We start from the raw sequence: 72,089 nt of genomic DNA, 5'->3' as shown, positions 1-72,089 counted from the left end.
ATCATAATTAGGCATAATGTGTATAACATAATCACAATACAACATAGTACATACACAATTCTTACAATATCCAATCTCATTCATCAAGCCCACTTCATATTCCAAAATTAGAGGATTAGGATGTAGATGAGTCCACAGAGTTTTTTTTTATCATAAATTCATTAATTGACATTGAAAACATCATAATTCATCCATTAAAATCTTTTGATGTAACAACCCATGCTTAGAATTCGAAATAGATGATTTTACGAATTTAAAACCTTTAAGAAAGACATTGGATTTGCTAATTGAATGCTAAATGAACCAAGGATGAATTCTAATGTCTTATTTCTGAGGGTCGTTCTATCTATATAAGAAATCCTTGATTAACACTAACATAATAAGATAAATAACTTACTTCAGAAGTTCCTTATGAAATCTCTTACTATTTCTGAATTTCCAAAAATAGATTAAAATAACTGGGGAAATATGATTTATTAGTATTATAAATCTTAGTTGGTATTCCAAATATATGACTCAAGTAGACTAAGATATAATTGAATTAAAAAAATTTCTTTAAAGTTTGATTTTTTTAGAGACAAAAGTAATATGAATGTTCTATCATGTTCTATCTGTACTCTAATGGGGTCATACGATATATCTGGTGTGGAAGTAGGGCAACATTTCTATTGGAAAATAGGAGATTCCAAGTATATGGCCAAGTACTTATTACCTTAGATTCACCTTCAGTCAAAAATTGAGTCTTTAGAGTGTGTTACTTCGGATAGAGGTTTTGATTTTTAAATGTGAACTCTAATTTATGTTTTATGTGTATAAAATAACCACTAATACATTAAAACAACTACGATTACCACCACTGACATAATTAGAACCTGGGGTGAATTGGTAAATTCACCCCAATGTTGGCCAATACTCTGAAGAATTTGCACGTGCAAAACGACGGCTGCCATCTATTAGGTGTCATTTGGTATACCACCCATCCTACTTGTCCTTGTTTTTGTCATAGATCTCTCGTTTGGGGGATAATCTCCCACAAATAAGTGTGCACCCACACCCCATTTTGACTGTCCGTTGTTTGACCTAAGGTGCATCAACTAGGGTGTCAATTGGGACTGTTTTTGGCAGCTTTATGTAAAACATTTGGGTCCTCGTCAAGGACTCGTACGGTGGTCCTTGAGGAGTCTTACCGGATGTTAACACTCAAAATATTATAATCCATATTCTAGGGTTCTTACAACTCCTTTTAGACTCCAAACGACACATTAAAATATATAAACAAGTGCAAAAACACACTAGCACACACAGGGCTATTTTTAAACGTTTTTGTTTTTCTTTGACGTTCCACTTCAAAACTCTTTAAAACTATCTTATGAACGTTTTTTTTCATTATTTTAAAAATTTATTTACTCAAAAAACTCATGTTAATCTCTAATTTAAACTTGTTCATTTTGGAGGTTGTTACAAAATTCTACTATTCAAAACGCTAAAATGAGTCATTACATTAGATACCAATTTACATTTGGCTCTTGTATAAACGATCAAAACATAAAGAGGGCAATAAGGATACGAGAACCGACAAAATATATGAATCGCTTTAAGTCATATCATGCTCAATATCCCAAGGTCTTACCTCAAAGGTATTCAACAAACCTATGGGAGAGCTACATCTTTTATCATACTATGTATCAAATAGGGTCAGATCAATATTCAAGTGGTAGCTATTGTTGTATATAAAGTAAACTAACAACAAAATGTATTCTCAAAAATAATTAAAGCTAATTGTACACATATATGCAACATGTTCTCAATGACCTTGACATAACTAGGTGGAATCTTTTCTCACATTAAATTGATAATATGTTGAATCAATAGCGACTCAAATGTCAAGTGAACCTAATAAAACAACCACACAATCATAATGCACAAACAATCACAAATCCAATCAATATTTCATTCTCCAATCTTAAAATTTTCATGAGTTTAAGTTATAAAAATTTATATTTAGACATCCGATAATCATTAAGGAGAATCAAACTCATCTGATCAAAAGATGGAGACGATAAAGTAACCACAATTTAGTGAAACACTAAAAAAATACAAAACCTAACCACATTGTTGAAATGCTAGGTTAGTAGTTATTATAGATAAACCTTAATAATGAGAACATTACACCCTATTGTGCCCACATTCTACTAAAGAATGATACCGATTATGATATAAACCTTATGTCTATCAAAAAATTATGAATTTTTCTAGGAAAATCTTCTGTAAATTGTCATAAGAAAGTTTGTGTGTTTAGAATCACTAGTATAGTTCACAACTATGAATTTTCATAGTATATCTCCTTTAAATTCTCAGAAGCAAAGGTTTGTGTATCGAATCACTAGTATACTTCAACTATACAAATCATCACCAATTCTTTAATAACTTAAATGAACAAGTCTAACAAAGGATACCACTCTATTAAGAGGGCAATCAGAAAATTGATACACATCATCGACTCCTAGGAACTTACTCTTACAAGCGAAAATACACACAAACGTGTAAAGTATCTTATATTATAAAGCATGCTCAAAATGAAGTAGTTGGTCACATAATAATGTTCATAACAAAGGTCAAATAACTCTAGATACTCCTTCCATACTATCCATATAAAGTATTTTCATTCACCTGGATTTATGTCATTGATTTTTTAGCAACTCATAATTACTAATCTAATCCATATTATAATTTCACACATGCTTGGTTTATTGAACCCCACTTTCACTTAAGTCATCACTCTTAATAGTGAAAATACATCATAACAACATTGATCATCTACCTTTCTCCGAAACCATCAGTAGTAATATACGAGTTCGAAACAAGGTGATAACGCTAATTTCAAATTTGATAACACCTTTCAATAAAGATAAAACTATTAAATCTTACTAAAAGTTAACTACTTACAACTTTCACATACCATGCTTTAGCTACTATTCTAAAAACTCACATACCTCGATGTTAACACTTGGGGAAATTGTTGGTCACTCAAATTACTATGTATCCATAATCTCATAACCTCTATTCACCATCAAATTTCTATATAGCGCATCATAACATCCTATATAGTCCTCTCTATGGACTAGTATTAATTAAAGTCTAAGTCTCTTAATCACCAGATAGAATTATATATAACCTTGTACATGATTCTTAAGACATCTATCATAATTTGAGCAATCTAACCCCAGTAAATATCTAAATTTTTTATACCTCACTATTTGTCACAAAAAACACACAATATTTATGAAAGTCTATGATAAAATCCTACTAAGTATGTACTAAACTACTTCACATCTTACAGTCATATCTAAACTCATAGGCTAAAATAAACACAACATTTTACTACAGTGTCACGACCCAAAATGAGCCGCGAGTGGCACCCACACTTACCCTCCTATTTGAGCGAACAAACCAATCTAAACCCCAACATTTTAACCATAATAAACAGAATATAATGCGGAAGACTTAAAACTCATTAACGAATCAAGAAATAACTTCTAAAATTTAATAGTTATTATTCCCAAAATCTGGAAGTCATCACCACAAGAACATTCTATCCTCAAATTACTAAACCTAAAAGTGTTTAAGAGGCTAGAATAAGTAAACAGATGGTCCATGTCTGAACATCTAGGACATCAAGACATGAATGAGAGAGAATCCAGTCCGAGCTAGGATTAATAGCTCTCCTTGAAATCTGCGTGATGAAGACTGGCTATAGTTGAGGACGAGTTGAAGTCGATGGCACGTTTGCTGCACTCCACAAATAACAAAGAAGAAAATTACATGTAGGGGTCAGTACAAGGCAGAAGTACTGAGTAGGTATCATCGGCCAATTAAAAATAGAAAGCAATACCATAAGATCAACTACCATAGGTGACAACAACAAGTACCATAACCAGTGGCCACAACCCAAGCACACCTATGAGTACTCAAGCCTCCACAGCATACTCATTTGGGATATAGGTTTTTTAAATTCGAGTATATTAACATAATTCAAGATTCATTCTCTTTATCACCCTTGTGTCAGAACGTGACACTCCGATCCCCTAAAGACTTACTCTCTTTATTATCCTAGTGTCGGAACGTGACACTCCGATCCCCTACTACTTCGTGTCGGTTCGTGAAATCCGATCCCTTAATTCCTGGCGTCGATACGTGACACTCCGATCCCCTAAAAATTTACTCTCTTTATTATCCTGGTGTCGGAACGTGACACTCTGATCCCCTACTACTACATGTCGATTCGTGACACCCTATCCCTTAATTCTTGGTGTCGGTACGTGACACTCGGATCCCCTAATTCGATGTGTCGGTTTGTGAAACCCGATCCCCTAATCTTATTCTTTTAGTTCATCAAGCCTTATTTTATACCAAGGCATCATCATTAACAAAGTGGATTTAAGGTTTAAGATTCACAGCCTCATCTTTCTAATCTATTACAATTACATAACCACATCATGCAAGCACACAATTAAGCATATAGAAGACTTTACAATACTACCCAATATATATCATTCGCTATTAAGAGTTTACTACGAAACAACATAAACCATAAACTACCTCCACTGAAGGATCGTGATCAAGCAAGCTATCCCCCAAAACCTTTGCTTTCCTCTGCATTCTTCTCTTCTTTTTCTTTTACCCTAATTATCATATAATTAAGTATAAAAGATGACAAAAGTAACCCACTATTTATTTCAAGGTTATCGCCTTCAACCCCCAAGTAATTGAATTATTAACATTAAACCACTAACTTTATAATCATAAGAAGTAATAGTCCAAAACACCCCTTAAAAACTTTTAACAAAAGTCCGACCCAGTCAGGGTTATGCAGCCCGTGACGGTCCGTCGTGCCTGTGACGGTCCGTCCTGCTCTTCCATCGCGAAGTAAAGAGAGTTGTTCACAGTACCCAATTTTTCAGAGTCTAAGTGTTTTGGGACGAGACCCCCTCGACGGTCCATCGTGGCATCCGTCGACCCAGACAGCTATTACCAGAAATAAACTCTACTGCTCAAAACGACAAAACAGGTTGTTACAATAGATACAAATTGGCCCATCGTTCGTCCCTGAACGATCACAAGAAGAAAAACAAGGACGAAAAGGAGTACCTGAATGTATAAACAAGTGTGCGTATCTTTCTTGCATATCGGCCTCCTTCTCCCAACTGGACTCTTCAACTGGTCGATTTTTCCATTGAACTTTTGATGGATGCAATCTCCCTTGATCTCAACTTGCGGACTTCTCTATCTAAAATGGCAACAGGCTCCTCCTCATAAGACAAATTTTCATCAAGAAGAACTGAATCCCAACGAATGATGTAGTTTCCATCACCATGGTATCTTTTCAGCATAGACACATGAAATACCGGGTGCACTCCTGAGTGTCCTGGGGGAAAGGATAATTCATAAACTACCTCCCCCACGCGCTTTAGAACTTCAAATGACCAATGTACCTCGGACTAAGCTTACCCCGCTTACCGACCCGCATCACCCCTTTCATGGGTGAAACCTTCAACAAGACTTGTTCACCCTCCAAACACTCCAAGTCTCTAACCTTTCGATCTGCATATTCTTTCTGCCTTCTTTGAGCCGCTTGAAGCTTTTCCATAATGCATTTCACTTTATCTAACGATTCCTAAGAAGGTCAGTACCCAAAGGTCTAACCTCAAATGCATCAAACCACCCAATGGGAGACCTACATCTTCTCCTATACAGTGCCTCAAATTAGGCCATATCAATACTTGAGTGATAGCTATTGTTGTATGAGAACTCTGGTAAGGGTAAGAAGTTATCCCGATGACCACCAAACTCTATCACACATGCACGAAGCATATCCTCCAATACCTGAATCGTGCGCTCAAACTGACAATCAGTCTGAGGGTGAAATGCAGTACTAAGATCCAACCTAGTACCTAATTCAGCATGTAATGTTTTCCAAAACTTAGAAGTAAACTGCATACCCCTATCTGATATAATGGAGAGTGGAACTCCATGTAATCGAACAATTTCTGAGATATAAAGTTTTGCTAACTTCTCAGCATTGTAAGTCACCTTGACCGGAATGAAATGAGCAGACTTAGTCAATCTATCAACAATTACCCAAACGGAGTCATACTTACCCATGGTCTTTGGAAGACCAACCACGAAGTCCATTCCAATTCTCTCCCACTTCCATTCAGGAATGGGCATTCTCTGAAGTGTCCCTCCAGGACTCTGGTGTTCATACTTTACCTGCTGACAATTCGGACATTGAGCAACGAAATCAAAAATGTCATGCTTCATCCTACTCCACCAAAAATGTTGCTTTAGGTCACGATATATCTTGGTTGCACCAGGATGTAAAGAATACCTTGACCTATGAGCCTCTGTAAGTATATTGTGAATCAAATCATCGACGCGGGGTACACATACCCTTCCCTTAATCCTCAAAACACCTCCTCATCGATTTTTACTTCTTTAGCCTCTCCTCGCAATACCTTATCTCGAATCCGAATTAGTTTCTCATCAGTAAACTGCTTTCCCTTAATCTTGTCAAGAAAGAAAGATCGTGCCTCCACACAGGCCAAAAACCCTCCCTTCTCTAGTACTTCTAGCCTCATATAGTCATTAGCAAGAGTCTGAACCTCTCTAGCTAATGGGCGTCTAGACACAAGTGAGCTAGACTTCCCATGCTCCCTGCCTTTCTACTTAAAGCATCTGCCACACCATTAGCTCTTCCGGAATGATACAAGATAGTGATATCATAGTCCTTCAGTAGTTCCATCCACCTCCTCTGTCTTAAATTCAAATCTTTCTGAGTAAAGACATACTGTAAACTACAATGATCCGTATAGACTTCACACTTAACCCCATATAGATAATGTCTCCATTGCTTTAATGCAAACACATCTGCAACAAACTCCAAATCATGGGTCGGATAATTACGTTCGTGCACCTTTAATTGCCTCGAAGCATAAGCAATTACATTCTTCTCCTGCATTAGCACTACACCTAAACCGGAATAGGATGCATCACAATAAATAGTGAAATTCTTACCTTCCACTGGAAGGATAAGAATTGGTGCGGTAGTCAACAAGGTCTTGAGTTTCTGAAAGCTTTATTCACACTCGTTTTACCATACAAATGGAACACTCTACTTAGTCAAATTTGTCAAATGGGAAGCAATAGAGGAAAATCCCTTGACAAATCGACGGTAGTAGCTAGACAAACAAACAAAGCTCCTTACCTCTGTAATATTAGTAGATCTTACCCAACTCTTCACTACTTCAATTTTAGAAGGATCCACCATTACTCCATCCTTAGAAACTACGTGCCCCAAGAAAGAAAATGAGTCTAGCCAAAACTCACACTTAATGAATTTGGCATAAAGCTTTTTCTCCCTCAACATTTCCAATATAATTTCCAAGTGCTTCTCATGTTCTTTCGTGCTCTTGGAGTATACCAGTATATCATCAATGAATACAATGACAAAGAGATCCAGATATGGCTTAAAATTCCCATTCATCAAACTCATGAAAGCAGCAGGGGCATTCGTTAGCCCAAAAGACATTTCTAAGAACTCATAATGTACATACATTGTCCGAAAAGTAGTCTTTGGCACATCTGTTGCCCGTATTTTCAATTGATGATAACCAGATCTCAAATTGATTTTTGAGAAGGTACATGCACTTTGCAACTAATCGAAAAAATCATTGATGTGAGGAAGAGAATACTTGTTCTTAATAGTTACCTTATTCAGTTGTCTGTAGTCTATGCACATCCAAAAACTTGTATCCTTCTTCTTCACAAACAAAACAGGAGCACCCCAAGGGGAAGTGCTTGGTCTAATGAAGCCTTTGCCTAAAAACTCTTGAAGTTGGGCCTTTAACTCCCTTAACTCAGCGGGAGCCATTCTATAAGGGGGTATGGAAATGGGTCGAGTACCCGGATCAAGATCAATGCAAAAGTCAATATCCCTATCTGGTGGCATACCAGGAAGGTCTGCAGGAAACACATCCAGAAACTCACGGACTATCGAAACCGCCTCAATTGAAGGTACTTGGGTAGTATCATCCCTGAGGTGTGACAAGAAAGCTAAAAACCCCTTACTAACAATTCACTTAGCACGAAGAAAGGAGATGATACGAACTGGAGTGGAAGTGTAGTCACCCTCCCACACTAACGGATCTGTCCCAGGCTTGGCCAACGTTACAGTTTTAGCACTACAATCTAAGATTGCAAAATTTGGAGAAAGCCAAGTCATATCCAGAATTACATCGAAATCAACCATTTCTAAGATAACCAAGTCTTAATGAGTATTGCTCCCCACAAAAGTAACAAGACAAGACCTATACACCTTTTCAACTGTCACAGACTCACCCATAAGAGTAGAAACACGAATAGGCATGTCAAAAAAATCACGATGTAAATCAAAACTAGTAGCAAATGAGGAAGATACATATGAAAATATGGATCCAGGATCAAACAATACAGAAGCGATGCAATCACAAACCAAAAGATTACCTGTGATAATAGCATTAGACGTCTCCGCTTAGGGCCTCCCAAGGAAAGCATAACAATGGGTCCTATCACCTGTCTGTCCGTTGCCCCTACCATGTTGCACTGCAGTAGTTCCAGTTTGCCCGCCACCTCAGTTGATTTTGTGACCTCCATTACTTTGACCACCCTGTCCTCCAGAATAGCGGCCTCTTCCATGACCACCTCTTCCCCTGACTGTTAGGGGTCTGTAACTCTGTTTTAAACAATACCTCCTAGTATGTCCAGTCTCCCCACATCCATAACACTCTCTGGGTTCAAGCATACGTCTCTGTGAGAATGACGGAGTCTGGGGATAACCCCCAAACTTGAAGAAGTGTTGAACGGCCTGCGGTGGACCCCCAGCTACAGCCTGCAGTGAAGACTGAATAGGTCGGGCTGGGTAACCTCATGAACTCTTCCCTCTGGAGTATGACCCACCAAACTCACCTCCCTTACGAAACTTTTTCGGTGTCTATGCCATGGTGAAGTCGTCTGGCTTCACTCCTCCATTTCTATAACAAAATCTACCACCTTCTGAAAGGATTTTGCTGCAGTAGCTACCTGTAAGGCTGGAATCTGCAAATCTGACCTCAATCCCTCCATAAAACGGTGAATCCGCTATTGTGGACTGAAGCAAAGCTGGGTAGCATACCTGGATAATGCACGAAACATTGCCTCATAACTAGGAACCGACATCCTGCCTTGCTCTAGGATCAGAAACTCATCTCTCTTCCGATCCCTCAAAGTCCGGGGTATATACTTCTCCATAAACAAGCTAGAGAATGATGTACAAGTCATAGGTGGTGCCTGTGCTGGTTGGCACTCAACATACGATCGCCACCACATTTTGGCGTTTCCCTGAAACTGATAGGTTACAAACTCAACACCGAATCATTCCACTATGCCTATCTTATGTAGCAGCTCATGACAATCAACTAGAAAATTGTAGGCATCCTCAGATTCAGAACCCTTGAAGACTGGAGGTTTCAATTTCAAGAACTTAGTGAAAAGTTCGTTCTGATCACTCGTCATTATAGGCCCTGCAGTCAATCGAGGAAACTTGCCTATTTCCAATGAGGCATCCATGCGGGGAGCCACAACAGCTGCATGTTGTACTCCCGGAACCTGAGGTGCTGGTGCAGAAAACACTGGAGGCGTTTGGCCTTAATCAGAGAACCCGCTAAGGTAAGCAAGAACCTAATTAATCATCTCTAGGGTAGGTTAGGGTGGTAATTCCTCATTATGTGCTTGTTCATTCTCCCCTTCCTCACCCTCTCTTAATACTTCCTCTCTCGGGGGTGGAGTCACCGCCGTAGTACTAGCTGGGCCAGGTGCTTTTCCTCTTCCTCTAGAGGACGTCCTCTTGCGACCTCTACCATGGCCTCTTACCACTGCTCTTCTTCGAGCTACAGCCCCAGTGACTGGCTCAGACGCATCCTGTCTTGCCGGTGTTGTGTTGGCGCGATTGTTGCTTTAGTTCTAACCATCTGCGAAATAGAGTGAAGATGGTCAGATACCAATTTGTATCACCTAGATACCAATTAGATCCAAGTAAAAGCACGAAAGAAAGAAAGAATGGAATTTTCCTAAAGTCCTATAGCCTCTCAAAGAAAAGTAAAGGTGTCCCCCTACCGTTCCTTAAGACTCTAGTAGACTCGTTCTTGTGTGATGAGACCAACGAACCTAATGCTCTGATACCAAGTTTGTCACGACCCAAAATGAGCCGCGAGTGGCACCCACACATACCCTCCTATGTGAGTAAACAAACCAATCTAAACCCCAACATTTCAACCTTAATAAAAAGAATATAATGTGGAAGACTTAAAACTCATTAACAAAATCAATAAATAACTTCTATAATTTAATACTTATTATCCCCAAAATCTGGAAGTCATCACCACAAGAACATTCTATCCTCAAATTACTAAACCTAAGAGTGTGTAAGAGGCTAAAATAAGTAAATAGATGGTCCATGTCTGAACTTCAAGGAAATCAAGACATGAATGAGAGAGAATCAAGTCCAAGCTAGGAACAATAGCTCACCCTTAAATCTGCGTGATGAAGACTGGCTAGAGTTGAGGATGAGTTGAAGTCAATGGCACGTTTGCTGCACTCCACAAATAACAAAGAAGAAAATTACAAGTAGGGGTCAGTACAAGGCACAAGTACTGAGTAGGTATCATCGGCCAATTAAAAATAGAAAGCAATATATATCAGATAATAACATAAGATCAACTACCATACTCAATAGGTGAAAACAACAAGTACCATAATCATTGGCTACAACCCAAGCACACCTATGAGGACTCAAGCCTCCGCACCATACTCATTGGGGAAATAGGTTCTTTAAATTCGAGTATATTAAAATAATTCAAGATTCATTCTCATTATCATGCTGGTGTCGGAACGTGACACTCTGATCACCGAAAGATTTACTCTCTTTATTATCCTGGTGTCGGAACGTGACACTCCGATCCCCTAATACTACGTGTCAGTTCGTGACACCCGGTCCCCTAATCTCATTCTTTTAGTTCATCAAGCCTTCTTTTATACCAAGGCATCATCATTAACAAAGTGGATTTAAGGTTTAAGATTCACAGCCTCATCTTTCCAATCAATTACAATTACATAACCACATCATGCAAGAACACAATTAAGCATATAGAAGACTTTACAATACTACCCAATACATATCATTCGCTATTAAGAGTTTACTACGAAATAGCATAAACCATAACCTAACTCCACCGAAGAATAGTGATCAAGCAAGCTATCCCCCAAAACCTTTGCTTTCCTATGCGTTCTTCTCTTCTTTTTCTTTTACCCTAATTACCATATATTTAAGTATAAAAGATGACAAAAGTAACCCACTATTTATTTCAAGGTTATCTCCTTTAACCCCAAAGTAATTGAATTATTAACATTAAACAACTAACTTTATAATCATAAGTATGAATAGTCCAAAACACCCCTTAAAACTTTTAACAAAAGTCCGACACAGTCAGGGTTAGGCAGCCCGTGACGGCCCGTCGTGCCTGCAACAGTCCGTCCTTCTGCTTCCGTCACAAAGTTCAGAGAGTCGAATTCATTAAAGAGTTTGTGACGGTCCGTCGAGCCTTTGACGGTCCGTCTTGCTCTTCCATCGCGAAGTTCAGAGAGTTGTTCTCAGTACCCAATTTTCCTAAGTCTAAGTGTTTTGGGACGAGACCCACTCGACGGTCCGTCTGGCCAATGACGGTCCGTCGTGGGATCCGTCGACCCAGAAAGCTATTACCAGAAATAAACTCTACTGCTCAAAACGACTAAACAGGTCGTTACATACAGTTCAAGGGTTTATACGAGAAGTCTTACTCCTTCACTATTCTAAAGATCTTGTCATGGTGCCAAATTCTTAATATCTCGATCCTCTTAGACTTGTTAATTACCCAAGCCCTCTTACCTTTTTTTTGTCAACAACCCATGATGTTTTACTGCACACCCTAAATAAAAATTCTAAGAGTAACCCTACAATAACAAACTTTATGATCCAATCATACATAAGTCCTTTTCCTCAATATTAATGCAATCAAGCATTTCATATTTTAGCATTATATATGTTGATTTTTTTATAGGATTTCTTTCATATTAGCTTATCCAAATCATAGAGTTCACCATATCTGTCACGACCCAAATCGGGTCGCGACTGGCACCCAGATTTATCCTCCTATTTGAGCGAACCAACCAATCTAACCCCATCATTTCAAACATAATGAACTAAAACATTGCGGAAGACTTAAAAACTCATTAACAATATGAATCAAATAACTGCTTAAACTCAAACATTTATTATTATCCCCAAAATCTGGAAGTCATCATCACAAGAACATCTATCCTCAAATTACTAATCTAAGAGTATCTAAGAAGCTAAAATACATAAAAAGCTAGTCCATGCCGGAACTTCAAGGCATCAAGACATGAAGAGGAAGATCCAGTCCAAGCTAGAAGCATTAGCTCACCCTGAAATCCGGTGTAATGAAGACTGGCTAGAGTTGCGGTTGAGTTGAAGACGACGGCACGTTTGCTCAACTCCACAAATAACAAGGAAATAAACATACAAGTAGGGGTCAGTACAAAACACGGGTACTGAGTAGATATCATCGGCCAACTGAAAATAGAAACAATATGCATCAAATTATATCATAAATCAACTACAATACTCAATCTGTAGCAACAACTTGTACAAGAATCTTTGATAAATAACGTCAAGTACACTCATGAGGACTCAAGCCTCCATATCATACTCATTTGGGAATTAGGTTCATTAAATTGATTATATTAACATCTTTCAAGATTTATCACCTTTATTCTTGTGTCGGTACGTGACACTCTGCTCCCCTACTACTATGTGTCGGAATGTGACACTCTGATCCCCTAATTATGTGTGTCGGTTCGTGACACCCAATCACCTAATTCTACGTGTCGGTTCGTGATACCCGATCCCCTAATTCTATATGTCGGTTCGTGACACCCGATCCCCTAATTCTACGTGTCGGTTCGTGACACCTGATCCCCTAATTCTACGTGTCGGTTCGTGACACCCGATCCCCTAATTCTATTAATTTATCAAGCCTTTTTTTATACCAAGGCGTCATCAATCTCATCAATCTCATTACTTTAGTTCATCAAGCCTTCTTTTATACCAAGACGTCATTATTAACAAGGGTTTTTCAAGATTTGGGATTCAATAGGTTCATCATGCTTATTTCATCACAATTATATAATCACATTAATGCAAGCATACAACTAAGCATATAGAAGACTTCAAAATACAACCCAACACATATCATTCGCTATTAAGAGTTAACTACGAATCGTTATCAAGAAAGCAATTTCCCAAGCCTTTTCGTTTTCCTCTTCTCGTTCGATCCTCTCTCTCTCTCTCTTAGTTCTTTCTATTTTCTTTATTCAAACCCTCTTTCTTTTTCCCTAATTAGCTTATAATTAAGAATAAAAGATGGAAATAATAACCCACTAATTTACTCAAGATTACCTCTTTTAACCACCAAGTAATTAGACTTATTAACATTAACCCACTAACTTTATAATTAAAGCCGGAATAGTCAAAAACGTCCCTTAAAACCTTAAAGAAATCTGACTCCACCTGGGATTACGCAGCCTATGACGGGCCGTCGTGCCTGCGACGGTCCGTCCTATTGCTCCGTCACAGATTTCAGAGACTTAATTCTCTGAAGAGTCTGCGACGGTCCGTCACGCCTGTGATGGTCCGTCCTGCTATTCCATTACGAAGTTCAGAGGGTCGATTTCAGTACCCATTTTTCATAATTTCTAAGTGTTTTGAAACGAGACCCCTCGACGGTCCGTCGTGGGTTCCGTCGTGTCAGCCTATTTTTTTTCAGAAATAAAATCTGCTGCTCAAAACGACTAAACAGGTCATTACAATAGATACCAATTTACCAATCGTTCGTCCCCGAACGACCACAAGAAGGAAAACGAGGGCGAAAAGGAGTACCTGAATCTGTAAACAGGTTTGGGTATCTTTCTCGCATATCAGCCTCTTTCTCCCAAGTGGCTTCTTGGACTGGTCGGTTCTTCCATTGAATTTTGATGTATGCAATCTCCCTTGATCTCAACTTGCGAATTTCTCTATCTAGAATAGCAACAGGCTCCTTCTCATAAGTCAAATTTTAATCAAGCAAGACTTAATCCCAACGAGTAATACAGTTTCCATCCCCATTGTATCTTTTCAACATAGACACATGGAATACCGGATGCACTCCGGACAGCCTTGGAGGCAAGGCTAACTCATAATCCACCTCCCCTATGCGCTTCAGAACCTCGAAGGGACCAATATACCTTGGGCTTAGTTTACCCCTTTTTCCAAACTGCATCACCCCTTTCATAGGCGAATCTTTCAGTAAGACTTGTTCACCCTCCATAAACTTCAAGTCTCTAACCTTCCAATCAGCATACTCATTCTGTCTACTTTGCGCCGCTAGAAGTTTTTCTTGAATAGATTTCACTTTATCTAACGATTCCCTCAGAAGGTCAGTACCCCAAGGTCTAACTTCAAATGCATCAAACCACCCAATGGGAGACCTACATCTTCTCCCATATAGTGCCTCAAATGGGGCCATATCAATGCTTGAGTGATAGCTATTGTTGTACCAGACCTCATCTAATTGTAAGAAGCTATCCCAATGACCACCAAATTCCATCACACATGCACGAAGCATATCCTCCAACACTTGATTTGTTCGGTCAGACTGACCATCGGTCTGAGGATGGAACGCAGTACTAAGGTCCAACCTAGTACCCAATTACGCATGCAATGTTTTCCAAAAGATAGAAGTAAACTGCGTACCTCTATCTTATACGATGGAGAGTGGAACCCCAGGCAACTGAACAATTTCTGAGACATAGATTTTGGCTAACTTCTCTGCATTGTAAGTCACCTTGACCGAAATGAAATGAGCAGACTTAGTTAACCTATCAACAATCACCCAAATAGAGTCATACTTACCCATTGTCTTTGGAAGACCAACCACGAAGTCCATTGCAATACTTTCCCACTTCCATTCAGGAATGGGCATTATCTGAAGTGTTCCTCCGGGCCTCTGGTGTTCATACTTTACTTGCTGACAGTTTGGACATTTGGCAACAAAATCAATAATTTCACGCATCATTCAACTCCACCAAAAGTGTTGCTTTAGGTCACGATACATCTTGGTTGCACCAGGATGTAAAGAATACCTTGAACTATGAGCCTCTGTCAGAATAGTGTTGATCAAATCATCGACGCGGGGTACACATACCCTTCCCTTGATTCTCAAAACACCTTCCTCATCGATTTGTGCTTCCTTAGCCTCTCCTCGCAATACTTTATCCCGAATTCGGCTTAGCTTCTCATCATCAAATTGTTTCCCCTTGATCTTGTCAAGAAAAGAAGATCTCGCCTCCACACTGGCCAAAAATCCTCCCTTCTCATTTACTTCAAACCTCATAAGGTCGTTAGCTAGAGTCTGAACCTCTCTAGCCAATGGACGTCGAGAAACTTGCAAGTGAGCTAAACTTCCCATGCTCCCTGCCTTTCTACTTAAGGCGTCTGCCACAACATTAGCCTTTCCCGGATGATACAAGATACTGATGTCATAGTCCTTCAGTAGTTCAATTCATCTCCTCTGTCTCAAGTTCAAATCTTTCTGAGTAAAGACGTACTGTAGGCTACGATGATCCGTGTAGACTTCACAATTAACCCCATATAATTAATGTCTCCATTGCTTTAAGGCAAACACTACCGCAGCCAATTCCAAATCATGGGTCGGATAATTACGTTCATGCACTTTTAATTGCCTCGAAGCATAAGCAATTACGTTCTTCTCTTTCATTAGCACTGCACCAAAACCCGAATAGGATGCATCACAATAGACAATGAAATTCTTACCTTCCACTGGCAGGGTAAGGATTGGTGCACTAGTCAGCAAGGTCATGTGCTTCTGAAAGCTTTCTTCACATTCATCCGACCATACAAATGGAACATTCTGTTTAGTCAAGTTCGTCAATTTGGAAGCAATGGAAGAGAATCCCTTGACAAATCGACGTTAGTAGCTAGCTAAACCGACTAAGCTCCTTATTTCTGACAAATTAGTAGGTCTTACCTAATTCTTCACCGTCTCAATCTTAGAAGGATCCACCATCACCCCATCCTTAGAAACCACATGCCCCAAGAAGGACACTTCATCTAGCCAAAACTCACACTTGGAGAATTTGGCATAAAGCTTTTTCCTCCCTCAACATTTCCAATACCATTCTCAAATGCTCTTCATGTTCCTTCTTACTCTTTGAGTATACCAATATATCATCAATAAATACGATCACAAATAGATCCAGATATAGCTTAAAAATCTCGTTCATCAAGCTCATGAAAGCAGCAGGGGCATTCGTAAGACCAAAAGACATTACTACAAATTCGAAATGCCCATACCTAGTTCGAAAAGCAGTCTTTGGCACATCCGTTGCCTGTATCTTCAATTGATGATAACCGGATCTCAAGTCAATCATAGAGAAGACACAAGCACCTTGTAACTGATCGAACAAGTCATCAATGCGAGGAATGGGGTACTTGTTCTTAATAGTTACCTTGTTCAACTGCCGATAGTCTATGCACATCCGCAAAACTCCTATCCTTCTTCTTCACAAATAACACAGGAGCTCCCCAAGGGGATGCACTTGGTCTAATGAAGCCTTTGCTTAACAACTCTTGAAGTTGGACATTTAACTCTCTTAACTCCGCGGGCGCCATTCTATAAGGGTTTATAGAAATGGGACGAGTACCCGGTTCAAGATCAATGCAGAAGTCAATATCCCTATCTGGTGGCATACCAGGAAGATCTGCAGGGAACACATCCAGAAACTCACGGACTACCAAAACCGATCAATTGGAGGTACTTGGGTAGTATCATCTCGAAGGTGTGCCAAGAACGCTAAACAACCCTTATTAACCATTTTCTTAGCACAAAGAAAGGAGATAATACGAACCGGATTGGAAATGTAGTCACCCTCCCACACTAACGGATCTGTCCAAGGCTTGGCTAACGTCACAGTTTTAGCATTACAATCAAAGATTGCAAAATTTATGGAAAGCCAAGTCATACCCAGAATTACATCAAAATCAACCATTTCTAAGATAACCAAGTCTACATAGGTATTGCTCCCCACAAAAGTTACAAGACAAGACCTATACACCTTTTCAACTATCAAAGACTCACCCACCGGAGTAGAAACACGAATAGGTATGTCAAGCAATTCACAATGTAAATTAAGACCATTAGCAAATGCGGAAGATACATATGAAAATGTGGAGGCAGGATCAAATAATACATAAGCCATGCAATCACAAATCAAAAGATTACCTGTGATAACAGCATCCGATGTTTCCGCTTCAGACCGCCCAGGGAAAGCATAACAATGGGACCTCTCACCTGTCTGTCCGTTGCCCCTACCATGTTGTGATGTAGTGGCTCCAGTTTGCCCATCACCCTGGCCGTTTTGGTTACCACCATTACCTCGACCACCGCGTCCTCCAGAATGACGGCCTCTTCCATAACCACCTCTACCTCTAACATTTGCAGGTCTGTAACTCTGTTTCGGACAATTTCTCCTAATGTGCCCAGTCTCCCCACATCCATAACACTCTATGGATTCAAGCATAGGTCTTTCGAAGAAGTGTTGACCGGTCTGAGGTGGTCCCCCCACTACAGTCTGTAGTGATGACTGAATTTGTCGGACTGAGTAACCTCCTTAACCTTGTCCTCTAGAGTAAGAACCATTAAACTCACCTCCCTTTCGAAACCTTTTTGATGTAGTTGCCATGGTGAAGTCATCTGGCTTCACTCCCTCTACCTCTATCACAAAGTCTACCACTTCTTGAAAAGATTTCGCTGTAGCCGCTACCTGTAAGGCTGAAATCCGCAACTCTGATCTCAAACCCTTCACAAAAAGGCGAATATTCTCTTGTGGACTGAAACATAGTTGGGTGGCATACCTGGAGAGTGCACGAAACTTAGCCTCATAGGCAGAAACTGACATCCTGCCTTTATCTAGGCTCAAGAACTCATCTCTTTTCCTATCCCTCAAAGTCTAGGGGATATACTTCTCCATAAACAAGCTAAAGAATGATGCCCATGTCATAGGTGGTGCCTCTATTGGTTGACACTCAACATGTGACCGCCACCACATTTTGGCGTTCCCTTGAAACTGATAAGTCACAAACTCAACACCAAACCGTTCCACTATACCCATCTTGTGTAGTAGCTCATGGCAGTCAACTAGAAAATCATAAGCATCCTCCAATTCACCACCCTTGAAGACTGGAGGTTTCAATTTCAAGAACTTACTGAAAAGTTCATGCTGATCATTTGTAATTATAGGCCCTGTAGTCAGACGAGGAAATGTGCCTGTTTCAAATGAGGCATCCATGCGGGGAGCCACAGTAGCTGCAGTTTGTACCTCCGGAACCTGGGGTGCTGGTGCAGAAAACACTGGAGGTGTCTGGCCTTGATCAGTTAACCCGCTAAGATAAGCAAGAACCTGATTAATCATCTCTGGGGTAGGTTGGGTTGGCAATCCCTCATTCTGTACTTGTTCATTCTCCCCTTCCTCACCCTCTCTTAACACTTCCTCAGTTGGTGGAAGAGTCACCGCCCTAGTATCAGATGGGCTAGGTGCTTGTCCTCTTCCTCTAGAGGACGTCCTCCCACGACCTCTACCACGGCCTCTTGCCACTACGCTTTCTGGATCTACAGCCCCAGTGGCTGGCTCAGACGCTTCTTGTCTTGCCGATGTTGATGTTGGCGCAGTCGTTGCTCGAGTTCTAACCATCTGCGAAATAGAGTGAAGATGGTCAGATACCAATTTGTATCACCTAGATACCAATAGCACCCAAGTAATAGCACGAAAGAAAGAAAGAATGGAATTTTCCTAAAGTCTTATAGTCTCTCAAAGAAAAGTAAAGTTGCCCCCTACCGTTCCTTAAGACTCTACTAGACTCGTTCTTGTGTGATGAGACAAACGAACCTAATGCTCTGATACCAAGTTTGTCACGACCCAAATCGGGTCGCAACTGGCACCCACATTTATCCTCCTATGTGAGCGAACCAACCAATCTAACCCCATCATTTCAAACCTAATGAACTAAAACATTGCGGAAGACTTAAAAACTCATTAACAATATAAATCAAATAACTTTTAAAACTCAAACATTTATTATTATCCCCAAAATCTGGAAGTCATCATCACAAGAACATCTATCCTCAAATTACTAATCTAAGAGTATCTAAGAAGCTAAAATACATAAAAAGCTAGTCCATGCCGGAACATCAAGGCATCGAGACATGAAGAGGAAGATCCAGTCCAAGCTCGAAGCATTAGCTGACCCTGAAATTCGGTGTAATGAAGACTGGCTAGAGTTGCGGTTGAGTTGAAGAAGACGGCACGTTTGCTGCACTCCACAAATAACAAGGAAAGAAACATACAAGTAGGGGTCAGTACAAAACACGGGTACTGAGAAGATATCATCGGCCAACTCAAAATAGAAACAATATGCATCAAATACTATCATAAATCAACAACAATACTCAATCTGTAGCAACCACATGTACAAGAATCTTTGATAAATAACGTCAAGTACACTCATGAGGACTCAAGCCTCCATATCACACTCATTTGGGAATTAGGTTCATTAGATTGAGTATATTAACATCTTTCAAGATTCATCACCTTTATTCTTGTGTCGGTACGTGACACTCCGCTCCCCTACTACTATGTGTCGGAACGTGACACTCCGATCCCCTAATTCTGCGTGTCGGTTCGTCACACCCGATCCCCTAATTCTACGTGTCGATTCGTGACACCCGATCCCCTAATTCTACGTGTCGGTTCGTGACACCCGATCCCCTAATTCAACGTGTCGGTTCGTGACACCCGATCCCCTAATTCTACGTGTCGGTTCGTGACACCCGATTCCCTAATTCTATTAATTCATCAAGCCTTCGTTTATACCAAGGCATCATCAATCTCATTAATCTCATCACTTAAGTTCATCAAACCTTCTTTTATACAAAGACATCATTATTAACAAGGGTTTTTCAAGATTTGGGATTCAATAGCTTCATCATGCTTATTTCATCACAATTATATAATCACATTCATGCAAGCATACAATTAAGCATATAGAAGACTTTACAATACAACCCAACACATATCATTCGCTATTAAGAGTTAACTACGAATAGTATAAAAACCATAACCTACCTCCACCGAAGATTCGTGATCAAGAAAGCAATTTCCCAAGCCTTTTCGTTTTCCTCTTCTCGTTCGATCCTCTCTCTTTCTTTGTTCTTTCTATTTTCTTTATTCAAACCCTCTTTCTTTTACCCTAATTAGCATATAATTAAGAAAAAAAGATGGCAGTAATAACCCACTAATTTACTCAAGGTTACCTCTTTTAACCCCCAAGTAATTAGACTTATTAACATTAACCCACTAACTTTATAATTAAAGTCAAAATAGTCAAAAACGTCCCTTTAAACCTTAAAGAAATCCGACTCCGCTTGGGATTACGCAGCCTGTGACGGGTCGTCGTGCCTGCGACGGTCCGTCCTGCTGCTCCGTCACAGAGTTCAACACTTAATTCTCTGATGAGTCTGTGATGGTCCGTCACGCCTGTGACGGTTCGTCACGCCTCTGACGGTCCGTCACGCCTGTAATAGTTCTTCCTGCCATTCTGTTACGAAGTTCAGAGAGTCGATTTCAGTACCCATTTTTCACAATTTCAAAGTGTTTTCAAACGAGACCCCTCGACGGTCCGTCGTGCCCATGACGGTCCGTCGTGGGTTCCGTCGTCTCTGCCTATTTTTTTTCAGAAATAAAATCTGCTGCTCAAAACGACTAAACATGTCGTTACAATATCCTTAACTAAAAATCAATTATACTTATTACTAAACTCAAAACAATAAAAAAACATATCGTGACACTCCGATTGAACATATGTGTAATCTGTTTTCTAGTCTTTTCCAAAAATTTTTGACCAATCTTACAAAGAAGTGAAATTATTATCATAACTAGACAAAAATAGATGAAATCACACATCTGAATCTATTTCGCAACTATTTTGAACATACCTTTTTACACCATACAATTAGAGAAAAATGTTTTTGTTCTCCCCTCTTTTTGAAGATTACCGTACATTCTTTTAATTATTAATATTTTTTGTATTATGATCTATCTCCTTTAAATTATTTTTTAGCGGTCTACCGAAATCTCTAAAAACATTTCATACAACCACGTTACTCACTGAATAGTAGGAAATTACAACCTTAGAGACTCACAACTATTATTAGATATAAATATTGTTTAACCAACAATATGTATTTTATAGTTGCATCCCAATCACAATCCATCACTAACTAGTATACCAATAAAATTCAAGGGACTAAACAAAAATTTATACACGCTCTCTTATGAAAATCTTCAAATACATTCACACTAGTATACTCACTGACTTTCTATATCCATAAGTTTGTCATTTTGGTATCAATCTTCTAACTCGGAGCTTAAGATAAAATCATTTGTTGTAGAACCCAAAAGATAGATTTCACTACCTATTGCATTAATACCACACCAATGATTCATCGCTAAAAGAATCCTTAAAAATAATGATTCACCAAGCATCCATAGTAACAAACTAGTTGATTTCTCAAATATGAATGCAACAATGAATTTTATTATCTAGACCATGCCATACAACTGGGAACTTCTAAAGTAGTTAGTAGTCAGATTTGACAATCGACACATTCCTTTCCAGATAGACCTAGTACTAGACACCATGAGAATATGTTAGATACCTTTATTGAACAAATCATAACTATCGATATCATCGTGCCCGAATAGTTCACACAATTCTACCTCTTTAAAAACTGAGGAGATATTATTGAATCTTCTCTATTTTTATACCAAGCAATTTGCATTCTTTCCTAGATCAGGTCAAAACAAACGTTGCAAACTTCATAAATATAAAAAAGTAGGTATAGTATTATAGTAATCATATAATGACCATCATTAACATATTACAACTTATGGAAATGTAGTAAAGATTATAACCTCAATTTGCACAACCTGATTTCCTTACTCGCTAACAACTAATAAAAGTTATGAAAAGTCTAGTAACTATATTTTCTAATACACTGATATTCTTTTATAGGTGTCCCTCACCAAACTTCTTGCAAATCTTCCGATATATAGAAACGTATAAAATTTGACCTTAGAGGTTGCAATACATATCTTCCGTTTCTTTATTCTAAAGAAATCATCTCTTTCCTGCCGCTTAAAGTTTGGGGTAGATAATTGCATAAGAAAATTACAAAATATTTTCTTAAGTTATACTTAGTTCCTTTAGTATCGACACTCATCATGATACAATTACAACATTTTGTGTCTCTCCAAAAATAGTATGTCATAAATTTAACATTAAGCCTCTCTTTTATATTTATTTTACGATGCAGCTAAAAATATTATCAATGAAATCATAACTATCTTCATAATAAATATCTATGATGCATAAGGGTTGCAACTTTATGATCATAAAAAAAAACATGTTGAGCACTAGTCGTTACATGCCCTATGGTCTATCGAGAAATATATACTTATTTCCAAGGGTACATTTTCTTCTTCTTTCTAGTGTTACTATTTTAACTTCTAATACACCAGTATTAAACCTATGTGAAATAGAGTGAATAAGTTCAGGTACTAATTTGTATCACCTAAAACCAATTAGATTATAGTATCAGCATTATATAAAGAAGGAATGACGTTTTTCAAAAGTCTTATAGACTCTAAAAAAAATTAAAGGCGTCCTAATACCATTCCGCAAGACTCTTCTATACATGTCCTTGTGTGATGAGATCAATGAAACTAACACTCTGAAACCATGTTTGTCACGATCTAAATCGAGTCATACTTACACACAAACTTAACCAGTGAATCCAAACCTAACTAATATTTATCATTCAACTTACGAAATACTAATCGTAATGCAGATAGTTAAATCTTATTAGTTAATGAAACAAAAAAGTACATTAAAGTTTACTATATGTCATCTCCAAACCCGAAAGTGATCTTATTAAGGGAATCTAATGTTCAAATACTAATTGTAAGAGTATCAAAGACACGAAAATAATAAAATAAAATAGTTTATGTATGAAAATTAAGGACATCAAGTCATGTCCGTGAGAATCCAACACGATCTTGAATGAATACATTGACTAGGAACATTATATGCTTGAGACTTGCTACAACTGAGGGTGAGTCAAAGTCACTACTACACTCACTGATTTAAATAAAAAGAAAACACAAGTAGGGCTCAGTACGGAGAAACACGTAATGAGTAAGTATCATCGGCCAACTAAAAATTGTAAACTAATATACAATGAATAATAGTACAAAATCAACTATGACACTTAGTTGGTTGCAAGCAACCGACAACACGAAGCAGTAACAACAAAAATAAAGTAAGTAAACAATCAATCATAATATCAAGAAAACATATGGGTAATCATGTTTCCACGCCACACTCATTTTGGAAATAGGTTCTTTGAGATTGAGTACATTAAGTTCATTCAATACTTTTTTCCTTTAATATTACCATGTAAAAACGGGACACTAAAATTTAATCATACCGTGTCAAAACGTGACACTCTAATCCAATAATTTCATTTCAATACGTTACACCCTCATCCATAATACAATTTTTCAACGTGACACTCAGATTGTCACGACCAAGAAGTACCCCCTAAAGCAGCACAATATACTTGACCTCTCGGATGTCTTATACAATCCCTTCATATTCATTCATATAATTGACTTAAAATTTGCGAAAAATTTTAAAAATAAATTCACTTCATAACACACGACTAAAAATCCATTCCATTTAAAAACCATAAGAACATAGCTAGAATACAACGACTCGTCTTGCCATATTAGAAAACAACTCCAATAGAATAGCGATATATCCCTTAACAATACAAAAGTATATTCTATACTACTACATGAACTTAATTTAACTCTTGAAATGAAGGTCCTTCAATCATTAAGTACAGAGTTGAACTTGGGAATAATCATCCAAGCTCTTCATTTTAGGAACGATCCTCTACCCATGAAAACCATAACTCTGTGTATAAAATAAAGAACAATGATATTAGTTCAAGAATGCACTAAGTATGATAACCATGAAAAAAAATTCTTTAAAGATTACATTTAGTTAGAAACCATGCTTCATTTCTTTATATTAAGACTTCACAAAAAATTGATACAATAAGTACAATATAGCTCATATACATCTTATAGACTTCATATAATTCACAACAACACTTAAAAGCAGTTATCACATTTATGACAAATTCAATATCTCCAAACCATTACCTTTCTGTTATACCTTAACTCCATTAACTAAATCAACCCTTGAGTTTTACTTAGCGCAATGCATGAATAATGTCTCATTCCACCATTCACACTAAAATATCACCTTAAGATCATCAAGGTGAACATTCATAAAATGTTCATACATTCAGGCATATACATTCATAAGGACATAACATATCATGATACACAAGCTTCAGATATGAACCATAACCTAAGACAACCCCAAGTAACTCTTGTATCTCCCCTTTCTGAGGGATACTATAAATTGACAAGAAACCTAGTTAAATACTTGCGATATATAAAAGAGATTAACGAAGGTATACTGATTTCTAATCTAATTAAGGGATAAGTTTCATAACACATAATTTTTTAAGGAAGTGCATCTAGCCCATTTATACAAATTTAATTCTGGTCAAAATATATATGGCACAAAATTTTAAGTAATGATAAAAAACTCACAAAATCTGTTAAGCTTAACCGATAAGCTTTTCATGCATATATTATCTTCATAGTTAAGGACGAAATAACAATAATTTTACCAGCTTCTTAGTACTGTAATCAGCTGGTTCATGCTTCACACAAACATAGAAAACATAAAGCAAAATAAGTATTTTTATAAGCATGGGTTCAAACAATAAAAAAGATAAAAACGTATAACAGTACTTGTATTACAACCCACGATAACATGACCAAACAAGCTCTCAAAATCTCATGTAAATATACAATACGTAAATCATGTATAACTCTGAAGGTTTATACCATATATATATATATATGCATGTATGCAAGTGATATGTTCTGTTAAGCCTTTCAAAACCTCAATATTCAATGACCAACCTCAACAATCCTTTCGAAAATTCCATACGATAGAAGCAACTACCGCTAAGCATAAAGCTTAGTGGTGTAAAAACTATAGATATGATTCCCTTAGTTTCACCATGTCATCATTATCAAGTCAATGGTACCATAATTTAAATATAATAAATAAAATAAGTAAAAGTACACAAAGAGTATCATGTGGAATAATTAAATCTCCAAATTTCAATAACGTTCATAGCACAATTTTTGAAGAGGTTCAATAACAAGACTCGCTCAATACATACATCAAGTCATCACACAAAGTACGAGCAGGTATAAGGAAGGTCTAACACCCTGTGTCAAGAAGGGTAAAATCCCAATAAACAAGAGAATCAATAAAAATATTAAATGTGGCTTTCTAGTTTGTACTTAAAGTGAAAAACTACTATACATAAGACAAACCAAAAAACCAGAGTCAAGATGGTGAATGATACAAAAAAAGAGGCATGCCAATAGTAAGAAGGTCACAACCAAAAGAAGGACAGAGTCCCTAGAAGAATGCAAAGTGATCAAACAATCCATACAAGTGGACGAGTTATACAAGAGTCTTTAACGTCTTAAACGACAACAATACAACAATGCAAAGTGAAAAGAGTTAATCAACTTACCAATATAAAATTTCAGATATACCAGCAGGTAAAAATAGTACAAGTACAAATTCATACACAAACCTCCATGCTTTAGCAAAGAAATGATCCAACACGACTTCAATAGTTCAAACCGTAGACCAACCAACGTATGAAGATCCTCAACTTTTTCACCTGTATATACAACCATAATAATACAATTAAATTGCTTATTTAATTTATAGTATCTCAATAATGTTGAAGTAAGACAGGATAATCATCACAATTAAGCCTAGCCTTCATATTTAAGACTAAGCTCCCGAAACAGTGATTTTGTACAACAAAAGTACCTTATGTCACAACTTAGTTTTGAAACATAAAACAACAAAATTGAACTTTATATCCTCAATAAAAGATGTAGGTACTTTTATTAACCTTTAAAATAATCAAGAATCACTTCAAAATATGCTTTGTACAAAAAGATATAATAAAAACACTAACAGTTGTACAAACATGATTTCTAATTCCAGTAGTTGGATAGAATTCTTCCTATGTTGCGTCCCATATTTGGAATCCATAACAGAAAAACTATAGTTTTCCATAAACATAAGAATTTTATAACTACGAAATATATTTCTAAACATATTTATTCATTTCAAACGAAGTTCTATAAGATAAGTTATGCTCAAAATACAAAAGACCACCCAGCTAAGAAATAAATTTTTTTAATAACTTAGCAAAAGAAGTTGTGTCTCAATTCACCCAAAAGGAGCTAGTTTTTCTTTTTATTTTGAAGAAAAATACTTTAGATAATTCTCTAAGGTTCCTATACTTGAATTCATACGAAATTCACAAGAGGAGGTGTGAAATATATAGCAACACAAATTATCATCATCACATGGACAGATGTCATGAAAAGGTGTTGCAAAAAAAATTATGTGCTGCCCAAATTTCATACATATAATCCTCTATATATATATATATATATATATATATATACAAAAAAATTAAACTTAATTGAAATTCTAATTAGTTAATTTAAATAAATACCTCCATACAATATATTTAATTATTATAACACTTATGTTAGGCACATTTACATTTATCAGAAAATTTTGAGTTCCCAAACAGAAAATAAAACATATTATAGTAATGTATGGATATGTAAATCATGGTCTAGTATCTTTGGTTTGTTACAAATCTCTCCCCCTTAAAGAAATTTTTTGTCAAAATTACCTTAAGTTATTCCTGAAACAAATGCGGATACTGAGTCCTCATGTCTTATTTTCTCTCCCGTGTATCCTTTATTAAAGAATGGTTCATCAAAAGTATCCTTAATAAAGGAATTATATTGTTACTATGTTGCTTTACCACCCGAGCTTTAATTAGGATAGGTTCTTCATTATACATCAAGTCAGGTTTCATCTCAATAGATTAAACAGGAAGAACATGAGATGGATCAAAACGGTATATTCTAAGTATAGAAACATGGAAGACATTGTGGATCTTGTCTATCTCTGGTGGTAAAACCAATTTATATGCAACCGGTCCAACCCTTTCAAGTATGTGATAAGGTCCAATAAATCTGGGACTAAGACATTTTTGTCCAAATCTCATAATATTTTTCCATGGAGATACCTTTAAGAATACTTTATCTCCAACTTGATATTCAATTCACGCCTTTTTAGAGCACCGTATGAATTTTTTCTATCCGAAGAAATCTTTTTTCTATCACATTGTCCTCTGTTTGATGCACCATTTCAAGACCAATAAGCTTTCTTTCACCACTTTAACTCCAACTAAACTCCATAATGCAAGCTCGAAGCATATCCTCCAAATTTTGTATCACTCTTTCTGACTGGCCATTTGTCTGAGCATAGAACGAAGTGGTTAATTTCAACTTAGTACCCAAGGCTTCGTAAAAGTTGCCCCAAAATAAAGATGCAAATCTTGGGTCTCAGTACGTTCTATCGACACAAAGATCCCATGTAGTCTTAGAATCTCATTAATGTACAACTCAGCTCGACGCTCAAGTGATTAGTCTATTCTAATTAATAAGAAGTGATAACTCTTTGTTAGCCGATCAACGATCACCCATTTGGCAACATTCTTTCTATGAGTGCGACAATTTCCAAAAGTAAAATCCATAGTAATCCTCTCCCATTAAAATTTTTGAATCGACAAGGGTTGTAGTAATCAAAACGGCACTTGGTGTTCTGGTTTTACTTGTTGACAAACCAAACACTTTGAAATGAACTTTGCAATGTCTCTCTTTCTACCATTCCACCAATAATTTTCTTTGATAGTCTGGCATATCTTTGTACCTCCATGATGCATTGCATATGATGAAGTATATGTTTGTTCCATTATTTCTCTCCTAAAGTTGTCATCATTAGGGAAACATAAACTCATTTTATACACTAAGACACCATCCCTTTTTAATGTAAAATCAATATTCTCCGCATTTTGTTCCTCTCTATTTAATTTTACAATTTTATCTTCCACCATTAGTGCTTCCTTCACTTGTTCAGGTAATATTGACTTTACACTCGGATTAACAATATCTGAACCATTTGAGTCAGGTGTAATACAATCATTCATGTTTCTTAACTCAAGGATCAACGTCAAAGGAGTTAAATAAATGCATGAGAATGATTTTCGACTTAAAGCATTGGCAACCATATTAGCTTTACCTAGATGATAATCAATCCTGCAATCATAATCCTTGACTAGTTCAAGCCATCTACGTTATCTTAGGTGCAACTCCTTTTTAGTACCCAAGTACTTTAAGATCTTGTGATCAGTGAATATGTGACATTTCTCCCCATACAAATATTGTCGCCAAATTTTTAAAGCAAACAATAAAGCAGCAAGTTCAAGATCATGAGTAGGATAATTCAATTCGTCCGATTTTAATTTCTGAGAGGCATAAGATATCACCTTCCCTTCTTGCATCAAAGCTCATCCTAGACCATTGTGAGTAGCATCATTGTACAGTACATATTGTTTTTCTCCAATTTATAGACTAAGTATAGGAGCTTTAGTCAACAATGATTTGAGTGTTTCAAAGCCATTTTGACATTTTTCATCCCAAATGAACTTTACTTCCTTCCGCAAGAGTTAAGTCAAAGAGGAGGCAATAATGTAGAAGCCTTTCACAAATCTTCTACAGTATCCTCTAAGCCCAAGAAGTTGCTTCCTTTAGTCAGTTTTTTGGGAGGTTTGAATTCAACAACTGCATGTACCATACTTGGATCCACCTTCACACCTTCACTTGATACAATATGTCATAGAGAAGACACATCATCAAGACAAAACATAGAAAGTTTAGCATAATGATCTTTCTCCTTTAAAATCTGTAAAATAATTCAGAGGTGTTTATCATGGTCTTCACTACTTCTGAAATATATTAAGATATCATCTATAAAAATAACCAATAACTAATCAAAATAAGTCTTGAATACTTGATTCATTAGATCCATAAATACCGCAGGAGCATTTGTTAATCCGAATGCCATCACCAAATTCATAATGACCATACCGTGTTCTAAAATCTATTTTAGGAATATCATTCTCACTAACACGCCTGTGTGATAATCATACGTTTAATCAATCTTTAAGTATATTTTATCACCCTTAAGTTGGTAAAAAACACAATAAATTCTTGGTAGTGGATATATATTTTTTATGGTTATACTGTTCAATTTTCTATAGTCAATACAAAGCCAAAAATGTGCCATCTTTCTTCAATACAAATAAAAATAGGGGCACCTAAGGAGAACACACTAGGTCTAATAAAACCCTTCTCAAGAAGTTCGTGCAATTGAGATTTCAATTCTCTTAATTCTTCTAGAGCCATTCTGTAAGGAGTGATGGAAATAGGGTTACATCTGGGAATAAGACCGATTGGAAATTCAACCTCTCTTTCCCGAGGAAATCAATGAAGGTTTTCTTGAAAGATTTCTTGAAAATCACATTCCGCATCTATGTCCTTGATAAAAGGAATCTCCAGCTGTGCATCAACTATGTCAGCAAGGTATACCCCAACACCTTCATGCATCAACTTTCTTGCAAAGGTAACTGAAATAAAACTAGATGTCAAAGATCTTTCACCTTGTATGATGATATATGAACATGTAGTTTCTTTAAAAGTAACAAATTTTCCCCTTCAATTTATGACTACATGATATTTATAAAGCCAGTCCATCCCGTAATAACATCAAAATACTTGAAGGGCATTTTAATCAAATCAGCAAGAAAGACTAGATCTGGAATCACGAAGGGAAAATTATGACAAATTTGATTACAAACAACCGGATAACCCAATAAACATTCAACCAGCACATCATAACTAAGTCTCATGAGTTTTATATATTCAGGAAGGACAAGTGATGAAAAAATATAGCAATGTGTAGAACCAGGGTCAAATAATGTAAAAATGCACAATTTAAATAAGTGAAATTTAGTGACAACCACATCTTGTCAATCTTGATCATCCCTCTGCCTCATAGCTTAAGCCTGTGAAGTACTCCTTTGTCCACTACCTTGATTAGCTTCACTTGCACCTATTGCTTGGGTGTTTCAAGGACTTGCACCTTTATTAGTTTCAGGAGTATTAAAAGAAGTCTAATGAACCTAACCTTCTATTTTCGAGGAAGGAGCATAATTAGGATTAGGACAGTCCTTCACTTTAGGATCAAAGCTCCCACAATTAAAACATGCACCAGAGGCTCTCCTTTAAGCACCAAAATGATTCTTTTCACATGTTGACACCCAATTTTGACCATCTCCGATAGAAATTAATCATGAGCCTCTTAAATTTTCCAAGCAATTTAAAATAATTAGTTTTATAAATTTTTAAGAAAAAAAATAACGTTTGTGTTATTTTGAATATTTTTGTCATTTCTTATAACTTTTGAATAATATATATATTTTACATAATTATGTATATAATTAGTATATTTTATGATTATTCAAAAAACCATCTCAAAAATATTTTAATTTTAGTAAGTATTCTATTTAGCTAATATAGTTTAAATTATGGTTATATTTTGAGCCACTATTTTATAATTTAAATAATTATATTACTAAATTAAAGAAGCTCGTTGATTAATTAATACAAATTCATTTTATTTAAGGTTTAGCCGAATTTATTATCTTAACTCAATTTGGCTATTTATCAAATTTAACCCATTCCTTAAATCCACCAAAAGATCTTAGTTTTGGGCCGTTTACACACTCCCTTTAATTTCCAGGCCCATTTTTATTTCTTCTTCTCCCAGCCCACTTCAGCAACCCAACACTTCTCCGAAACCCCAAGCCTAATAAATTTCCAGCCCACCTCATTCCCTTCCAGGCCCACTTTATTTTCAGACACCCAGGCCCAATAACATGGCCCATTCCGTTTTAATTAATTTCCAACCCAATTCCCTTTTTCCCTTTCCCTCCAACCTTACCCCTTTTAAAATTCAAAATTCAAAATTCAAAATTCAAATTCTAAACAAATTTCCCACTCTTTTTGTCAAAATTTGGCTTATAAACAATCCCCATCTTCTTTATTGTTAGGGGGTTGGTGGAGAGAAAGAAGAAAAGAGAGAGAAAGAAGAAAGGAGGAAAAATAGAAAAAAAGGAAAAGAAACAGGGAAAGAAAGAAAATATAGATAAAAAGGGAGTAAAGAGAAAAGGTTACAGAGGAATATGGCCACAAGCTTCCAGCCATATCACTGTATATAAGTATTTTGAGATAGTTTCTTGAAACCATAGAGACGTTCGTCCCTGTCCTATCTCTACCTACAAGGAGATCTATATCGCCTTTTGAGTTTGAGTGTTGTGGAGGAAGACCTCAGCGTTATTTGTTGTTCCAGTTGGCTGCTCTAAAACAGGTAACCCTTACCGCTTGACACGACTTTCTCATTTTTTTTTGTTTTGAAATGGCTTCTGCTGGCGTTTTAAAGTTCTGTTGCTGCTGCCAGTTATGAAACTGAAATGTAGGTGTATGTTTGAAGTATAGTCTTCTCTTGTTTCGCTTACCTCGTCTTAAGCTTGTTCATGTTGTCCCTCTCGCTCGAGTTGTTCATTCAGGCTTGGATGAACTTGTAGGTAGTATAATTTGTTGCTTAGATTGATATAGACACTAGATCCTTCGGTCATATTTGGTTGTGAATGTGTGAGCTCGGACGAGTTCTCGTCTTGTTTGTCAGACAACCTCCGTATTCGTTTGTCTTGAGTACGTTATAGCTAGGTTTCTAATCGAGTTTTATTCGAGTATATGTCGGTGACTTTTTCTTTATCGTATTCTTAGTTGTCCTAAAGAGTTAGAAACATTTATGTGTTCGAATTATGACCATTTTGGAGGAGGATTTTAGACTTTGTCTTACGGGTAGGCCTTTTCTTTGACGTGATTTTGGTTATCAATGGCTTCTGCATATATGCCCTTTATGTGCATTAAATGCCTTGAATGATAGAAAGGGATCAATTCTCCTCTGTGTTTGGTCTACAGTATATTTATTGCTCACTGTCGTGTTGTTGTTATTGGGTTTGAAATGATTCACATAGCCTCAAGTTTATCACTAATGAACCTTGACATATGATGACTTTCATTTTATTCTTTTGAACATTTGAATAGTGCTGCATGCATGAGGAGTCCCCTGTGTTGCCTTCATATGAGATATGTGTTTACATTTTGTACCCCTTTCCTAACTCATTATCTCTAAAATAGCTCACATCTTCTATTACCGTTTTGTTTAAGACGCATTCTATTAGCTTATCGCTTAAGGTGCTAATTCTTTTTTTTGGTTTTATTGCATGTGAAATCTCCTCGAGTCCTCATAGACTTTAACCCATCTCGTTGCACTTTCTCATTGGGCCGTAAAGGCTTGAACTGTCATCCTTGAGTTGTAGACCCCCTCAAAACTGGCGTACAGGCTAAAATATATCAAACGAGTTGCTGGAAATTAACTGCAGGTTCATCAAAACCTGGAAAGGGGCTGTAAAATGTATTGGCAGGTGTTGATGTAGCTGTATAGCAGCTGTATACATACTTTATACATCAGTATAAAGGTCAAAAAAACGTACAGGGGACCAAATTAGAAATACAGGTTGATAACAGTGAGGACATACTTCTGGAAATAATTTTTCAGCTGTCGAAAGTTGAAAAACAGGTTGATATACAACCTGTATACACAGATATACTGAGACGATATACTATATATATGCTTAAAAAATATGATTGGTAGGGGAACGTAGAGGGACGTCTATTCTAATTAAAATTCGGAATTAGGCAAACAATGCGGACATAGGGTGCATCCCGTATACATTAGTATACATTATCGGGAGACGATATACACTTGTTAAGTAAGTTTTTAATAAATGATACAGGTATAAATACGCAGGGGAATTCAGGGAAAAGTAACGGTAAATATATATTCAAAAGGTGCAGGGCTCAAGAGGTCCAAATGGGTCAGATATATGTTGTATACAGCATGTATACATTTGTATACTTTATGTCTCTTTTCAGGGAATTGGGCCAGGGCCCTTCAGCCCCCCTTTTATTTAACAGGCCCAAAGGTCATTTGTTTCTGCAGGTTTTAAAGAAGGCCCAAGTATAAGGATTAGTTTATGACAGGTGGGCCAAAGCCCAAATGAAAGAATTTGGGCAATCAAGCCCAAGTTCAAATATTTCTTTCTCTATTATTTATTTGTTTGAATTATTTAATATCTTGGTAGAATTTTAATAATCTTCTAAGGGGTAGCCATTTTCATTATTTAAATTTTACTATTGTTGTTTTACTTACTTTTATCACAATTTAGTTTTCCTTAAATTAATTCCCTCAACCTTTAGAAATAAATAAAATTAATAATAATGAAATAAAAAATATTAAAACAAATTTCTTTTTACTTAGTTAAAATTTTTATTTTAATAGTCATTTAGTCAAATCGCCGGTCAACCGCGAGTTAGCGGGCATCCCGAGGGCCTAACACCTTCTCGGGATGTACATTGAACTTCGAACCTTTTTTAATTGATTTTATCTGTTTTGAATCTTTTGACAATTTTAAATTTTTTCTTGATTTTATCAAAAATCAAGTGGCGACTCCATAATTTTGAAAAGTCGATTTTTCTTAAACAATAAGATTAATTGATTTTTCGAAACCTAGTCAATTTTTCCATTTTTAAATCAAAAATAGTTAGTAGTATTTTTTTAAAATAAAACAGAAATGGCGACTCCGCTGGGGATTAATTAAGTTCTAACCATAAGATTTGACTGTTTGACTAACTTCTTTTAATTGTTAAAATATTATTTGTACTGAATATGTTTAAATTTTTCATAAATTGTCATTGCATTCATAACATATTTCCAATATATATGTATAGTATATAAAAGGACGGTTTGCGGAACCGCAGCCGGACTTTTTTATACTCACCCTGTTTTGAAATTAGTGGCAATTTATTGGTTTGTTAGGCGTCCAATGGTTGTCGCGAGTTTTAGCCCAAATTGTCCATTTGGGTTCCCGGTCATTTCAAAAGCCACTCTTAGTCAAACTAGGATAGAGCGAAACCCAAATCCCAAAAAAAATAGCGCATTGGCCTAGGACGACCCAACACCCAAGGCGCGTTGGGCCCATTAGAAGACCACCTTGAGTCCAAAACGGTCCACGGCCTGAATGGACGTTCATACTTGTGTGTTTAAATTTGAGGGACGTATACATCCCTCAAATAGCTAGGCCCACCCTTGGCAGAAAAGGGTCACATATCTGTTTAGAACGCGCAATATTTGTCTTTGTGTTATAACTCCTTATGTGAATATGTTGTTTTATCCGGAGATATTCTAACTCACTCTTCTTCAAATACTTTTAGGACCCATAAGCACAAATATCAAGTCACTATCCAAAGTGCGTCCAAATATTCTTCAAGTCTTTAGTTTCCTAAAAAAAAAAACTACTACTCTAATATCTGAAAAAGATTCAGTATTTCAAATAAAAAAAAAATTTGAGAAATTTTATCTTTTCCAACTCTTGCAAGGAAATTAGAGTTACATCTCAATCAAAATCAAATTACGGTAATAAAATATACCGTCAATTTTGTTTCGACTCTAGTCGACATTTTATTCGCTAATCCCAAAGTCAAGTAGACAAATTCCTGTCTATTTAACTATTTCTTTATATTGGTGAGCAAGTTTATCTCCGGATAAAGCAAACTCTTATATGTTTTCACCCATATGTGATATCTTGTATTATTTACCACCTCCAGGCACTAATATATTGGTCTTTTGAGTTTTTTGCATTGAAAGGTATTTAAAACTGATCTGTGTTGGTAAGTTGGTTCACATTCGAGGTCTAAGGCCCCAAAGATTCCTTCCCCGATCAAATTTGCAAAGAGAAAAGACAACAATGGGGGATAACAATGATGAGATTGACAGGGACGATGTTGCTGTGGCTCAACCCGTCGCCGCTGACAAAATTAATTGATTATGCAGTTGATGCAACAGATTGCCGAAATGAGGGTCGAAATGCAAAGAATGCAAGATGGGTCTAATCCAGTTTCATCTTTCAACCCTCAAAGAGATGGAAGACCTCCACTCCACTTTCCATCCTCAAGCACGGAACAAGTTCAAAATCTTCCCTCTAACCCCACTCAAAATCCTCCAACCATTGACTTAACTACCCCCAATCCTTGTCACGCCACATCGTGTCAAGCACCACACCATCCTCAAAATACCAACCTTCAAATCCTCCATCTCCCTCAAAACCAAAATGCGAACAATGCTCAAACCTTCCCCCATTTACAAAACCACAATCCCGATCCTCAAACTTTCCCCCAAAATTATAAAGCCACTCAAAATACCCAGAATCCTTCCATTGCTCCACCTATACCTCAAAAGACTACATTCCAAATCCCAACTTCAAATGAACCTTATGCCGACGATTTCGAGCTTGATCACTATAAGGAACAAGAGAGAGAGAGTGGAGGTCAAGAGGAGAAGCAGACAAGGTGAATATGAAAGAAGAGGTCAGGAAAGCCATGAAGGAGTTGCACTATTTTTCCGAAGTCGATGGATTTAGCTATAAGGATTTATGCATCCATCCGAATCTCGACCTCCCAGAAGGGTTCAAAGTGCCAAAGTTGGTCACTTTTAACGGAACAGGAAATCCTCTAGCACATCTGAAAGTTTATTGTGATCAACTCGTGGGAGTTGGCAAAAACAAAGCATTATTGATGCGTCTCTTCGGTCGGAGTCTAAGTGGAGAAGCTCTGGAGTGGCTCGCATCACAGGAGCTGAAACAATGGAAAAGTTGGAATGCACTCGCAAAGGATTTCACGGAGAGATTTGGACATAACGTAGAAGATGCTCCAGATCACTACTACTTGGAGAAGATCAAACAGAAGTCTACAGAAAATTATCGAGAGTACGCTTTTCGCTGGAGAAAAGAGGCTGCAAGAGTTCAACCTCCCATGTCTGAACGTGAGATCACTGAAATGTTCATTCGTACTCAAGAGCCTGAGAACTATGAAAGAATGGTGTGTATGATGGGACAAAAGTTTGTCAAGATTGCCAAAGTGGGAGAAGCTTTGGAAGATGGTTTCAAGACTGGAAAGAGCACCAAACTTACCATATAGAAATCTAATGGAAAATCTACCAGAATTACTAATATGGATAAATCAAAAGGAAAGGTGGAGGAGGTAAGTATGATCGCGGCTACTCATATGTGGTCAGCTTCTCAAAGGAAATACCAAAACCATAATGTCAATCAGGAAAAATTTCCTCGCCCAAAATTCAGAAAGGCTCCTAAAGTATTTACATCATCAAGGGAATGTCAAACTCAACTTTATGAAAGGTTTAAAGCAATGGGCATGCTCTATCCTATATAAGGAAGACCGGCCAATCCTCTGGGAAAATTTTACAGAGCTGACCACAGATGTGCTTATCACTCAGGAGCCGTTGGACATGACACAGAAAATTGTTCAAATCTGAAGCACAAGATACAAAACATGATCAACAACAACTTGATCAATATTGAGGAAAACACCTGAATGGATGACATATTGGATGCTCAAGAGTAAGTACAAGACATTTCTGAACAGAGTCATTTGAAGATATTCATTCGAGAAGAAGAATGCCCAACATTGGCCAAACATTGCATATGAAGTTTTGTTACCTTTCTTTTGAAAATGTATCACACTTTTCTTTGTTGGAACTACGTTCGACCTGAATTCTCAAGAATGAGATACGTAGGCGGCCTATGTCGGCCTCGGTCGTTTTATTATCAAAACTTCCTATTTTGGTTAACCTTTGCGAGGGAAACTACGTTTGACATGATTCCTGATCCAACGGGATACATAGGCGCCACAACGGCTCGGTCACAATGCCCAGTAAGATTTCCATTTCTCATCAATATGGAAACTGGGACAGAATTTTTGAGAGGATCTCAAAAATGCATTGGAAGTTGGACTTCTTTAACGAGTCAAAACAGAAGACCAAAATTCTATGGTCTGAACTATGTTTGACCTGATTCCTGCTCCAACGGGATACGTAGGCGCCACAACGGCTTGGTCATATACCCAGAAGATTTCCATTTCTCTTCATAATGGAAACTGGGACATAATTTTGAGAGGATCTCAAAAATTCATTGGAAGTTGGACTTTTTTAACAAAGTCAAAACAGAAGACCAAAATTCTACGGAGATTAGCCTTGGGTGGATCTCAAAAATTACGACAATCTAGCTTGCAACTGGGACAGAATTTTTGAGATCATCAAAAATTCCACAAATGTCATTTTTTACTTATTGAGATAAACTGGGACAAAATTTTGAGAAGGGGCCTCAAAATTCCAGAATGAGCAACCTCAGAGTTAACAGAGCAAGTTATGAGAGTTCTTATATATTTTAGACCGGGACAAAATTTTGAGGACGGTCCTCAAAAAAATACCATCAAATATGTCATATAAAGAATGGGCGAGCGTGCAAGCCAACTGCAAGAAGGAGCATGGAGACAAAACCAACACAAATCAGTCTTTCAAACTAAGAATTTTTCTTTGGATGTAGGAATATTGAAGTCACAAAAATGGCTATGTAAAGTTGTCAAGAATGACAAAAGGCTTCATTTGCACCCATCGTGGACTCCTCAACAAAACCTAGAAAATCTTCCACCTTATTTATCTCTATTCCTTTATATTGCCTCAAGTGATTTCTAAACAAGTTTCTTTTTATCTTGCAGGAATATTATCGAGCCGCCCACCTCGTTAAAGTTGGACTATTATTGAGCCATCCACCTCGTTACAGTTGGAACATTATCGAGCCATCCACCTCGTTACAGTGGAACATTATCGAGACATCCACCTCGTTACAGTGGAACATTATCGAGCCGTCCACCTCGTTATAGTTGGAACATTATCGAGACATCCACCTCGTTACAGTGGAACATTATCGAGCCATCCACCTTGTTACAGTTGGAACATTATCGAGCCATCCACCTCGTTACAGTTGGAACATTATCGAGCCATCCACCTCGTTACAGTTGGAACATTATCGAGCCATCCACCTCGTTACAGTTGGAACATTATCGAGACATCCACCTCGTTACAGTGGAACATTATCGAGCCATCCACCTCGTTACAGTTGGAACATTATCGAGCCATCCAGGCCTCGTTAAAAATCATACATTGTGAGTCAATAATTATGCATGACGAGAAGATTTCATGCCTCGTCAAATTTGGACATAGCGAGAAGACTTTATACCTCGCATAAAATCATGTATTGCGGAAAATCATGCATCGCGGAAAATCATGCATCACGAAAATCATGCATTGCAAAAAATCATGCATCGCGGAAATCATGAATTGCGAAAAATCATGCTTCGCGGAAATCATGCATCACGAAAAATCATGCATCGTGGAAAATCATGCATTGCGGAAAATCATGCATCGCGGAAATCATGCATCGCGAGTCAATAATTATGCATGACGAGAAGATTTCATGCCTCGTCAAATTTGGACATCGCGAGAAGACTTTATACCTCGCATAAAATCATGCATTGCAGAAAATCATGCATCGCAGAAAATCATGCATCGCGAAAATCATGCATTGCGAAAAATCATGCATCGCGGAAATCATGCATTGCGAAAAATCATGCATTGCGGAAATCATGCATCACGAGAAATCATGCATCGCAGAAAATCATGCATGCAGGAAATCATGCATCGCGAGTCAATAATTATGCACGACGAGAAGATTTCATACCTCGTCAAAATTTAAGCATCGCGAGAAGACTTTATACCTCGCTGGAATTTATGCTCGACGAGAAGACTTCATGCCTCGCCAAATTTATATATCGCCAGAAGACTTCATACCTCGGTTGAATTTATGCACGACGAGAAGATTTATTGCCTCGTCAAATTTATATATCGCGAGAAGACTTTATACCTCGCTTGAATTTATGCACGACGAGAAGATTTCATGCCTCGTCAAAATTGATATATCGCGAGAAGGCTTCATACCTCGTTGGATTTAATGCATCACGAGAAGAATCCATGCCTCGTTGAAAATCATGCATCGCGAATTTGAAATTTATACATCGCGGGAAGACTTTATACCTCGTTGAAATTTAGACATCGCGAGAAGAGTTCATACCTCGCCAAAATTTATGCAGCATGAGAAGAATCCATGCCGCATTGAAATTTTCACATCGCGAGAAGATTTCATACCTCGCTGAAAGTTATGCATTGCGAGAGGACTTCATACCTCGCAGGAATTTACGTATCGCGGGAAGATATTCATGCCCCGCAAGAGGACATACATGGATAAAGAAATGGAAATCGTGTATCCCAAGAGCAATATTTATCCATCAGCCTCAACTGCATCCTTTATTTTTGAAAAAGAAAAAAAGAAAAGAAAAGAAAAGAAAAATAAACATCAAGAAGAGCATCGAAGATGACGACAAAAGAAACATCAACATCGCATCAACGTCTATTTGTTTATTTTAGCATCAAATGAAGAGTATTGAAGATTTTATTGCAAAACACAAGGCATAAGCTTTATTTGCTGGACGTCAGACCAATCGAGTCGACGTGGATTTGAGGAGAACAATGAAGTGTCGGCACGGTAAAAAAGACACTGTCTCTCATCCTAATTGCATTTTTAAGCTGACGATTTTTATCTCAATCTTTGTCGAGAGCATCCAAAAGGATGAATTCTCAAAAAAAAAAACACAGGTGCGGACGACATCAAAAAGGATGCAGCACAACGTGGAACTTTTTCTTAGCAGCGAACTGGGACACAGTCCAAAGAGGAATGTCAAACTCTTAGGACGCGAGAAGAGGAGCGACTTCCACTACAATCGAACACCCCGATCTTAAGGCATGAGGGTTTTTCTTTAGTTTTGTCAGTTTCAGTCTCGCATCCAAAAATTTCGATTTACCGGAAGCAAGTTTTTAATCTGAGTGACAATGCGCCAAGAGCTTTGGAAATTATGTCCGTGTAAGATCTTAATTATGGGTGTGAAGCGTGTCACATTCATGGCTAAGAGGTTAGAAGCCTCTTTTTCATACTCATTTAATTTGTCACTTGTCTGAAACAGAAGGTTATCTAGCATAATAGATTTCCTTTTCAACCGATCGAGTCGAACTACACACAGCCTGATTCCTGAAGGTTTAAGGATATGTAGGTGGATTAAATGTTGAAAACTCGGCTGTATTCCAACATTCGCTCTCTAATTTTATTCTCGAGCATTTCGAGACCTTCATAATTCGGTATCGAGGTGGTTTTTGAATTTTTTCAAAATCGTGCGTTAAATCAAGCTTATCGAAATACAAGTGGCCTGAATTCTCATATAGCCATAGATATATAGGAAACCGTTTCAAGGGTTCGGCCATAATTCCTCAACCCTATGCCAAATCCTTCTCTTAAAGATGAATGAGGTTGGTAAAAATTGGCTTGGTCAATTTCATTTTCCTCGAATTGCTTGCATCAATCCAAGTAAAATGAGGCACAACTGTTGACACCCAATTTTGACCATCTCCGATAGAAATTAATTCATGAGCTTCTTAAATTTTCCAAGCAATTTAAAATAATTAGTTTTATAAATTTTTAAGAAAAAAAATAAAGTTTGTGTTATTTTGAATAGTTTTGTCATTTCTTATAACTTTTGAATAATATATATATATTTTACATAATTATGTATATAATTAGTATATTTTATGATTATTCAAAAAACCATCTCAAAAATATTTTAATTTTAGTAAGTATTCTATTTAGCTAATATAGTTTAAATTATGGTTATATTTTGAACCACTATTTTATAATTTAAATAATTATATTACTAAATTAAAGAAGCTCGTTGATTAATTAATACAAATTTGTTTTATTTAAGGTTTAGCCGAATTTATTATCTTAACTCAATTTGGCTATTTATCAAATTTAACCCATTCTTAAAATCCACCAAAAGATCTTAGTTTTGGGCCATTTACACACTCCCTTTAATTTCAAGGCCCATTTTTATTTCTTCTTCTCCCAGCCCACTTCAGCAACCCAACACTTCTCCCAAACCCCAAGCCTAATAAATTTCCAGCCCACCTCATTCCCTTCCAGGCCCACTTTATTTTAAGACACCCAAGCCCAATTACATGGCCCATTCCGTTTTAATTAATTTCCAACCCAATTCCCTTTTTCCCTTTCCCTCCAACCTTACCCCTTTTAAAATTCAAAATTCAAAATTCAAAATTCAAATTCTAAACAAATTTCCCACTCTTTTTGCCATAATTTGACTTATAAATAATCCCCATCTTCTTTATTGTTAGGGGGTTGGTGGAGAGAAAGAAGAAAAGAGAGAGAAAGAAGAAAGGAGGAAAAATAGAAAAAAAGGAAAATAAACAGGGAAAGAAAGAAAATATAGATAAAAAGGGAGTAAAGAGAAAAGGTTACAGAGGAATATGGCCACAAGCTTCCAGCCATATCACTGTATATAAGTGTTTTGAGATAGTTTCTTGAAACCATTGAGACGTTCGTCCCTGTCCTATCGCTACCTACAAGGAGCTCTATATCGCCTTTTGAGTTTGAGTGTTGTGGTGGAAGACCTCAGCGTTATTTGTTGTTCCAGTTGGCTGCTCTAAAACAGGTAACCCCTACCGCTTGACACGACTTTATCATTTTTTTTTGTTTTAAAATGGCTTCTGGTGGCGTTTTAAAGTTCTGTTGCTGCTGCCAGTTATGAAACTGAAATGTAGGTGTATGTTTGAAGTATAGTCTTCTCTTGTTTCGCTTACCTCGTCTTAAGCTTGTTCATGTTGTCCCTCTCGCTCGAGTTGTTCATTCAGGCTTGGATGAACTTGTAGGTAGTATAATGTGTTGCTTAGATTGATATATACACTAGATCCTTCGGTCATATTTGGTTGTGAATGTGTAAGCTCGGACGAGTTCTCGTCTTGTTTGTCAGACAACCTCCGTATTCGCTTGTCTTGAGTACGTTATAGCTAGGTTTCTAATCGAGTTTTATTCGAGTATATGTCGGTGACTTTTTCTTTATCGTATTCTTAGTTGTCCTAAGGGGTTAGAAACATTTATGTGTTCGAATTATGACCATTTTGGAGGAGGATTCTAGACTTTGTCTTACGGGTAGGCCTTTTCTTTGACGTGATTTTGGTTATCAATGGCTTCTGCATATATTCCCTTTATGTGCATTAAATGGCTTGAATGATATAAAGGGATCAATTCTCCTCAGTGTTTGGTCTACAGTATATTTATTGCTCATTGTCGTGTTGTTGTCATTGGGTTTGAAATGATTCACATAGCCTCAAGTTTATCACTAATGAACCTTGACATATGATGACTTTCATTTTATTCTTTTGAACATTTGAATAGTGCTGCATGCATGAGGAGTCCCCTGTGTTGCCTGCATATGAGATGTGTGTTGAGATTTTGTACCCCTTTCCTAACTCATTATCTCTAAAATAGCTCACATCTTCTATTACCGTTTTGTTTAAGACGAATTCTATTAGCTTATCGCTTAAGGTGCTAATTTTTTTTTGGTTTTATTGCATGTGAAATCTCCTCGAGTCCTCATGGACTTTAACCCATCTCGTTGCACTTTCTCATTGAGCCGTAAAGGCTTGAACTGTCATCCTTGAGTCGTAGACCCCCTCAAAACTGGCGTACAGGCTAAAATATATCAAACGAGTTGCTGGAAATTAACTGCAGGTTCATCAAAACCTAGAAAGGGGCTGTAAAATGTATTGGCAGGTGTTGATGTAGCTGTATAGCAGCTGTATACATACTTTATACATCAGTATAAAGGTCAAAAAAACGTACAGGGGACAAAATTCGAAATACAGGTTGATAACAGTGAGGACATACTTCTGGAAATAATTTTTCAGCTGTCGAAAGTTGAAAAACAGGTTGATATACAACCTGTATACAAAGATATACTGAGACGATATACTATATATATGCTTAAAAAATATGATTGGTAGGGGAACGTAGAGGGACGTCTATTCTAATTAAAATTCGGAATTAGGCAAACAATGCAGACATAGGGTGCAGCCCGTATACATTAGTATACATTATCGGGCGACGATATACACTTGTTAAGTAAGTTTTTAAAAAATGATACAGGTATAAATACGCGGGGTAATACAGGGAAAAGTAACGGTAAATATATATTCAAAAGGTGCAGGGCTCAAGAGGTCCAAATGGGTCAGATATATGCTGTATACAGCATGTATACATTTGTATACTTTATGTCTCTTTTCAGGGAATTGGGCCAGGGCCCTTCAGCCCCCCTTTTATTTAACACGCCCAAAGGTCATTTGTTTCTGTAGGTTTTAAAGAAGGCCCAAGTATAAGGATTAGTTTATGACAGGTGGGCCAAAGCCCAAATGAAAGAATTTGGGCAATCAAGCCCAAGTTCAAATATTTCTTTATCTATTATTAATTTGTTTGAATTATTTAATATCTTGGTAGAATTTTAATAATCTTCTAAGGGGTAGCCATTTTTCATTATTTAAATTTTCCTATTGTTGTTTTACTTACTTTTATCACAATTTAGTTTTCCTTGAATTATTTCCCTCAACCTTTACAAATAAATAAAAATAATAATAATGAAATAAAAAATATTAAAACAAATTTCTTTTTTACTTAGTTAAAATTTTTATTTTAATAGTCATTTAGTCAAATCGCTGGTCAACCGCGAGTTAGCGGGCATCCCAAGGGCCTAAAACCTTCTCGGGATGTACATTGAACTTCGAACCTTTTTCAATTGATTTTATCAGTTTTGAATCTTTTGACAATTTTAAATTTTTTCTTGATTTTATCAAAAATCAAGTGGCGACTCCATAATTTTGAAAAGTCGATTTTTCTTAAACAATAAGATTAATTGATTTTTCGAAACCTAGTAAATTTTTTCATTTTTAAACCAAAAAATAGTTAGTAGAAATTTTTAAAAATAAAACACCACATTGCGTACAAGTGGGAATGTGAGGCTTGCCTTGGCCATATTTTGGAGTGGTAGCTGAAGAAAAATCTAATATGTTTTGCTTCTGTTGAGCTGGACCATTATTACTACTAGCCTTAGAATTATCAAACCTGCCCCTTTTTTGATGGACCTCAAAAATCTGGTCTAGGCTTTCGAAATTTGTTTTCATTTCTATTAACTTCTTTTTTATCAAGTCGTTCCCGAGTAAAAGCAGCAGAAACTAACTTTAAAAAGATATCATGTTGAAGGATCGTCACATTCTTCGTAATGGAATCATTTAAACCATCTTCAAATTTCCTGCACTTATCTTTTTCCTCTTTAATAATACACACAACATAACAACAGAGCCTTAGAAACATTTGTTCATATTCAGCAATAGACATGCCTCTTTGCCTTAGATTAAAAAACTCTTTTTTCTTTGCATCACAATAAGCCGGTGGTACATACTTTATGCAAAAAAATTTAAGAAAATCATCCCACTTAAGAACAGAAGGTTTTAGCTTGGCATTATGAACAGTTACCCACCAATCATAAGCATAATTTTGTAATAATCAAAGCACATACTTAAATTTCGCAACATTAGAACGCTCTAACTTCTCAAACACCCTCTCCATGCGATCTAACCATTGTTAAACATCAGTAGGATCAACCATTCCTTCAAACACTACAACACCCATTTTCCTCATTTCTCAATGTTAATCCCATTGGGGTCATGCATCGATTCGACCATGTGTTCGAAGAATACACCAATTTGTTGTAAAGGAGGATTCATGGCTTGTGTACCATGACTCATAAGGATGCGAACCAGCTCTTACACGTTGATAGTTTCCCCCTTCAGACACGCTAGTGTTGGGAACATGTTTACTCGATATATGTTCCCCAACGCCTTCCGGTGCATGAGGTTTAGAATAGAGGCACCAGAACATTCACGAGCAGCTTCCATAGATCGGTTAGAAGAAGTGGTCATAACTTAGTTCCTTCAAAATTTAAGATCTTACTGCATTAGGGACAAGTTCATGATGTTTGTGCACTCTACATGTAATAAGGATATGGAAAACCATGTAAGTGAGCCTGAACTCTAAGTAGAACATTTTCTAAATCAAATAACTATACTAGTATTCAGAACAAAAATCCTAGAACCACAAACCTAGGCTCCTATACAAACACTTGTAGCGCCCCTTTCCGAGAGATACTACAACTTGACTAGAAGCCTAGTTTAATACTTGTGATATTTAAAAGATATTAATGAAGGTATAATGTTTTCTAATCTAGTTGAGGGATAAGATTCATAGCACATAATTTAGTTAAGGATGTGCATCTTGCTCATTTTTAATGATTTAATTTAGGTAAAAATTTTATATGGCACAAAATATTAACTAATCACGAAAAAGCCTCTCAAAATATGTTAAGCAAAACCGACAAGCTTTTCATGTATATATTAACTTCACACTTAAGGATGAAATAGCAATGATATTACCAGCTTCCGATTATTATAGTCACCTGATTCATGCTTCACACAAACTTAGAAAACATAAACCAAATTTGTATTTTACAAGCATGGGTTCACACACCCCAAAAGAGAAAGATGTATAACTGTACTTATATTACAACCCATGATAACATGACCAAATAAGCCCTCACAATCTCATGTGGATATACAATAAATAGATCATGTACAAGTCCAAAGGTTTATATAAAATATACTTATTCCTATATGTAATGTGATCTTCCTTTAAGGATTTCAAAACCTCCATCTTCAGTGAGAAACTTCTACCGCCCTCTCGAACATTCCCTACAAACAAAACAACTATCGGCAAGCATAAAGCTTAGTGGTTTTAAAGCTGTAGATCCGGTGCTCTTAAATTCACAAAGTCATCATTCTCAAGTAAAGGGTAGCACAATTGACATATAATAAGTAAAATGCGAAAATACTATACAAAGAGTATTAAGTTGGATAGTTAAAGCTCCAAATGTCAATAACGTTCATAGAACAATTTTTCAAGAGGTTCAATAACAAGACTTGCCCAATATATACATCATGTAGTCACACAAAGCACGAGAAGGTATCAAGAAGCGCCAACGCCCTGTAAAAAGAAGGTTCAAAGCCCAATTAATTAGATAACCAAGAACCATATTAAAAGTGGCTTTCCATTTCGTACTTAAAATGGACAACTACCATGCATGAGATGAACTAAAAAATCAACAGTCAAGATGGAAAATTATACAAATCAAGAAGAATTCCAATAGTGACAAGGTCAAAACCACTAGAAGGACACAGTTCCAATATAAATTCCAAGTTATCAAATAATCCGTACTAGTGGACGAGTTACACAAGAGTCTTTTACATCCTAAACGACAAAAACACAACAGTGCAAAGTGAAAAGAGGTAATCAACGTACCAATAAAAAATTTCAGATATACGCACAGCTAAATATAGTTCAAGTACAAGTTTATACACAAACCTCAATCTTTAGCCAAGAACAGTCCAATACGACTACAAGAGTTCAAATTTTAGACAAACAAATATATGAAGATCCTCAATTTTTTCACAAGCATATACAACCATAAAAATATGATTAAATAACTTATTTAATTTCTAGTATCTCAATAATGTTGAAGTAAGACATATAATCATCACAAGTAAGCCTAGCCTTCACATTTACAACTAAATTTCAAAAACAATGATTCGTCCAACAAAGTACTTCATGTTGCGAGTAACTTTTGAAATAGGAAAAAGCAAAACTGGACTATATATCCTTAATAAAAGATGTAATAATATCTCTTAATATTTCAACTAATCTATAATAACCTCAAAATGCATTTTTTATAAAAAGATATAATATAAGCACGAACACTTGTACAGATAGATTTCTAATTCCACAGTTGAACAGAATTTTTCCTATGTTGCATCCCATAATTGGAATCCATAATAGAAAAATTAGAGTTTTCCATACGAATTTGAGTTTTATAACTACGAAATATATTTTTAAATCATATTTATTCATTGAAAACAAAGTTCTATAAGAAACTGTAAGCTTAAAATACAGAAGACTACCCTGTCAAGAAACAGATTTTTTTCATCACTTATCAAAAGAAGTTGAGTGTCGAATTCACCCAAAAGGAGCTTGTTTTTCTTTTGATTTTGAATAACAACTCTCTATATAATGTTCGAAGGTTCCTACACTTGAATACATACAAAATTCATAAGAGGATGTGTGAAATATATAGATACACAAAATATCCTCATCATATGGACAGATCACCAAAAGTTGTTGCCCAAAAATTTGTGTGCTGCCCAAACTGCATACATATACTCATATATATATTTTCTTCATACCAAAACAATCAATTTAATTGAAATTCTAGTTAGTCAATTTATATAAATACCCCCATACAATACCTTAATTTACGATTATACCTTTTTAGGCACGTTTACAACTATCACAATATTTAAAGTTCCCAAAATGAGAACAAAACATATTATAGTAATAAATGGATATGTAAATCATCGCCTAGCATCTTAGGGGTGTTACAACACTAGTACAATGTTCAAGTAACATCCCATAATACTATTAAAGCAAGTTGTCTTATGAAGTAACCGTAGACTAAGAAGATTACACTTAATACCATATGACACATGCATTTAACCATAGATGTAAGACCAACATACATCATAAACCTTATATAAGGACTCATTTATTAATTACATCTTAAGACGTTACTTATAACAATAATCTAAGTCTATTAGTGCAATCTATATGTGAAGCCGCATATACTCACACATACCAAGTAAACCAACAAGGAGATCACATGCATTGCCCTTCCCGTCATGCATTATAATGACAAGTATAACCAACAACATGCATCCAAAGTAAGCCATTAATCATGTAGTTCAAGTAAGACTAACATCATGCTTATTAGTTGTTACATGTGTGTTAACACTAAAATATCATGCATAAGATATAAATATATATATATATATATACATACATATATATATATATATATACACACACACACACATATGAACTAATCCTAGAATTTCCATCAGGACCTACTTGTGAAATGTAAAGGTAAAGTTTCATTCCCATACCTACATTAAGCGACATCTCTTAGGTAGTCCTAGTTAGTGTTCATCTTATTGCATCCATTGTTCATTTTACATTTGGGAAACTTCAGCATAAACTATATTAACCATGTGAGTTAAAGATAGAATCCGGTGTCACTCCCTTATACAGAAAGGAGGGAATCCTACTTTCCAAGGTAGAATATATACATTGTCATATAATCTAGGTTGATCTACTTGATGTTTCCTATGGGGGCACATAGGTAAGGAACTGGAAGATTGTTACTAGAAACCCTCTTTGTTCTACTAAAATTGTAGTTTCCGCCTCATGATAGAACAATGTGAACCTCCATTCCTTTTTGAAGAAACACCTCTCATTTTCAAGTTCACTCGGTGCTACGCATCAATCGTTTAAAACATTAGATATCAACTCAAATATATAAAAATATAGTAACATATTATTTCCATATATACGATATATTCTCTAACCAACAAAAATCATTATGAGCAACTTAATGAGACAATGCCTCGACTACACTGTTGTATTGTCCTATACCTTGTTGGGGTATAGGAATCCTCAGCTAACTGGATCTACTAAGCTATGATTAAAATTAATAAGTCATATAAAAAGTTTAATCCTGTAACATGTTTGTTACATGGTTATTGAGGAATGCAAGTTTTGTTAACTCGTTCCCATATCGTTTCTCAATACTTCTCTCAGTAATAGATAACCCATGCTCAAATGTAAACTATTTTAAAATTTGATGTTTCACTCTTTTATATATAAATTATAACATTTTTGGAATACTTATTTCCTTTGTACACTTATTTTCAATCATAAATCACACACTTCTCATTGTCAAACTTATTTAGTCAAGAATTAGTTCAAAACATTAGTTAATTAGAAAAAGTGTTCCCAATTATGACTAAAAAGACCTTTTAAACAATCCTCATAACGTCATTTTAGTTTGAAATGTCAATCAAGACATTTGATTATGATAGGTTCACGAAAACATTAAGAGTTAAAATAAAAAAGGGAATGAAAACACGATTAAAGGGAACACATAATTACGAAGAATATAGATGAAAAATTCAATGTAGCCTTGGTGTATCAGTGGCCAGTGGAAAGTCACGCAAGTGATGCACGGTGAAAGCTTTGCACATTTGGCATTCAAAACAAAAGAATGTAGAGAGAACTCAAGTGTATGTGTTTAGAGTTGATATGTGTGTTGAATGTATAAATAGGCTTACACTTGTGTGGGAAAGTTTGAAAAAAGTCATGATAGGAATGTTAGGAAGGAAACACCATGAAGCCCCATACGGGTAGTTTCATTCATGACAAAATTTCTTGAAGCTTGTGGAAATGAGGAATCAAAGTCAAAGTGAAGACCACGTAACTTAGACTAGTCGCGGTCCTCTTAATGCACCATCTGGTGGTTAATGAGCAGTGACACAATTAAACTTTTGTGGATTTAAGTCTTGAATGAAGACCATGGGACCCTATATTGTTCTTGGTGGTGTCAACAAGTCATTGTGATACTCATAAAGAAATGGATGAAATAGCATTGAAGATCTAGATGGAAAGTCAAGATCAATTCACTCTATATGGCCCGTGATTCTCACGTTGGGTGCCTTCGTGCCCTTGAATTATACATAGGAATGAAGTCCCATATTGTCTAAGTGCAGATCCACAAACGACATAAAATATCATATTATTGTTAACAAGCCATTCTGGTTTCTATTAGGTCCCTGACAAGTCATTCTTAGTGCGACTAGGAGTTGTTTTGAACACACTATCTTCATTAATTATGTTTATTTTTTAAATCATTGTGTGATTGTGTGAATGATAGACTACTTTCTGCAATTTTTACATTTGTTATTATGTATTAACTTTCAATCAAGACTTGGAGCTTTTATATCTTGTTTGAATATCAATTATTCTTTGAATTCACAATCTTCATAAGTAATGTCTTTTAGTCTTTCTGTTAAACCGTAAGTTTACAAAAATATGGATGCATTTCACATGAAGTTTGTATGAGTCTTGAGCATTTTTTTATAACATATCATTGTGTTTTATGTAAATTTTCCCAAAAAATAGGATTGGAGCGGCTGGGTGACAAAAGCTTTAAAATGGCATAAGTAGTAGTTGACAAAGCCCAACAACGGTACGTCATTCATTTTATGGGTTGTTGGTGGGCATACATAGATATGAGTTTGACACTGTTTTAATATTTTGGAAGCACGGAAGCAAATGATATCCAATAGCTTTTGTGAGGGTCCGTCGATTTGTTCATAGTTCATGTGCAGAAGAAGACATGTCGGGCCCATTATTTCTTATTATCTATTCCTACTTTTTTAGAACTTAGCTATTATAAATAAAAGTTATAATTTAGATTTTTTGGAGTTATGTCTTTATTGAGACAATTTCTGTTTTTTCCACAGGGGTTTATTTTGCAAACAATTATGATATTCAAGTGATTTTCGTTGATTCTCCATGTGTAAGGCATGGTGATCCTTCATTTATAGATAAGTTACATCCCTAGAGTCCATTTCCAGTGTTTTCAAGTTTAAGAGAAACACCAATTTTACTCAAACTCATGGGTTCATCCATTAAATTATTGTAAATGGTTTATAATAGAATTGGGTGATTGAATTATTATTTGATTGATGATTTATGGTGAATACTCTCTGCACACATGACTCTCCCTAATTTATCAATTTTGCCATATGAAGTAGGTCAAATTATTATCAATGAATATTGATGAATTTTTATTTAATATATTAACATTAGTTCATTGTGTCATCATATGTGCTTATTCATGGTGAATTAATTATGTATTAATATATTGATGTATTAGTTTTTTGGTAAGAGAAGACTTAAGGACCTGAAGGATAATTGTGAATTTAGTGGAATTTGGATTGTGTCAGCGTGTTGATCCACTTAAAAGGTGGAGATGCTTATTTTCTAGTTATGCCAATGTGATCATGTCTTAAAGTACGTGTGTGTGTGTGTATATATATATATATATATACACATATATATGTATAGATACATATATATATATATAGGTATATGTATGTATGTATATATATTCATGTGATCGTAATGATAGAATAATCATCTTGTGGAGGAGTTGAATGTCCTGTTATTTAAAGTATATTCTCTCAAAATACTCTTGAATTTGTAGTCTTAGGCAGCCTATTCTCTTATAAATGCATGAAATGGTGAATGTGTATCATTAATTGGTAGGCTAGTGCATTCTTTTCAAGAATAAATAATATATTTTGTCTTATTTTTTGAATTTGTAGATCAAATGTTGATATACTTTACATAAGTAGATGAATGAAGGAACGAATGTCTTTTATTTGGTTGACCTAATGGTTGTATCCTTCATATGAAAGACTAATGAGGTGTTTTAAATTAATTCTTTAACCGGTAGACCTAAAAGGTGGTGTCCCTTCTTGATTAGTCTAAGAACCAATGTGAATGAAATTTTTTGAAGCGATAGACATACTGGTGGTGTCTGTCTTCTTGTGTGAAATAATGAACCTTGGGATCGTAGCCTTAATGGTAGTGTCTCTTCCTTGGAAGATCAATGATATACACTTATTTACATTGAATCGGTTGACCTACTAGTGGTCACCTTTCATGCGTATGTGCTTTGGGTTAGTATCCCTCTCAAGTAAAATGCTATGACATTTTTAAAATACTCTGTGGGATTCTACGATAAGTACCTAGAGGATATAGTCAAATGGAAACTCTCCCAATGATATTCTTAGGATCCTATTTACATATACATATCCCATAAATATGTGTCAACATAGGGATATATACTTTCCAGTGGTCATTTACAATGCTGCGACATCACCTAGTCTACCTTAGCAAAGTGGACACTCATTTTTCGATAAAGGAGCACAAGACCAGATTCCATGACCTAGATCTCGTGGTCTATGTTGGTTAAACACTTATTCCAATCATGTTGTTTGTATACTCTATTTATTTTATGGTACTATAATGTTTGTATAGAAGTATGGAAATGTATCTACACATTGCACGAGTAGGATTTGAAAGGGCTTTAGAGAGTTCCCTATGTTTCAAATGACTAATGTGTGAAAATCCACTTATTGAGGTAATTGAACATTGTTGACCAATATATGCTTAAATATAAATATGCATTCTATACTTTAATCATATCTTGAGTTGCTTCCTTATAATCTCTTATTGTACATGAATATGATTGATTGTGGTGACTCCAAAGGAGTTCATAGTATGAGTAGTATTATGGGATGCTACTTGCATATTGTAGAAGTAATGCTCCTAATGTGACATGTTGACTTATGTAATGTTTGTGTCTTTTTAATTTTTCATTGTTTGAAGGTTTGAAAGTTTATGGTGAGTTCATTTTTGGTGACATTATTAGTTATATGAGTTAGCGTGGATGTTGGTATATGATGTTATCCATTGATTTCACAAGGTATACCAAAAAAGTTACTTCAGGTAACGGTCTAAGTTGAAGCCAATGGCTTACATATGATTTTTTTCAAATGTAAATCTATGAGTTGCATGTTGGGTTTAATGGAATATGATGTCTATTGTGCTTACATACATGAATTTTATATAAAAATTGCATATGCATGACTTTGAACTAAATTTCCCATTTCCAACCGTGTTTTTGCATGGTCATAATACTTAATACATTTTTGTTTTTGCTAATTCATATTTATAAATATTTTTAAAACATGTAATGCTCAGCAAGTGAGTGGTTGTACCTAGGATTGATGTGCTTAGATTGTATTTCCTCTAAAATTTTGTATGCCCGCATAGATAGAGGAAAAGGACTTTTATTGTTTGTGGTTCTTTGATGTTCCAAGACTAATGATAAGAACTTGATTGTAAAGGGTTGTGTCCCATTATGTTTTTCTGTTGGGTATAAGATGGACATGTGATACATAGCCTTCCCACTTTCTTTTTGAAATATATGGTTTTTGAATAAAAAGTTGAAATGAAACACTACTTTCTATTACCTATGGGATGAATGAATGCTAAGAGTCTTTTATAAGATACTTTCAAGGTTATGTATGTTGTGTCATATCTAGGAGGTACTCCTCGGCCTGACAAACTTGGTGTCAGAGCATAAGGTTTTTGAAATGGTTTTAGGCTGATGTCTCACATGCCATTTTAAGTTGATTCTTTTTCATTGGTGTGAGTCGCAACACATATCTAAGCTAAAAGCTATAGGATGTTAGAAGCTACACTTCTTTCATTACTTTTGAAGTTGTTCCTTAGAGTTGAGTTCTCTAAGTGTCCTTTTACTAATCCTTCTCTTGTGATAATACGATATGAATATGAAATCTAACCCAAGAAGGTTGAAAGAGAAGATTTTTAATGAGAGAGTTCCTCCTCAAGGTCTTACAGATTAGAAAGCTCCACAAGTAAATCAAGGTGGTTTTCCCATACTTGTCCAATTAAGAGATAATCATGGCTTTTCAAACTTTGGCCCAAGCCATGATGGCTAAAGTGAACTGCGAAGTGCGGTCTACAGTTATTTGTAATGAAAGCACTATGTCTTCTTGATTAAGAGACTTTGTCCGGAGGAATCCCCCTATTTTCCTAGGTTCTAAGGAGGGATAGAATCCCTATAAATTTTTTGATGAGGTGTATCAGACATAGTGAATGCTATGGCTGTTAATTTAATTGAAAAGGCGGAACATGCTTCCTATCAATTAAAGAACATCCCCCATGTTTTGTTTACTCAATGAGGGACCATGTTTCTTATATGATTAGTGTGTTTGAACTTACCTGGAAAGTGATGTGATGCCTTGCATGTTTCAGTGTGTGTACTGTAAGTTAACCCCGATGGAAATATTTAAACTAGAGATAGTAAGATGGTAATTGAGCTTAATGTTTAAAATTAAGTTCTTAGTTGAAGAAAAAGTAATTGATATTTAAAAAATGTAATAAAGTAATGAGCTGATTTCTTGAACTAATGAAGCTACAAACTGCATCACCTACTTTAGCTATATGGATATAGTTAAAAGACACCAGTTTGATGGACCACATTTAGCATTATATTAATGGACTCACATGAAGCCCCAACCTATTAGAAGGAAACAAAGATGAGAGAAAGACCAATAGCCAAATCTTCCAAGGCCAAATATAGTTAAAGCCCGAATTGAAGCAAGTAGCTACATTACCTAGGTTGACCTTTAGAGCTGCTTGATGTACATGAGAAGGTGCATCACCAACTTAACCAATTAGTGGCTGAAAATGGACCATAAAGGGTAGGTTGTAAAGGATATTTTTATTGTCAATAACTACCATATAAATTCAATACGAGAAGATATATTTCACAAAATTTAACACATAATATTGAGAATTAATTCCATCTCTCTCTCCCTCTTTTCTCTTCAAGATTAAAACAATAGTCTTGAGTTGTTCTAGGGTTCTTGAAAAATCCTCATATCTGCAAAACGAGCTAAGGAAAAACACTTGATTTTTACTGAATTCTCCGATAAATGATAAGGAAACATATTATTCATGATAAAGTATAAGTGCAATAAAAAAAATTCTAGAAGCTACTGCTAGTATAGAAATGGTATTTGCAAAAGCATATCTAGTGAATCCTCCTCTGTGTTATCTAAAGTCAATTGTGTCATTAATCTATTAAATTAATGTGTTGAATTTATTTAGCTCGTTATGTCATTGTTACTATCTTGAATTATTAACATCATATCTTCTACAACGGGTCCATACTTCCACATTTTAAAAATAATTATGACCACCAAAATGACATCACAAAAGAGTTATGATTATCCAAAGAACAATCTCATAAAGAGTTATGAACTGATAAACAACAATATAAAATATTAAATAATATAAGTGAATAAATCTATATAATTACAGGTGGCAGCTATAACGACCCGCAACTACACCCTACAATTAAGAGCATCATTGTGTCGCTACAGGGAAAATGAGACTTCAGGAAGTCTCATCAAAACCACTCGTATCATTGATTGTGTAATAAACATTCTAAAATGAGTAAGAATTTAAAAATTTTTTCACACACAAAAAGCACTTTCCATAATCAATACGCAAGTTGAAGACACTCATTAAATATGTTAAATCTTTACGTCATCTCATTGAAAAATTTAAACTTTGAAGTATACAACACTTGGGTCTTCGCCCATACAAGACATAATATAAAGACTAAGACATAAAAGAACATGAGGATATTATCCTCGAATCGATGAGGACTCACCAATACTTAATCTTCAACCTATAGAAACCTATCAATCCTTCATGGAATATCAAGACTTCAAATTCCCTACAATTTAGTGAAAAATGAAAAAGTAGGGTTTAGCACATTAGGTGTACTAAGGATGGAAGTCATGCAAAAACCATGAAAAAGGGACATTTAGTACATGTGATGATTTTCATGAATTTTTATTAAATCATTGTAGTATAAGCATAAGAAAAACATTTAACAACTAAGTTACACAAAAATAATTATTTAGGGAATTGTTCACATTTATAGGGATACATTACAGTGAGCTATATCACTGTTACATACAGTAATGTTCCTTCACAGTACAGTGAAGTCCTTTAACATTATCTTGTGTATTTTCTAGCTTGTAATGCCCTCACGAAAAGCTATCCTAAGGCTCATTTAAGTAAGACAAAGAGAAACCTCCCATACACTCTCCCTCTAAGCATACCTAAATGATCCTTAAGACCACCTATAATGAGATACACACCAAACACATAAACATGAGATCCTCTTACAAAAGGTGATTCTAAGTCTCACTTGATTGAGTGGTGAAGCAACCACCCATAGATTTCCTTACACACACACTTGAGAGATCCTATAGACTACATAGAATTGAATCATTATCACTTAAAACATAAAGACATAGATAACATGGCATTCGCCTTTCAAAGGCTATCAAAAAGACTGACGTAAGTAAATAATGAATCTAACATTCATGAATAACCTCTTCAAGATTAGCTAAATAATCATTAAGACTACCTAAGGCTTAGATCATATCTAAATAATAATCTTCCTTAACTAGAGTCATTCATCAGACTTATCTAGGTAAGATATGAAGTGACAATTCCTGTGCCCGCTTGACACATTAACTAGACAAACCTTAACTACTCTTCATAAGTACTTATTCATGTAACATGCTTTTTTAACTTAAATTATTACATTCATTAGTTCATTTAAGACTTATTCATCACACAAAGAACATTCAATTAATGGTCTTGCAAGAAGACTTAGGACTCTCACTAACACGTTCAAAGACTATTATGCAATGTCTAAATAGCGTCCCATACAACCACTAAATATCTTAGTAATTTTCTAATTCTGGTAGGTATCCCACCTGATGATAATAGGTAATAACTGGCATAGACCATGATAGGTAAACATGGAATCCGGGGTTATAACCTACTCTTATGAGGGTGTTATTCTTGCCAAGGGTAGAACTAGGACACATCCCATGTAGGCACATGATTAAGGAAAATGAAGAGATTTTATGCACTATTATCTCATTCTCAAGTAAAGCTACATTGTACTCTTGTCTCCTTCTCAATTAGAGCTACTTCTCATAACACACTCACTCATGCTTGCCGTTGTTATCATAGAGTAATTGACATTAATGGATCACATGAAGAGGTCTTATATCTAGTTCATAACCCAATAACATTCACCTTACCAAAGAGGTCCACTAAGGCTACCTTACATCGGCGACATAGATATCTTATCATGCCTTTAATAAGGATGATAGGATGTCGTTCTAGCCAATCAACCCTAATACCATCATCAATTACATGAAACATACCATTTCATTTCTCGACATCAAAGTTCATAAACTTACCACTAGGTTTAAGGTTCCACTTACATGACCTCCTTATAATAATTAAAGGTATTACATATCATTCACTCATACATGAAAATGGTGCACAAAGCTTACCAAGTAAAGATATTGCATATTCAAGTATCTTTCATATATGTATCAAGTAAGGGACACAAGTTTACAAAAACAAGACACAACATTCTTTACATTATTCCATATATCATATCATTCTTTGAAGCACTTAGGAATGATTCATATCATCCTTGTGTCATCTTTTACATTACGATAACATCATCAATATAACCATAATAGATTTATATTGTCAATTAGGAATTATTATGCATCAACTCTAAGACTACACAAATAAGGCATTGTCATAGAATAACATGATCACCTAACATCCGTAGAACACATACTTTCACTTAATCACATATAGATTAATATGCTGATACAACTAACATCCATAGAACACATACATCAAGTCGTGCCGACAAGGCCATGATCATCATAATACATAAAGTAACACCAACAAGGCCCCATCATTTGCAAGTCAAGTATATAGCACCCCCAGCATAGGTGGACAATACCAATCATTATTGTAATACAAAAATAATACTCAGAGAGTTAGGATAGCATACCACCCATTCAATCTCACAACTTTAATCCAATGCTAAATCATCCAATTCAATACACATAGGCACATACACATGGACATGAACAACAATTCAATAAATAAATGATAATCCTCAATGAATCTAGGTCAATTCAATATAGATTTATCAATATAAGACCACTTAGACATCAAGTGAATACATTTCTTACATTATTTAATAGCCCATTAAAAACTACATAAGAATTCTTAAGCATTAAGTCAATATCAATTCAATAAACTTAATATTCAAAGGATATAAAAATTAAAATATTCACTCGATAAAATTGAAATAGCCTAAAAATCATATAGTCATAATCTACACATAAATCAATAGCTCATAACAATCTATACATGAACTCATTGATATCAGAACATGATCACATAACTCATATTTTAGTCGAATTGAGAGATTTGAGAAGGTCAAGGGTCTATGGAGAATTTCATAAGAAAACACCGGTAGTATGATATCTTAAGTCTTGAAAATGTTTCATGCAAGAACCAAAGACTTAGAGTAGAAATTGGACTCTTTCATCTTTTTCAAATCTCTGAAAATAATCTTTAAAATTGACTCTAAGGTGATAGAGAGAATTAGATTAAGAAATCCCACACCCTATATAAATAAACCAATGATATATGAAGAAGAAACTCCATTGAAGATCAATCGCCAAGCACCATATTTAGGTTGAGCTCTCATAGAGGTTTTTGGAGAAACTTTGGTAGGGAATGGGTTTTGATTTACATGCTATGGTTTAAATGAGAGTTTTATGACATATATAATCTAAAAATATTCATAAGAACTCAAAATAAACGTCCTCCTATTTTATAATACTTGGGGTAGATTTCCCAAAAAAACAAATTCTAATCGAAAGCTAGAAGAGTTTTCAACACCATTGACGCCCTAGCATCGACGGTCTGCGGGTGATACCACGCCCCATCGATGGGTTTCGTTGATTTATTATAGAGATCCTCAACCTACAGAATACATGGATCCATTCACGCCAACCATTTACGGGCCGTCGTCTTGTCGATAGGCCGTCGTTTGGGGTAGTAGATTGCCATTGCCTGGCAATGTTGAGCGTCAAGTTGGGGTCCTCATTCTAGGGCACCTTATAGGTCCTTGGTGGATTCGTACCCAGATGTTAAACCTATAAATATGTACATATAGTTATTAGGAATATCTCCAACTATTTTAAACATCAAACAATCCACGCAACATGCCTAAAAACATCAAATCTCACAACGACGTCAAATGGCAATATTTCTAACGTCACCAGACGTTCTTGGGATTTTGACGTCCAAACATTACCTAAATCAACATTATGACTTTAAACACTACTATAAATCATATAAGGACCTCATCAACTCATTAATCACTAATAAGCACATGAAAACACAGTCATATATGTGTCTAGTCGTCGAACGTCTTGGTCGTCCCTTGTCGTTTGACTTCAAACTTCACATAAACATTGAGACACTTCCTCAAACATAATTTTAACCATATTAGGAATTCAAGACTTTATATCACAGACATCAGGCCCTAGTATCCCTAAGTCATTTTTTGAGGTTTTAGAGTAGCCTAGGGGTAAATGCTTAGTATTGGTCGATCCCAATTAGTACATAAGGGTGGCCTCTCAGGGAGAAAGTCTATCATGGGATGATTATTATTAGTATAGAAGTTTGGAAGCTTAGGGGAATTTCTAGAAGAGGCCGATCCCAATTTGTGTAATTATGAGGATCATATCCCAAGGGTTAAAATTTGTAGCATGGGTCATCCATTTCTACCACTGATAAGAAGATCAATTGTATTACATTCCCTACAAAAATTATAATGTACAAAAAAGTAAATAAAAGAGTAACTTACATGATCTGACAAGAGTAAGCAAAGGTGGTCTTTCTACTGACCTAAGCACTCATATGTCGATACATGATTTCAGTTGATCCCTCATATTACATATGTTATTGACTTTCATATTCACTACAATTTTTTGTATTCACATCCATCATAGGGGACACTATATTTCATGATGAAGGCAGAGGTACTCCAGCTAGTAGACCTCCTTAGTAGAAGCACATGACACTCAACTATTTTTTTTGAGCTCCAGGTTGATTCAAATCTTTGTTGAGTCCTTGGTAAATTCATTTTGTCATTGTATAATAGTTAAATGTAAGGAAGGGTATGTCCCAACTTAACTTAGGTTTTACATATTATTGAGGATTTGTAGACATGGGTATATGATTTAGTTGTGTCTTAGAGAGTTATGGCCTCAATGACCAATTCTTGTATATAACTTTTGGGGTTATTTATGTTTGTTCGTATCGTTGTGTCCTATGTGAAGTTGTCATGATTATTAATATTATATGAATAGTATGCACAAGTTACAAGTTTGTTCTCTCGGGCCTTTAGGGCATCGGATGTTTGTCAGTCTGAATAAGATTTAAGGCGTGATAGTTTTATGCTCAATCTATTTAGGAACTCAAAATTAAGATAAATAAGAAGGATATGAAGGTGTATAACTGATGAGCAAGGTAACCCTAGGTTGAAGAACAGAGCTCCAAAGAAAGATTATTTAAGTCCTTCTAAGGCTAATCAAGAGAGAGGTGATAATACAAAGTTTCTTAACCTAATTGTCATAATAGTGCAAAGAAGCATTTTGGGAAGTGTCTATTTCGTATTATCGGGTGCTACGGTTGTAGAAAAAGTGATCAACAAGTAAGAAATTTTCTACTCATACGTCTAGAAGAAGAGAGCCAAGAAAGCTTCTCTTAGTGGGAAGGATCTTGATGTTCCAAAGAAGAGTAATTTTTATGCACTTCAAGTCAAAGAGGGCCACAGAGGAAATCTTGATGAAGGTACTGATAATTTGATTATTTCTTATTGTTGTTGATGTTGTATTGAGGTTCCTATATTAACTTTATGTTAGTCCTAGTTGAGTTTTCTATTAAGTGGGGCATGGTATATTGACGAGTAAGATCATGAGTGTATCCTTGTCTTTTGGTTCTATTCATATTCAGGCTTGGGACCTAGAGTTCCATGAATATTTTTCCTTGTTATGGATCCTTAAGTGTTAATGAGTTTTGTATGGCTTCTTTATTTTATGGATGTCTTTGTTAAGTCCATCTTCAATGAGAAAAATGAGTTTTCATTACTATAATTCTCTTGTTGACATGCATCTATGATAATTTTCCAAATGTTTCATGAGATGACATATTGGACATTATTAAATGTGTTCTTTAATGAATTTCATATTCTACCTAATGATATTGTTATGAGAATTATGTAATATGGACAAGTAAGTTACTCCAATAAAATGGTAAATGTGATGTTTTGATGCATAATGAAATTTTAGATGTTGTTCCTACTTTCTAGCATTACATCAAGATTCTTCGAGTTTATTAAGGTTGAGTTTTTTCCTCCTATTTTTATGCATTATTTATGATGTTGCATACATTTTCGGAATTTTACTTGAGTCATTAACCCGTCAATGTGTTTGAAGTATCATTCGAGGATGATTTATTAACCCTAAAAATGAACTAGTGACATAAGACCCTAATGTGTGTGCATGTTAGTTTTGTATGAGGTTTGATGGTGTTGTCTGTTGTCACGAGTTATAGTTGAGGGGCTTAGGGGTCAAACATCTAGGTAAGTCTCCCTGAGAACCACCCTTATGGTTCTTCAGGAGGACCCTAATACTAACCCCCAAGACCTACCTGAAACTAGAAAATTTGCCACAAAGGGGTGACCAATGAAAGAGGTCCACGTACTATAAGCCTATCCACAACCAATGGATGAAATCTATAGGTTAAAGGGGCCCCACATCCATCAAACCTGGTTGCACAACATGATGCGTCAACTATTCCTCGGTCCTTTGATGGGGAGCCATTTTATGGTACCAGTTTTCTTGTGTGATCTCAATAAATGTAGGGTTGAATTGGTAAATTCACCTCAAATCAAAATTAATGTGTGGACGATTATTTAAAGTTTTTTAACATATTTTAAGAATATTAAAATTGTTTAAATCTATTTTTGACATTATTATTTTAAAAACCCAAAAATATAGAAACCTTTGTCTCCAAAACTCTCTCTTAAGGAACCTCAAATAAGGTTGGGGTTTTGAAGGTTCAAGGTAAAATTTTTAGTGCTTTCAATTGATTTTCTGGATTCTTCAAGTGTATGGTATCGTGATTGACACACCGATAAATTTACACGACTTATACTAGAGACTTATACATTGAGTAATGATTATTTTAATCCTAAACAAGTATAAATAACTTGTTTGAGAAATATTGGAGCAATAGGATTATAGAAAAGCCTTAACATCGGAAACAAGTGAAATTTAACTAGTTGATACCCCTTTGTTTGGTGAAGGTTTCAGAGGATCATATGCATTCAAAAACTTGAAAAAAGTATTCTAATAGGTATAGTCTAGTATAAAGAGTCAAGTACCACCAGGAGCATTCTTGGGGAGGAACCGAGCATGGGCGAGCAAGCGGCCAAGGCAGCTGCGTACAGTAAGGTTTCCGGTGGCTGTTGCATGACGTGCGGTAATCACCAGGAGATCTTGAGTTGAACTCGTGATGCGGGTTGACATTTACCCTACTTCCTCAGCTTAGAATTCGAAAATAAATTGGGGAATCAGCCCCACGACGTGCACCTACTTCCCAAATAGTAAAAGTTGTATTTTTGGTATTTTGACTTCACAAATGAACCCTTCTAATTGAGGGGTATTTTGAGTAATTTAACGTGTGACTATATTATGTATTAGGTTAAGTCTTAGGTCCATTATAACACAAAAATGCAGTTTCACAAGTCAAAATCAAAAATAACTCTCTCTCTACCAAATTCTCTCTTCCTCCAAAACTCCATTGAAGACCAATAGAGCTCCAAGAAGAAGATCAAGCCTCAAAGTTTTGCAACCCAAATTCACGGATCTATCACAAATAAGGTATGGTTTATTTAACTCTTGGGATTCATTTCCCCAAGAGGTCCTTCAAAAAATATTTTCTAAATCACCCACAACAAGGGTTTTTCTCCTCACAGGGGTGTTCATTAAAAAACCTTGTTGTGAGTTATTTGTGATGAATTAATGTTGTTTAAGCATGAAATTATAGTAGATTGATGAATTCTTATGAGTTTTCCCTTGACCCATGTTTTTCCCCAAGTCCATAATTTCAAGGATTGATTAAGGTGAATTGTCGAGGGTGATGAACATGTCCCTTGTTTACTTTGAATTTAGTTATGTTAATGCTTCATGAATCGCCGTATTGCATATGTTGGTTTTGAGTTCGTGGAGATGAAGTATAAAGTCACAAGAAGGGCAACGGGGTATGATCTTGATTCTCCTTTCATCTCAATTATGCAAAATTTAATGTAGTTTTATGATAATCATGCTAGAGCTAATTGTGTTATTGTTATGTTTATGAAAAACATACCTCATCTCTAACTATAGATTCATATATTATCTATGAAGTATGTAATTATGTTATGATATGATTATTATATTATTGAATGTACTTTGTCATTATTATCATAATGTATCTAAAGTGAAAGAAAAGTTCTCACTTATGATCTCCTATGTCGAGCTATTATGATAGCATGATTACATTAGGGTCTAGAAAAGACTAATGAAAACTTGTGTGATGTCATCCAATGATTACAAAAAGGAATAATTTCTTAGCATAGAAAGGGAATGTAAATAAGATGGAGCTCTCACGTTAGTATGTTCAGCCTCCCATATGTGTTTCCTAACTTTAGTAAGTCTGGATACCCGAATAATCTGTTGTCTCATGAAATTGAAACCAACTCGTTAAGAAGTCAAGCTTTGTAGAAACAATCTCTTAAACCTTAACTATGTGCCAACATAAGACTCTTGCTTAGTGGATCCACCTAATAGATACGTATGAATGGTTACACCTTAGGCAAGTGTTAACCCTCTTTTTCCGGTGTAGATGTAAAACACCGAATCCCATGTATCTCAAATGGTCTCATGTTGGTTATTGCAATTATTTCCCAAATGGAAAAGTAAGTAAATAAGTTAAGTGTGGGAACTCTTATTAGGTTTGTCTTGTAGGCTTCTACAAAGGGTAAGGGAGTGAATGAGACTTTTTTTACTCATTGCACATGTGGGATCCTAAAGGATGCTTCTAAGTAGTGTTCTTTTAAAATACTAATTATGATTATGGTATTGATTAACACGACCTGAGTAAGCATTGATGTATAAGCATGATATGAAAATATGTTTTAGTATGAAGTGGGTTTCTTAATGTGATAATTAGCCTTGGATGGTATTAGGGGGTTCTATCTTTGGCATTGCAAAAGTATTACGTGGGTGATTTACATGTTGGGTTGCTATTAGGTTGAATTGATTTATTATGCTTCTTATATATATATATATGTTAACTTAAACTTGTAGAAAGCATGATTTTGAATAAATTGTGTTTTTCTCATACATTGATGATTTTGTGCATAGGAGCTATACTTAGAATATGTGGTTTGTACTAAAACATATTTTCTCCTTCTCCCAAACATTTTAGGTTCTGGCCATTGAGGATATTCGTTTTCATTGAACAAGAAGACTTGTCTCTTTCCTAAGTCAATTGGTGAATCATCATGTGTTCCGAGGATAGACCCACTCATCAATCCTTATTAGTTTTGTGTATGTTATGAGGCAATTATTCCATTCTCATGTTGAGAATTTAATTGTATCCTATATGGAAAATTGTAACAAACTAAGGGCTATGCCCAAACTATTTTGATTCACTTTATAGATGGTTAAGTTGAGACAAAGTATTTGAATAAAATCCTATATGTTGTATGTTTTTTATGTGAGAAGCCTATGTATGCTTCTTATGTAGAGATCTATCTAAACCTCCTTTCTATATAAGAATTTTTTTTCAAATATCCCGCATTTTCTTACCTATGTTGTGTTATAACGAATGCTAAGGGATTGTCTTAGTCATCGTAGAGGATGCCACCACCTATTACGCCTAAGGGGTACTTTGGTTTGTACCAAACTTTGTATAAGAGTAGGATGTTAAGAATTCTTAGGAATGATGTCTCACTAAACCACATCTATGTAGGGTCTTATTCATAATTGTGAAGCGCACCACACTTATGAATGAGAAACTATGTGATGCTTAGGAACTTTCGCTTACTTTTTATTTCTTAGTCGTGCCTAAGAGTCTTAATTCTATCTATTCCTTTTTTCTAATCCTTTTATTGTGCTTATAGGTAATCAATACAAGGATGAATAATGCTCGAAGGGTCAAAGAGGAGAATTTTAATGAGGTGGTTCCCCCTCTATATCCTCAAAACCATCAAGTTCCTATTGAGGAAGGGCTATGCATAATGTTAAAATAAGGTCATCCATTCATAGCTTGAATCAAGTTTTGGCTACCCAAGTTGATAGGGATGCAAGGGAGTAAGTGAACCCCAATGCAAACACCACTTCAAGAATTAGGGATTCCACAAGGATAAATCCCCCTAGTTTCTATGGTTCTAAGGTGAAGGAGGATCCACAATGGTTCATTGATTAAGTTTTGAAAGTTCTTGATTCTATCGGTGTTTCTTCTCAATAAAATGCAGAACTAGCCGTCTACCAACTCAAGATGTATCTCAAGTGCGGTATGAGCAATGGATAGATGAGAGGCTGCCTATAGAAGGTCAAATTACATGGGGAGCTTCCAAAATTGTTCTCCTTGATAGATTCTTCCCCTTTAACTAATGGAGAGGAAGATTCAAGAATTTATCAACCTTCGTCAATGGGGTATGAGCCTGAAAGAGTATAGTTTAAAGTTCACTCAACTATCAAAGCATTGTCCTATTATGGTCGCGGATTCTAGAGCCAAGACAAACAAATTTGTCATGGGGATATCCAATTTTATGGTTAATGTATGTAGGTCGGCTATGTTAATTCATAGCATGGACATCTCTTATCTCATGGCTCATGGAGAACAAATGGAGGAGCAATAGCTTAAGCAAGTGAGAACCGAAGAGGGGAATTCTTTTAAGAATAGGTTTGAGGTTTAAGACAACCCAATGTTAAAAATGAGGTTTTCCAACCAAGGCCCTCCTATGCTCCAAGTGTAAACAAGAGTAAGGTGCCTAGCCCCAAGCCAAGGTGGAATATCTTATGTAGACAAACCTCTTTGTGCAAAATGTGATAAGAGACATGATAGTGGTCATATGGAGAGAGACTACCCTATGTTGAAGACTCAAAGAAAAGAAAATATTAAAGTTCAAGAATGTTTCCCAAATGTGGATGCTCCTAAGATGAATCACTTTTATGCTCTCCAATCCAAAAGTGATCAAGAGAGCTCACCGGTACGTTAAATTTATTCTCCTTTGATGTATATGCTTTGTTGGATGCGGGAGCTACCTTTTCATTTGTGACCCCTGTTGTAGCCAAGAAATTTTAAATACTACCCGACTTATTAGACAAACCTTTTTTGCTTTCTACACTGATGGGTGATTCCGTGGTGGTTAATAGATTTTATAAAGGTTTTCCTATTTCCTTAACCGACAGAGTTACATTAGTTGACTTAATAGAACTTTATATGCTAGATTTTGATGTTGTTTTTTGTATGGATTTGTATTATTCTTTTTTTACTCTATTGATTGTAGGACAAGGATAGTGAAATTAATATTTTAAGCTGAACCCATTTTTTATTTGAAGGAAGGAAACTCAAATCCTAGGGGTAGATCGTCTCATGTCTAAAAGCTTGCAATTTGATTGAAAAGGGTTATCTCTACAACATAGTAAGGGTTAGGGAACTTGAATTCGAGGTCCCCCCAATAGGGTCGGTACCCGTAGTGAGGGAATTTCCAAAGGTCTTTCTGGATGAACTTCATAGAATTCATCATGACTGGGAGATTGGCTTCGACATAAACTTGTTGCCAGATACACAACCTATTTCGTTTCATCCTTATCGGATGGACCCGACAGAGTTGAAGGAGATAAAGTCTCAACTCAAAGATTTGTTAGCAAACAATTTTATTCAACCAAGCATATCTCCATGGGGTGATCGATAATTACTTGTAAAAAATAAGGATAGGTCGTTGTGAATATGCATCGACTATCGTTAATTAAACAATGCGACTATAAATAATAAGTACCCGATCCATAGGACTAATGACTTGTTTGATCATCTCAAACGAGCATGCTATTTTTTAAAGATTGACTTGAGGTCGGGTTATCATAAATATAGAGTGAGGGAGTTTGATATTTCAAAATGGCATTCCGGCCAAGATATGGTCATTTTGTATTACTTGTGATGTTGTTTGGTCTAAAATATGGCCCGACGGCATTCATGGACCTTATGAATCGAGTTTTTAGAATGTATATTTACTTGTTTATGATTATATTTATTTATGACGTGATATACTCTGGGAGTGAAAATGATTATATGAGACGCTTGAGAATAGATGTGCAAGTTCCCAATGATAATCAAAAGTGTGAGGATTGGTTTAGATCGATTGCCTTTCTTGGTCACATTGCCTTTAACTAAATGGTATAGGTTAACCCAAGGAAGAAGGATGTAGTCAAAATTTTACCTAAACCTTTGAGTCCTACAAATATCCGAAGTTTTCTAAGGTTTGCCAGTTACTAAAAGAGGTTTGTTGAGGGATTCTCTGCTATCGCATATCTATTAATACCTTAACTTAAAATAAGTCCAAATTCATATAGTCGGAATCATGTGAAAAGAGTTTCGAATTATTGAAATATAGACTCACCTCCACTCCAATGTTGACTTTACCAAAAGGCACCAAAGTGTTTGTGGTTTATTTTGATGCCTCCCAAGTGGGTCTAGTGCAACATGGGAAAGTCAAAGCATATGGCTCTCGACAACTCAATCCACCTGAGATGAATTTCCCAACTCATAACCTCAAGCTTGCTTTCGCGGTATTTTTATTGAAAATTTGGAGACATTATATTTTTGGGGTACATGATAATGTATTCACCAATCAAAAGAGCTTACAATATGTGTTTAACCAAAAAATTTAAACTTATGTCAATGAAGATTGTTAGAGCTTTCAAAGGAATATCGCTTGAGTGTCCAGTACCATCCCAGAATATATAATTTGGTAGCGGCTGCTTCAGGTAGAGTGCCATGGGTAGTGGTACTATTGTGGTTGATGATAAGAAGGAGCTAGTAAAAGGGGTTCATAGGTTTGGTCATTTAGGTGTCCAACTAGAAAACTCTCCAAAGGGTGGTTTCGTGGTTCAACACAACTCCGAGTTATTTTAAGTGGTTGGGGTGAAATCCAAGCAACACATTGATCCTATATTGATGGAGTTGAAGGAAATGGTTCTTAGTAAGTCTAATGAGTTTTTTTCTCAAGGAGAAAATGGGGTGCTTAGGCACCAAGAAAGTTCAATGTACCAGATGTGGATGGTTTAAGGGATCTTATCATGAAAAAGACTCATGGCTCCATTCATTCCAGTTACCGGGGTGCTACAATGATGTACTGCGACTAATGAGAAACATATTAGTGAAATAGTATTAAAAGGGACATAGCAGACTTTATTGCTTAGTGTCCAAAGTGCAAACAAGTTAAAGTCGAGTATCAAAGGTCAAGTGGCTTCATTCAAAATATAGATATTCCTACATGGAAATGGGATGATATTAACATGCAATTTGTAGTGGGGTTGCCTTGTACTAGAAGACAACATGACTCGATATGGGTCATTGTGGATAGGCTAACAAGGTCCGCACATTTCCATACCATCAAAGCCAAATATTCAGCGGTAGATTACGTCAAATTGTACATTAAATAGATAGTGAAGTTACATGAGTACCCTTTATCCATAATTATGATAGAGGTACTCAATTTACCTCATATTTTTGGAAACCTTTCAATAGTGGGATTGGTACGAAGGTGAATCTTAGTACTGCTTTTGATCCTAAGCAGATGGTCAAGAGGAACAAATTATTCAAACTCTTGAGAATATGTTGAGGAAATTTGGCATCGATTTCAAGGGTAATTTGAATTACCATGTACCCTTGATAAAGTTCTCCTAAAACAAAAACTACCACTCAACTATCTCTATGGCACCCTTCAAGGAACTTTATAGGAGAAGGTGTACATCTCTTGTTGGGTGGTGTGATGAAGGTGAGTTTGATCTACTTGGTCCCAACTTGGTCTATGAAGACCTTGAGAAGGTTCGAGATATAAAAAATAGACTAAAGTTATCTCAATTAGACAAAAATCTCATGCCGACAATAGAAAGAGGGACCTTGAATTTTAAATAGGAGATTGGGTCTATTGTAAAATTTCACCATGAAAGGGGTGATGAGGTTTGAAAAAAAGGGGAACTTTAGTGTTCGTTATATGGTTCCGTAGAAATTTTTAAGCGAGCTGAGAGTGTTTCCTATAAGTTTATGTTGTGAATTAGTTGGCCATGATACATTTGGTAATTCATGTTTCCATGCTGAAGAAATGTATAGGGGACGCGGTTTCCATTCTTCATCTAAAAGGTTTAGGGGTAAAAGAGAATATTTTTTATGAAGATGTGACGGTTGATATCTTGGACCACCAAGTGAACATATTGAGGAATAAGGAGGTTGCCTCCGTAAAATTTCTATGGAGGAACCACCTTGTTGAGGGTGAAACATGGGTGGTCGAGGCTGACATGATGACCTGCTATACTCATATTTTTTGCCTTACTCCTAGCAAAGATAAGGTTACTAATCCCTTATGTTACTATTATGAATAATGTTAAACTTATCATGTTTTTCGAAATATGTACATATTATAGTAGAAATTCGTGCCTAAGTTTAGTTCTTGTCTTTTTATTAAATATGTTTATTATGTGTCTTTCACTTGAGTGTGCTATGTGCTTTAAGTGGTCATGGAAGATTATAATGATCAGAATTGATATTGTTTTCATAAGAAATTAACATGTCAACTCTTAATGTTATTTTGAGCTTATTTTAAATGGAGAATGTAGTACCTCCTTATGTGATATGAAAAGTTGAGCTTTTGTTATAAGTATGTGTGGATTATGTTCCTAATTGTTGATGTGATTTTATGTGTCAAAAGAGTTGAGACTTCCTCCTATGAGTTGTGATGTATTCTATTGTATTGTTGGTTGGGTGGCTTCTAGTCTTGAGTCTTTTCTTCCTAGAAAAAGGTTTAGAGTGTCATTCGGGGACAAATCCTCCGAAGGGGTGGAGTATTGACACATCCGAAAATTTCCACGACTTATAGTATATCCTTACATGTTGATTAATGATGGTTTTGACCTAAATAAGTATAAATAACTTATTTGATAATTTTGGCGAAATAGGATTAAGAAAAGCCTTAACGTCTTGAAATTGGCGATATTTAACTACTTGAAGCCCATATGTTTGGTGAAGGTTTCTGAGGATCATATAAAGTCCAGAACTAGAAAAATGATTTTAATATGTATATTTTAGTAAAGAGGGTAAAATCGGGCAGTAACGAAACCCCAAGGACCAACGGAAGGGTCCTTGTGGAGGACCCGAACATGGGCGAGCAAGATACCAAGGCAGCTACGCGTAGGAAGGTTTGTGCTGGTTGTTGCCCAATGCACACCATCACGAGGAGATATGTAGTTTTCCTCGTAATGCAGGTATGAAATGTACCCTACTGCATCGGCTCAAAATTCAAAAATAAATTGGGGAATTAGCCACACGATGCACACCTACTTCCTAGATATCATAAAAGTCGTATTTTGGGTTTTTTGTCATCACAAATAAACCCATTTAAGTGAGTTGTCTTTTGGGTAATGTAATGGGTTACTATAAAATGTATTAGGGTCGATTTTAGGTCAATTATAACACAAAAATCCAGTCCTACAAGTTGAAATAAAAAATCACTCTCTCTTTCCCAAACTCTCTCTTGAAGAACAATCCTTCAAGTTTTTCAAGAAGAACAATCCTTCAAGTTTTTCAACCCAATTTCCTGGCTCTCTCATCCATAAGGTATGATTTAATTCACTATTGTGATTCCTTTCCCCAAGCGGTCCTTCAAAAGATGATTTCTAGTTCTCCAAAATAAGGGTTTTTCTCCTCACATGGGTCTTCTTTCAAAAATTAAATTGTGAGTTGTTTGTGATGAATATGATGAGTTTATGTTTAAGTATCAATTGATCTTAGATTGATTAACTCCTATGAGTTTTCCCTTGACCAATGTTTTCCCCAAATACCTAATTTCATGGATTGATTAAGGTGACTTGTAGAAGGTGATGAACATGTCCCTTGTTTACATTGAATTTAGTTAACATACGTCATGAATTTCCCTTTTTGATATGTTGGTTGTGAGTTCTTGGAAATGAAGTATAAAGTCTCAACAAGGGAAACGAGGTAATATCTTAATTCTCCTTTCATCTCAATTATGCAAGGTAAAATCTAGTTTTGTGATAATCATGCTATAGCTAATTTTGTTGTTGTGATATTGGTGACAAGGATACCTTTATCTATATATTCGTATATTTGCTATGATGTATGTAATTATGTTATGATATGATTATTATATGATTGGATGTAGTTTCTCATTATTATCATAATGTATCTAAAGTTAATGAAAAGTTCTCACTTATGATTACCTACGTTGAGCTATTATGATAGCATGATTACATAAGGGTCTAGAAGAGAAAAATGAAAACTTGTGTGATGTGATTAGATGATCACTAAAGGGAAAAATTTCATAGCACGGAAAGGGCATGTAAATGAGATGGAGCTCTAACGTTAGAAAGTCAGCCTCCCACATGTGTTTCCTCACGTTAGTAAGTCAGGATTCCCTAGTATTGCGTTGTCTCATGAGATTGAAACCTCCACATTAGTAAGTCAAGGTTTCAACAACCGCCTTGACTCTTAACTATGTTCTCACATAGGATTCTAGAATTTTGGATCCACCTATATAGCTACGTATGATTGGTTCCACCTTAGGCAAGTGTCAACCCTCACTTTTCGGTGTGGGAGTAGAGCAGTGGATTCCATGTAGCTCACATGGTCTCATGTCGGTCATCACACTTATATCCCTAATATAAAATTAAATGAATAATTTAAGTATGTGAACTGTTATGAGGGTTTCTTGACGGCTTCTACATAGAGTAAGGGAGGATATAGGACTTCTCTTACTCA

General features: G+C 35.9%; 1 protein-coding gene and 1 long non-coding RNA gene across 2 annotated transcripts; both read left to right on the top strand.

Annotated features, from left to right (window-relative positions):
• Nucleotides 1–31,515: 31,515 nt before the first annotated feature.
• LOC104646310 (uncharacterized) lies at nt 31,516–33,140 on the top strand. The gene is made up of 2 exons (XR_740458.4): nt 31,516–31,834; nt 32,784–33,140. It is a non-coding gene; the product is annotated as an uncharacterized lncRNA (long non-coding RNA).
• A 2,806-nt stretch (nt 33,141–35,946) lies between these two features.
• LOC138347556 (uncharacterized) lies at nt 35,947–36,567 on the top strand. Its single transcript, XM_069295852.1, has one exon. It carries the CDS (start codon nt 35,947–35,949, stop codon nt 36,565–36,567), a length of 621 nt encoding a protein of 206 aa, XP_069151953.1.
• The last annotated feature ends 35,522 nt before the right edge of the window (nt 36,568–72,089 follow it).

Source organism: Solanum lycopersicum, chromosome 3 (assembly GCF_036512215.1).
Source record: "Solanum lycopersicum chromosome 3, SLM_r2.1".
Lineage (NCBI taxonomy): Eukaryota > Viridiplantae > Streptophyta > Magnoliopsida > Solanales > Solanaceae > Solanum > Solanum lycopersicum.
The sequence above is the reverse complement of the archived record's forward strand: the minus strand, read 5'-3'. Positions and strand labels throughout refer to the sequence as shown.

Bases quoted from the DNA above. Each gene is read 5' to 3' on its own strand.
- LOC138347556 (XM_069295852.1), top strand. From the start codon at position 35,947: ATGAAAGAAGAGGTCAGGAAAGCCATGAAGGAGTTGCACTATTTTTCC.